Source organism: Lithobates pipiens, unplaced genomic scaffold, assembly GCF_037356315.1.
Source record: "Lithobates pipiens isolate NorthernLeopardFrog02 unplaced genomic scaffold, aLitPip1_a1.2 Scaffold_23, whole genome shotgun sequence".
Taxonomy (NCBI): domain Eukaryota; kingdom Metazoa; phylum Chordata; class Amphibia; order Anura; family Ranidae; genus Lithobates; species Lithobates pipiens.
The window spans coordinates 107,241,033-107,313,121 of NW_027507785.1; the positions used below are offsets into that span (position 1 = coordinate 107,241,033).

Sequence of the window (72,089 nt, forward strand, 5' to 3'; positions counted from 1 at the left end):
TTCTATTCAATCATTTCATTAGGCATGTTGATGAGGGGGGAAGTGATAACCAGGTAAGGCAAATTATAAACAGATTAAAATTCAGAATTAAAAGACTGTCTTTCTTTTTTTTTTAAATGTTTTTGTTTGGTGATGACGTCACTTTAATCGTGTTGGCGAAAAATATTTTGTTTTCTAATGAGCTGAATAGTAACACAATCTAAAGTCTAGTTTTAAAAAATAACAAACATTTCATACTTACCTGCCCTGTGTAGTGGTTTTGCTCAGGGCAGCCTCGCTCCTCCGCTTCTAGGCTCCCTCTTCGACTCTCCTGGCACCTCCCTCCTGTTGAGTGCCCCCATAGCCAACAGGTAGCTGTGGGGGTACCCTAGCCGAGCTGCAGCGTTTGTGTCCATTCAAACGCAAAGTTGCCATTCGGCCCCACCCCCTCTCTCTCCTAATTAGCTAACTGACTTTGACAGAAGTGGGAGCCAATGGCGCCGCTGCTGTGTCTCAGCCAATCAGGAGGGAGAGTTCTGGACATCAATGGACTGAGATGGGCCTCGGGTAAGTATTGAGGGGGGGGGCTGCTACAGACAGAAGGCTTTTGATCTTAACCACCTTGCGCCCGCCCTATACCCGAATGACGGCCGTAGAGCAGGCGCGTTCGTCCGGGAGGCCGTCCCTGGACATCCTAATGTTTACTTCCGCAATGCGCGCCGCCGCGGGTGCGCATAGCGGAAGTTCTGTGTTCGCCGTGTCCCCCGGGGACAGGCAAACACAGATCGCTGTAAACGGCCAATCACAGCGGCCGTTTACAGCGTGATCGGCATGTCCAATGGGAGATGATCTCATATGTAAACATATGAGATCATCTCTCAGCGCCGCTCTCCCTCCTCACACAGACAGTGTGAGAGGGGAGAGATGAACGGCTGCAGCGGCAGCCGTTCTGCCTTGAGTTGATAAAAAAAAAGTGCCATCCTCCCCCAGCAGTGCCATCCTCCCCCAGTGCCATCCACCCCAGTGCCATCCACCCCAGTGCCATCCACCCCAGTGCTACCTGCCCCCAGTGCCACCTGTTGTCAGTGCCACCTGTTGTCAGTGCCATTTGTCCCCAGTGCCATCTGTCATCAGTGCCACGTATAAGTGCCATCTGCCATCAGTGCCACGTGTCATCAGTGCCACATAGTGCCACCTGTCATCAGTGCCATGTATCAGTGCCATTTGTCATCAGTGCCACCTGTTGTCAGTGTCATCAATGCCACTTATCAGTGCCATCTGTCATCAGTGTCACGCGTCATCGGTGCCATGTATTAGTGCCATCTGTCATCGGTGGCACGTATTAGTGCCATCTGTCATCAGTGCCACGTATTAGTGCCACGTGTCTTCAGTGCCACGTATTAGTGCCTTGTGTCATCAGTGCCACGTATAAGTGCCATCTGTCATAAGTGCCACGTGTCATCAGTGCCACGTATAAGTGTCATCATTGCCACGTATCAGTGCCATCTGTCATCAGGTGTCATTGTCCTGGTGCTTCAAAAGTGTAATAAATAGTCAACAAGTTAGATGTGTAATTTATGTTCCTAGAACACATGATGCCATCCCAGTGCCATCCACCCCAGTGCTACCTGCCCCCAGTGCTACCTGCCCCCAGTGCCACCTGCCCCTAGTGCCACCTGCCCCCAGTGCCACCTGTTGTCAGTGCCATTTGTCCCCAGTGCCATCTGCCATCAGTGCCATCTGCCATCAGTGCCACGTGTCATCAGTGCCACATAGTGCCACCTGTCATCAGTGCCATGTATCAGTGCCATTTGTCATCAGTGCCACCTGTTGTCAGTGTCATGTGTCATCAATGCCACTTATCAGTGCCATCTGTCATCAGTGTCACGCGTCATCGGTGCCATGTATTAGTGCCATCTGTCATCGGTGGCACGTATTAGTGCCATCTGTCATCAGTGCCACGTATTAGTGCCACGTGTCTTCAGTGCCACGTATTAGTGCCTTGTGTCATCAGTGCCACGTATAAGTGCCATCTGTCATAAGTGCCACGTGTCATCAGTGCCACGTATAAGTGTCATCATTGCCACGTATCAGTGCCATCTGTCATCAGGTGTCATTGTCCTGGTGCTTCAAAAGTGTAATAAATAGTCAACAAGTTAGATGTGTAATTTATGTTCCTAGAACACATGATGGCGCTACCTGCATGTTGGGCCTCTCTATGTGGCCAGGCTGTACAAAAAGTCCCACACATATGGTATTGTAATACTCAGGAGGAGTAGCAGAATTTTTTGGGGGTGTCATTTGTGGTATACACATGCCACGTGAGAGAAATAACCTATTACAATGACAATTTTGTGGAGAAAAAAAAAAAGAAAAATTTTGCAAAGAATTGTGGGAAAAAAATTACAACATCAATAAGCTCACTATGCCTCTTACTAAATACCTTGGAATGTCTACTTACCAAAAAGGGGTAATTTGGGGGGTATTTGTACTTTCCTGACTTGTTTGGGTCACAAGAAGCGAGATAGGCCACCAGTACATCAGATGTGATCAATTTTGTGCGATTCGCACCACAGCTTGTAGACTCTCTAACTTTCACAAAGACCAAATAATATCCACTAATTTGGGTTATTTTACCAAAGATATGTAGCAGTATAAATTGTGGCCAAAATTTATGAAGAAAAATTAATAATTTGCATAATTCTGTCACAGAAACAAAGAAATATGCGTTTTTTTTCAAAATTTTCGGTCTTTTTTCATTTATAGCGCAAAAAATAAAAACCCCAGAGGTGATCAAATACCACCAAAATAAAGCTCCATTTGTGGGGAAAAAAAGGACAAAAAATTAATTTGGGTACAGTGTTGCATGACTGAGTAATTGTCATTCAAAGTGTGAGAGCACCGAAAGCTGAAAATTGGTCTGGGCAGGAAGGGTGTTTAAGCAAGCAAGTGGTTAATACATAGAATGCATTAAGATAAAAGACCTTCTGCCTTTACAACTCCTTTAATATTTGCCCTATAACCCAACCCAACCATTGCCTATACTGCATAGGCTTTAAACCTTTGCGTTTTAAGCTGGCCATAAATGGCTAAATAAATCCAGTGATACTCTCGATTCAGCATTGTTTGTTTGTAATATCAAGCTTTTAAACATGCACTGGAGGTCAGTAAGGAGTGACTCGGGTAGTTGGAGGTGATAATTACAGCACATGGAGATTTTTCCAACTTGTTGCCCCTTAAAACTGGGCATACATGGATCGAAATTCCACCTGTTCAGTAGGGACAGGCCAGATTTCGATCCATGTGTGAGCACTACAGTTGAACATAAATTAAGGCCCGTACACACGATACAAATATCTGAAGTAAAATTTTGTCCGCCGAACAATCTGCCGATTTTTGGATCGTTAGTACAGTGTTTTCGACAGCCAATTCCAGTTTTTCGTCCGATTAAAAGCTGGATGTGCAGACTATAAAATTTTTGTCGTACGTGGACCCAATGTCCGATTTACATTTAAGCAGTATGGTATTCGTACGAAAAAAATCATAAGAGCAAGACTACGATGCTCAAACAATAGAAAACATACAAAACTATTTAACACATTACCTCACTTCTGAAGTTGTATTCTGTCGTACGAGAATTTTGGTATGGTGAGTAACATCTTAATTTTGGACATGATACTAGCATGCAACAAAAAACGTCCGAAAATCTGATCTTGTGTACGAGGCTTTCATCTGTGGACCAATTTCTGTTGGCTGCAGTGCTGATATGTGTATTCTGACAGTGGGGGAGTCCCCCTGCTGTCAGAATACAATAGCTCATCAGGGAAGATTTCCACACCAACCTCGATTTGTGAGGATGGGGATTCTATTCAGTTTTTTTGTTCAGATCGTTGACTGAACCAAAAAAAACAAAAAACTGAACAGTGTATGGCCAGGTTAAGCCTAGACATGGACAAGTAGGTTTCTGTTGTATAATAAATGGAGGAGTCTCTGCTGTCAGCTATTGTATTCATCCAGCCGAGACTGCATCTGAATTCTATGCTGTCCGAAAAAAATAATTGCAGCAGGTCTCAAACTAAACTGGAGGAAAGTTCAAGAATCAAATTTTAGAAAGTATTATTTTACTGAAAGGCAGTGACATCGCTAGGGGGTGGCTTTTGGGGCTAGATGGGGAGTCTCTGCAGGGGTCTCCAAGGGGAGGGGAGGCTCTCTGGGGACCCTGATACAAGGGGGAGGCTCTCTGGGGACCCTGATACAAGGGGGAGGCTCTCTGGGGACCCTGATACAAGGGGGAGGCTCTCTGGGGACCCTGATGCAAGGGGGGGCTCTCTGGGGACCCTGATGTAAGTGGGGGGCTCTGTGGGGATATACACACACACACACACACACACACGTATATTACTGTATATACATGTGTATGCCTGCTCCAGCGCATGATTTTCTTTACTACGCTGCTAAGGCCTCTAGCCCAAGCTCTTTTGTAGACCTAACAATGCCTCTGCTGAAAGGATAGTTGATGTTTGGAATAAACTTCCAGCAGGGGTATTTAGACAGTCAACAGTAAATTGCTTGGGACAAACCTAGATCTATACTCCGACAAAAGCGTTAAGAAAAAATAAATAAAGGGAAGACTCGATGGACTACTCTGTCTTTATTCTGCCATCACTTTTCTGTTTCTATGCCTCAGGTGTGGTATGAGCAAGTAAACATCTGCCCATCTATGACCAACCTCCATAAGGTTTTTTACTCTTTGTGCTTGGAGTGTGTACGCTGTATTTTGCAATATTTACTGTAATCGGAATGATACTTATCTTTGACAGGTGAGCAGTTTTGGCTTTTCACTAAAGCATTGTAATATGAAAGAAGGGGTGGTCCACGTGTAGTGAGCATGATAAAGGGTCAGTTGACCAGGGAAGCTTATGATACAGATCATGTGACCTGGACAGAACAAAATGTCAAAAGCAGACACATTGATCATCAAGCTGCATGCTTTTGTTGCTCAATATTTGTTGATATCTGATAGTAGTTAAGCAATGTTTATGTCTTTTATTTCTAATTGTGAGTTTCTCTGGCCAGAAACACATTTTTATGACCAATATGTAATGTTGTTTTTAAAATATGTGTCCTTTAAGGCCTCATGCACGCTGGATGTTTTTACAGCAGCTGTTTTTGGCTTCAGACGTTTTTTTCTACAGTCAATAAACTCCCCACCATGCTATCCTATGTGTCCATGCACACATAGGCTGTTCTCAGCAATTTTTGGCTGGGCATTTTTGGCTTTAAAAAACCCCCAAAACTAGTGGGTTCTGAGAAGAGTTTTTTAGCTGTAAAAACACTCTAATGTCAAAAAAACGCTCAAAACCGCTTCTCACCAGCGTTTTTTTTTTTTTTTTTTAATCCATTAAAAAATGCTAAAATACGCTAACACGGAAATAAGCTAAAAAACGAATGTATCTTGAATGTCTCCAGTAATGCGATTCCTATCTATAGTTCCTGTTCTATACACTCAAACCTACAGTATGATGGCTTTAGCAGGAGAAGTGTCAGCACTCTGCAATATAACATGAATGAAGTATTCAACAGAGATAGTAAATTTCCATTCTAATAGCTTTGCTAGATGGGTGATGTGAATCTACACGTACTCAGGGAAATAAGTAGTCTGCATATCCTGACCATCACCTGAAACTACTATTTGCCAGGGTATCCTGGTGGTTTTTATCTTCAATTTTTTTTGAGTAATTGACCTAAAGGAAACATGGCAGATCTTCTTGCTGCATACGTATTCTAGCTTTTGACTTGGAAAGTACTGAAGTAAGAAACTGCCAAACCACTATCATTTTTAGCGAGAGGTCCGTAATAATGGCCTTCATTTTTCCATTCTAAAGGATACATGCTGATGGGCTTATTCACCCTCCAAGTTCTTAACAGAAGGCTAATATTACATTACAGGGAGAAGTGATTATTTAAAGATATCAAAAAATTATAAAAAGTCGTTTTGGCAAAGTGTGCCACCTTCTAATGGAAATAATCACAGATGCCCATCAGATATTATGTTTCTTTTTGTGGCTCTTACACACATACTTTAGGTTACTCTCTGTAGGATATCTTCTTAAAGTCCCTCGCCTAAGGGCTCTTTCACACGGGTGTGTCCGTGTACAGAGCCCACTCTGCTCAGCGGGGGATCGCTCCGTTGATCCCCACTGAGCAGGAAGGTGACAGGTCTGTCTCTGCACACTGTGCAGGGACACACCTGTCAGAGCGCCGCTCTCCTCTATTGGGGATCGGATGATGACGGACCGTAGAGTCTGTCATCATCCGATCCGGAGTCGGATGGAAAAGTAGGTTTTTTCCTCCGTCACACTTTTTCGGATCAGATCGGGTTGGATGTCAGTGGACATGTCACCGCTGACATTCGACGCTCCATAGAGGTCTATGGAGGGTCCCCTCAGGTCCACCTAAAAAACGGACAGGCGGACCTGAACGGACAGTCCGTGTGAAAGAAGACTAACCAGTAACCTTTACCCTTTAGTGGTGGGGCATCCCAAGAATCCTATACGAGTCTGTCGGGCCTGCAGTTGTGCTGGAATCGCAGGTACTAGACTATAAACGAATGCCTTTAAACACCTTAACACAATGTCTGAATGTCTATATTCTTCTTTTCATGTTACATCTGTATCCCAGATCTAAATGTGGTTTCAGAGATGTTTATTCTAGCCAAACTAAGGATTCCGTTTTCTAAACTTTGCTTCCTTTTTGCAGAGCTTTGGCTTGTTCTGTTCAGAAGGCAGAGAGTGACAACACCACTTTCTTGATATATTTTACATGTATTTTTTAAAACAGAGCCGTATGCACCAGTTCTATTTTACTGCATCACTTTTAAGGATGAACTTGTTGTTCGGGTCGAATATCGGGTGTTCATCCGTTCACCGAAGAATGGACATTATGGGGCCTTTGCGGCAAATTCAAGCACCGTGGAACGCCCCATAATGCACGGCGAGATCTCAGTGCATGCTTTGGCCTATCCCAGTGCCCTCTGCTAAGAGAGCCATAATTGGGCAGGGTGCCTTTGGTGTATTTGATATATATTCTATTACAGTCAGTAATAGAATATAGTTTATAGTCTAATACCTGAGATTTCAGCACAACTACAGTGCAGCCGTAGTGCTGTTGCTACTACTTTTCTGGTGGTGTACACAGTATACAATACAGTGCATCTGTAGTACAGTTGCTACTTTTCTGGTGGTGTACACAGTACACAATACAGTGCAGCTGTAGTGCAGTTGCTACTACTTTTCTGGTGGTGTACACAGTACACAATACAGTGTAGTGTTGTGTTGCAAAACAAATTATACATCATGTCCAGAAGGCCACTAAAAGAGGACAAGCAGCCTCTTTGTCTACAGTCAACAATGGTGGTTGTGGACATGGTGCCTCCTCTGCAGGTGGCTGTGGGGCACGCTTGTCCTTTTTTTTTTTTTTTTTTTTTGCTGCTGTCCGTGCTATTGAGCCAGAACATGCAGAAGAGTTGGTGGGGTGGATAACAAAGCTGTCCTCGTCCTCTGTCACCCAAGCTCAGATTAGTTTGCCTTCCAATGCAGCTGCCAAAGGAGTCTATTCCACTGGCTCCTTGTCCAGTCACTCCTTCCATAGCCCCACCATCATGCACGGAGGAGTCCCCAGAACTATTCGACTACATTGTCGGGTACATGCTGTTGGAGGATACGCAGCAATCTGAAGGCTCCAATGTTGGTTCCAAGGTTGAGGAAGGGAGTAACGTGAGCCTAGGGAGAGGGGGTGCCCAAGAAGGACAAAAAACTGGCAGTTATGTTCCCCCAGTTGCAGCATACTGCCAAGTTTGCTCCAGTGATGAGGAGGGAGGGGATGATCGAGTCACTGACTCTACATGGGAGCCTGATAGAAGAGAGGAGGATGCACAACTCCAACGAGGCAGGGTGTCCTCTAGGGGGCAGCTTAAGGTCAGCCACTCTACTGCATCACACAGCAGAGCACCGCAGGCTGCTGACTCCCCACTGATTTTGAAAAGTTCCTTTGTGTGGGCCTTTTTTGACGTGTGCAGCAGATCACACTGTTGCTGTTTCCAACCTATGTCTGAAGCGGTTAAAAGTTTGGCCAGAACAGAACAGGAGCTGCTTGGGCATCACATGCTTGACCAGACATATGACGACCTCCCATGCAGTGTGCACTGTGGTGGATGAGATGATCGGTAGGTAGGTGTGTAGGATAGGACACATGGAGATGAATGGAGGTGACCTGGACTGTGTCAGAGCTGGGCTGAGCCCTTCCTTCTCTAAGCTGGCCGCTCAGCTGTCGGCTAATTGCCAGCTCCTATCTCTCCACAGTGACTCACCTTTTGATGATATCCTGCCCGTCAGTCCTGACTAGTTAAGCCGTCCAGCCCAGATGATCTTTGCCTTCACCTTGGTCACATCTCTAGAGACGTTCTCCTGTGTTCCTGTTAACTACTTCAACACCAGCCACTTACACCCCCTTCTTGCCCAAGCCAATTTTCAGCTTTCAGTGCTGTCGCTGTTTAAATGACAATTGCGCGGCCATGCTACACTGTACCCAAACAGAATTTTTGTCATTTTGTTCCCACAAATAGATCTTTCTTTTGGTGGTATTTGATCACCTCTGCGTTTTTTATTTTTTGCTAAACAAATCAAATAAATAAAAAGACCTACAATTTTGAAAAAAAAAAGTTTTTCTTTTGTTTCTGTTATAAATGTTGTAAATAAGTAAACCTCATTCACTGATAAGGCGGTACTGATGATGGGCACTTGTAGGTGGCACTGATATGCAGCACTGATGGGCATTGATAGGGGGCACTCATGGGTGGCACTGGTCGGCACTGAAAGGCTGCACTGATGGGTACTTATGTGTGGCACTGATAGCTGCCAATTCTGGGCACTCATAGATGGCAATGATAGGCATAACTGATGGCACTGGCAGGCATTGGAGATGAGCACTGATTGGCAGCTGCCTGGGCACTGATTGGCGTTTCCCTGGTGGTCTAGGGTGGCATACCTGGTGGTCCAGAGGGGTGGCAGGCATTGGGGATCCCTGGTAGTCCTGGTGGCATCCTGGTGGTCCTGGGAGGGCATCTGAGGAGAGCAGCCGATCAGCTCTCCTCTATTTGCATCTGTCAGACATGAGTGAGGAAAAGCTGATCAATGGCTTTTCCTGTTTACTTTGTGATCAGCCGTGATTGCACATGGCTGATCACTTGAAAAAGAACCTCCACCAAAGGCTCTTTACCAAGATCGATGTAGCGGTGTGTCAGACTGACACACCACACCAACGATCGCCGCAATGTTTGCCCCCAGGGGCACGCAAGAGAGCGGTCATTCTGGAGGACCATCATGTGACGGCCAACCAGAACGAGAGCCGCGTTGCCCAGACATCATTTGACAGCCAGCCGGTGGGAAGTGGTTAAAGACTTGCTTGGCTGACATTCCTTCTGGCTCCAGATTCTGTTTGCAGTTCTACTACGCTCATTTCTGGCTCCCGGATATTTTGGTTTGTCTGACTCTCTGTTCCGGTTATGAACTCTGGCTATGTTTTGACTACGTTTTTTTAAATAATTATTAAACAAGTGTGATTTAAAGCGGAGGTCCACCCTAAAGTGGACCTTCCGCTCATCGGAACCCTCCCCCCCTCCGGCGCCACAATTGGCACCTTTCAGGGGGGAGGGGGTGCAGGTACCTGTACAGCACAGGTATCTGCACCCACTTCCGGGATAGCTCTCTGCGGAAAGGGGCATAGATTACGCCCCTTTCCGAAAGTCCCCCGCTGCCTGCTGGGAAACACACAGATCCCAGAGGCAGCGGGTCCATCCTTATTGCGCAGCGCGACTCGCGCATGCGCAGTAGGGAACCGGGAAATGAAGCCGAAAGGCTCCACTTCCTGTTTCCCATACCCAAGATGGCGGCGGCAGCACCCGAGAGACGATCGAGAGATCGGCTTCGGGTGCCGACATCGCGGGCGCGCTGGACAGGTAAGTGTCACTATTTTAAAAGTCAGTAGCTGCAGTATTTGTAGCTGCTGACTTTAAAAAAAAACAAAAACAAAAAACGCGGAGTCCCGGCGGACTCCCGCTTTAACTGTACTTCTGTCTCAGTCTGATTACATGGTTTCTGACACTGTGGTGGATGAGATGATAGGTAGGTGTGTAGGATAGGACACAAGGAGATTGGGCAGCACAGTGGTGTAGTGGTTAGCACTTTCACCTCGTAGTAAAAAGGGTCGCCGGTTCGAATCACAACCATCTGCCTGGAGTTTGCATGTTCTCCCTGTGCCTGCGTGGGTTTTCTCCAGGTACTCCAGTTTCCTCCCACACTCCAAAGACATGCTTGTAGGTTAATCGGATCTTAAATTGGCCCTGGTATTTATGCATGAATGTGTGTTAGGGACCTTAGGATGTAAGCTCCTTGAGGGTAGGGACTTGTGAATGTACAGTGTATATGTAAAGCGCTGCGTAAATTGGTTGTGCTATAAAAGTACCTGAAATTAATAAATAATAAGGAGGTTATGTGGACTGCAAGTGGATGAGATGGTAGGTGGGTGGGTGTAGGATAGGACACAAGGGGATGAATGGAGGTGACATAGACTGTAGTAGATGAGATGGTAGGTAGGTGGGTAGATAGGAGATGAATGGAGGTGACATGGACTGTAGTAGATGAGATGGTAGGTAGGTGGGTAGATAGGAGATGAATGTAGGTGATGTGGATAAGATGATCGGTGGATCTCTGGCGGTTAGTGTGATCAGCAGATAATTGGTGAATATGAATGACACGTCGGGGGGAAGGGGCGGCGACACTGGGATCTTATACTGGTCAGACTGGTGTTATTGTCTTTACCGGAAGCTGCTGGTCTGGAGGCTGGGAGGGGGCGGGATCTGGTTGTGGTCCCTGATTGGCTGAGCAGGAAGCCGCCGGTGTGTGAGTGGCCGGGTGTCCCCGCACAGCTGAGATATATCCCAGGAGCAGAGCGGAGTCAGGGTAGAGGAAGGAAGGAAGGATGAGGGGGATGTGGTCGCTGTGTCGGGGTCTCAGGCTGTGTGGGACACGGAGGACGGTGAGGCGGGACCCCCGGTCCGGAATGTGTACGGCCTCCGATGAACACCAGGTAATCTTCTCATAGGGGCTGTATGGGGGGGGGGGGGATGGGGAAAGGACCCTGAGGGAACAGCGAGGACAGGGGCCCCGAGCACGGCCAGTGCTGTGATAAGGACCGCTCCTCACACCTCAGCATGAGCTCTGAACACTCGTGTCTGTATGGAGGGGATTTCATTCTACAATTATTTACTTCATGTACAATTTTAAAGCAAAACTTCCTTCATTGTGGAGCAGGGTGTCCCTTTTGGAAGATTCCCCTCACTTCCTGTCCCATAGACACATCAGTGAGAGGATCTCCGTTTGGCACCAGAACCAGCGTCCTCATTGGAAGATTTCCCTTCCATCCCTGTTATGTTGGCAACCTGAAATTTTGTATTTCCTTTCAGTGATAACAATAAACAGGACTGTTAGAGGGTGACAACAATGGTACCTGATTGGGGTTCTAAAAATAGTTATTTGTCTTTAGTTCTACTCTAAAGTGAAATGATCATTAGATGATTGTGTTCTATCTGTATGAGGACACCCTGTCATCATACATCGGATTATCGGGGCCATTCTCTACAGTCATCACCATATACATCCAGAGTAAAGGGTCCCACTTCTGGGGTGACTGGAACCTTTGTCAGTGCTCTGTACCCCAACATGGAGAGGGATCCTCACATCCAGCCCAGCAGGGGACACTGCATATGTAGCCATTTAGTGACTAGAATTACGGTTTATATGTCAGGACAGGTATTTGCATGTCACAATGTATGTATGTCAGGATAGGGGTGCTAATGTTAGGGGGAGGGGGGGAAAGATAATAAATAAAATTATATATATATATATATATATATATATATATATATATATATATATATATATATATATATATATATATAATATTTTTTTTTTTTTTTCTCTAACTTGATTTGTTTAACCACTTGCCTGCACTTACACCCCCTTCCTGTCCAAGCCATCTTTCAGGATGGTCACACTTTGACGATTTTGTGTTCGTGCTACACTGTGTGTGTGTGTATGTGTGTGTGTATGTATATATATATATATATTATATAATTTTTTTTTTTTTTTATCATTTTCTTCACACAAATAGAGCTTTATTTTGGTGGTATTTAATCACTGCTGGGTTTTTTATTTTTTACAAAACCCATTTGAAGAAAAAAAATTTAGCTTTTTACTGACAGAGAAAAGAGGGTGGAGGAAATTGTAACTAAGGCACTGATAGGCTGAACTGGTGGGCATTGATGAGGTGGCATTTAAAGGGACTGATTAGGTGGCACTGGTGGGCACAGATAGGTGATACTTATGGGCTTTGTGCAGCACAGGCTGGCATCGCTAATGGGCACTGATGGCTGGCAATGGTGGGCACTGATTTGTGACACTATTTTACAATATTGTAATCAGGACACTGATGATCAGTGCCCTAAATACATTCCTAGATTGGGTGCGCCCCCCCATGTGGAGATGCCACTGATCTGCTCTCCTCGCCACAAACTCTGTCCAGTGTGAGGTGAGGAGCGCTGATTCCTTGTTTACATGTGATCGGCTGTGACTGGACATGGTCGATTTACATGGTTAAAGGGACGCGGATCTTTTCAGAGATCGGGGGTCACAGCGCGATTGCAGCTGTTCCGGGACACCATCCCAAAATGAGTCGCACCACCCCACCGTCATTTTATTGGGGGGGGGGGGGGGCGGGGCGGGCAGCAAGCAGTTAAGACCCCTTTCAAGTTCGCCATTTGTCTGTCTTGTTGTGGTCAGTTTAGAGGAAGCAGAATTCTGTGTCCAGGATCTCATTATAAACACCAAATACAGCTAAACTGTGTGTGTATATATGTATAATGTATATCTGTGTGTGTTGAGACTTACCCAGAAAAAACTAAGCTAGGAAGCTGTAACTGCCACATGCCACACAATTCTTGTGACTCCTGCAGCTGAAGTCCTTGCAAATAAAATTCTTCTGACTGATGTAACCACTCATTTGCAGCATTAATTGCCTCCGGAACATTCCCAAATCATCCTCTTTTTAGTTGTTTTTTTGAGATTGGGGGAACAGATGAGTCAGAAGGAGCCAGGTTGGGGTGGATGGGGCATCACTTGAAAGCCTGAGGAGGTCAGTTTTGCCATCATTTCACCTGCAGTGTGTGACAAGGTGTTGTCATGCAACAGGATGACACCTTTGGAAAGCAAATTTTTTTTCCTTGATGTTTTGCCTCAACTTCGTCAATAAAGCACAGTAATATGTTGCATTGATGGTTGAACACTTTTGGAGGAAGTCCACCAGCAGAACTCCCTTTTTACCCCAAAAAACTGTTTCCATTTGCTTTTGCACTGACCTTTGCACACAGAACTTCTTTCGCCTGGGGGAACCACTGTGCCTCCATTCCTTAGTCTCAGGATCATAACCGTAGATCCATGTTATCGCCTTTTACCAGTTTGTCCAGGAAATCTGACTCATTTCTTGCAAAATGTTCTAAAATGGCCACCAATGTCTCCACACGTTTCCTCTTTTGTTCAGTTGTCAAGTGTTTGGGATCCACTTTGCTGCAAAATTTTTCATTTCCATGTTGTTGTGGATAATGGCACCAATTCTCTCACGTGATATTCCCAGATATGTAGCAATACTTTTGGCTGATATTCGGTGGTCCTCCATGATCATGTCATGGATGGCTTTCACATTTGCAGGCACAGAAACAGACTTTCAAAACCAAAATGGCCAGTTTTAAAATTGACAACCCCAACGTTTAACTGTTGCATAGGAAGGGTCACTGTCACCCATAGTTTGTGACATTTCATCATGGATCTGCTTCGCACCTTTCCCTTGGAGAAACGGGAACTTGATTATGGTCCTATGATCTTCAGACTTTGAATTTTTTTCTGGAGGCGCTGCCATGTTCACTTTGGACCTGAAAAACAAAACTTAAAATCGTAGGTAGTTGCTTTTTGCACCATTGAATATAGACCCATTGTCCAGTACACTGCAATTTGCAGCTTCCTAGCTTCATTTTTCCTGGGTAAGGTTCAATACTTATCAGCACCCCCTTCGTATATACACTTTATTGTCAAAAGTATTGGTTGGGTTGTCCGCATTTACACACACGTGAACTTTAATGGCATCCCAGTCTTAGTCCGTAGGGTTCAAAATTGGGAACATGAAATTGTCCAAAATGTCTTGATATGCTGACGCTTTAAGAGTTCCCTTTACTGGAACCAAGGGGCCAAGCCCAACCCCTGAAAAAAAAACCCCACACCATAAGCCCCCACCCCACCAGATGATTTGGACCAGTGCACAAAGCAAGAGGATGACTTTCATCTGTCCCTGAGCACAGGTAGTCCTTGACATTGCTTTGTACAGGTTCAGTGTCCACAGCTATCCACCTCTTCATCCAGCCACAGAAATACATTGGATTCATGACTGACTGCAGCTGGCAATAAAATCCTGTGTGAATGAGGCTGGAATTTCCACATAACTTCTTTATTTGGAAAAACTAATTGTGGGAATGAAGAGTGAATGCAGCTTCAACAAACAAAACATGAAATCTTGTGATGTTTGTACAGCCCTATTGATTTGCAGGATGTCAGGCAGACAGGGCTTGAATAATACAACATATTGATGTGCGGAGTTATTCTATACATTGGAAGGAGAAGCAATATATGGAAATCTATAGCTGAGAAAATACAGTTGTGTATTGCATGAAGATGGGTTACTAGTCTTAAAAAAACAAAACAAAAAACACTTAAGTGGAGATAATTAGGCACCTATCAGAATCGAAGAAATGTGAGATAAAGATGAGTGTGGCCCGCGTTCTGGTTTCAAACGGGCCCCACTGGTAATTTAAACCTCTCATTGGAAAAAGCTCTGATGGTTTTCCCGACGGAATTCGGCTCAAGCTGTCTAGCCTACACATGGTCACACCAAATTCCGATCGTTTTTAATGCCGTGACGTACAACACGTACGACGGGACTAGAAAAAGGAAGTTCAATAGCCAATAGCTTCCACCTCGTTGTTGAATCTGAGCATGTGTGATTTTTTTTGGTGTGTCGGAAATTGCATACACACGATCAGCATTTCCGATGGTATGTTCTCAATTTTCCCGATGGAAAAACTTTCTATAAATTTTTGGCTGGTGGAAATTTGGACAGCTTTTTCCGATGAAAAGCTCTCATAGGTATTTTTCTGGCCGGAATTCCGATCGTGTGTACGTGGCATTAGACTGAATTTTAATGGTTCAAAAAATGTCAGGCAAAATGGTCGGCCCTCATGCATGTTCACTTAATCAAATCTGACACCCCCAGATCAGATTGCAGTGTGAACTGTTCACTGGTGCAGGAATCAAATAGTCTATGTGTGAATACCCATGAAATCCTATCCCTGTGCGGACCAAAAAAAAGGGGCCCTGCACCATTTTGGTGTGAATGCAATGGGATTTCAGCCATACAGTTGGTATGGCTGAATTTGCATCACAACTTGCAATGGAAAGATGCCAGGATGTGAAAGTTTAAATTGGACTAGTTGTGGCACAGTAAATGCACAAAGCTAACCAAATACTTAACATGTTAGAATTGCTGACTGTATGTTGGTGAGAACATTTACTTTCATGAAAGTACAACAGTGTGCAGCATTGCAGGATGTGTACATCTATAGTGCTGCTGACCTGGATACAAACAATCCTTCACTTTTTTTGACCTAATTTGCAGAGCGAGATCTATAAATAGAATGCTTGGTCCGAAAACTTCCCATCTTTGTATGAGATGAGCAGAGGTCTGGTAAAGGCTGTGACAGCAGAGAGTAGCTATAGCCATGGTATGCCAGAGGTGGGAGCTCCCTGCAGACACTACAGATGGCAGTTGGAGTTAGAAAAACTTGTTTGGCTGATAATTCACCCCCTTTGATAAGGCTATGAAAGGGACTAGAGTGCACACCCCCAACGGCACCCTACAGCTAATCATCCACCAAATTTCCACATGTATGGTGACTATGGTGAGGGATGCACTGTTTTATTTAAATGCCTGAGGGCAGTCCAACTGTTCAGTGTGTCTGTAACTTAATTGATTCCTAATAATGCTAACTGTTTGCAGCACAATATTCTGTGTAAAGCTGACCTCTCACAAGAATTTAGTCAGAAAATGTTCACTATAACATTTTGTTTTATTTTCTAATCATTAGTGAAGTCGAATGTGTGCATTTTCGACTGCAGTAACGAGAAAATGTTTTGAACAAGTTTGCACAGTGCATGTGTTTTTGTGTAGGGTTTTTTAAATTTTTATTTTTTTTTGTCTTGTCCACTCGCTCAAATATCGAATGTTTATCAGTATAACAGTAAGGTGGCAGCAGTCGGCTTGTCTCTCCCTGTTAAACAGCGGGGCTGGAGTGTGCAGGGGTAAAGAGGAAGCCACATGTGTGGAGCAGTAGAACTTATGCGTTCCAAACTGGCCCACAGGAAGTACTCTGCAGGGTCACTTCTGGGGCGTGTGACATCATCAGCAGGTGCTTGAAACGCTAGTTCCGGTCTCTACATAGCATGAACAGGGAGGCTGGTGGTTTTAAAAATGGTGAAACCCAGCAGATGCTGTGGGCTGCTATATGGGTGGGATGGACTCCCCTGCGATGCCTGCACAGGCAGTGGAAGCAGGCTCTAATGCCAGCACCTCACAAGTAAGCCTGAAGTGTATTTTACTTGCACATCCTGTGAGGTTTCTTCCCCTTGAAACCAGTAGGGACTAGGTGAAGGGGGGGGGGGGGGGGCACATTTTTATTTTTTATTTTTTATTTTCCTCCTGCTCAGGGTGTTATGGAGTGTATGTGGTGTACAATTCATTGGGGTCATTTGTTCTCTTGCAGGCCAAGACTCAGGACAAGACCCAAGTGCAGCCACCAAAAAAAGGAAATGTGCGGTTTGCAGAAACAAATTGAGCTCCTCATTGAGCAAAGCAGTTTGCTGCACCTGTATAGACTGCCTAGTTAAGGATGTCCCAGTAGTCTACTGTCAGAAAATGCTGCCTTCTGTTAGAGATGAGCTTGCGTCTGTTTAGTTTTTTTTAAAATTTTGATAAAATTCAAGTACCTTCAGAGGGTCAATCTCCATTTACGACTTCAGCCAGTCCTAGCGCAGTGCGGAGAGTGAAGACTCTGAGGCTGAAGCCGGCTCTGACCCCAATCTCTTCTGGAAAAGATTGGGTAGATACAGGGCCCAGGGATGGAGAATCTGCAAGGGGCTTGAGGTATAAGTTAGCATTGGAAGATGTAGATGACTTATTAAAGGCTATCTATACAACGCTTTATATAGACGAGAAGGTACAATTGTCCTAAACATGACCTTATGTACAAAGGTTTGCATAATAAAAAAGTTGGAGGTTTTTCCTGTAAATAGTTAAATTTTTGATACTATCAAGCTGGAGTGGGAAAATGTGGGAAAATACAGAGCGAAAACCTTTCTTTTCCGGTAACCTAAAAATAAGGTTTCCATTTGAAGAGGGCACAGCACAGCCATAGAACAAAAATCCCCAAGTTAGACGCACCTCTTTAAAAAAACCTCTAACTTGCTTTTGACAATATAGGCACGCTTGGGGATCTGATGGATGAAAGAGGGGAAATCCTTCAGACTCAGCCATTGGGAATCTTAAACCAGCGTTGGCCTCCTTGTGTAGCCAGAAATTTGGCTACATGGAAATTTGGGAAATGGTTGACACAAATAAACTTGTTGGCAGGTACCTCTACAGAACAGATTCGGAAATCTTTCACTCTTTCGTGCAGTGGGGTTTTTGGCTGATTCTTCTGCAGAGTTGGTAGGAATGACAGCTAGGACCTAGGCCTTAGTGAATTCTGGCAGAAGAAGCCTATGGCTTAAAATCTGGGCAGGCAACACTGCTTCAAAGTTGCACCCTATGTGGGTCTTCCCTTAGCAGGTGATCATCTTTTTGGCCCAGGTCGGCAAGAGGCGCTGGAACGCACAGGCAATAGAAAGAAGACCTTTCCAGAGAATAAGAAAAAGCAGGCTGCCAGACAGTTTATTTTTTATTTTTTCATGGCCAAAGTAGGCAGCAAGGTCCTAGAGAAAGGGACAATAGGTCCAAAAAGCATTGGACAGGGCGCAAGGGTAGAGTCAGTGTCTTGATTTGCATCTCCCAGTGGGTGGAAGATTGAGGGCTTTTTCTCCCACAGTGGGCTGACCAATGGGTACAGGCTGGAATTTTCTTGCCAGCCACCAGAGAGATTATTGGTCACCTTCCTTTCCTGAAATTGGATAAAAGCAAGGGCCCTGGGTCTCCAAACTGGAAACTTGATAGATCAACAGGTCCTGATCCCAGTTCCCCGGTCGGATCAGGGCAAGGGATTTTATTCCCATATATTTGTCATCAGAAAGCCGTCGGGAAAATATCAGCTTATCCTGAACCTCCGGTTTCTAAACCGTTCAATCAGGTACAAGCACTTTCATATGGAGACGGTGTTCTCAATCAAAAACCTGCTTTACCCAAACTGCTTCATGGCCACTTTGGATTCATCCAGCCTTCCAAAGATTATTCAGACTAGCGGTCAAGATGGGAACAGAGATTAAGAACTTTCAATTTCAAGACCTCTCCTTCGGTCTGACCTCAGCCTCACACATCTTTACAAAGGTGTTGGGGGAGGTGCTGGCTCTTCTAAGTTTAAATGTGATAACTATTATCCCTTACCTGGATGACCACCTAGTGGTGGGGTCATACCAAAAGTTATTAGATCTCCAGGCCGTACAGGACTTCCTTCATCTCTAGGCTGGTTAATAAACAAGGAGAAATCTTCCTTAATTCCAGCCCAGAAAGTGACATATCTGGGATACAAATTTTGCTCAGTAGACCAAAGTTTTTCTCCTGCAGGTCTCAAATATGATGCAAACAATGTCAGCCTTACAGACCAATCGGTCTGTATTGTTGAGAGAAGTTTCTAGAACAGTGGGTCTGATGACCTCTTGCTTTCCAGCTGTGCCATGGACAAGATGTCATCAACGCCCATTACGGCTGTTTCTGCTAAGGAACTGGGACGGAGACGCAAGTTCCTTGGAATCAAGGGTCTTGTTACCGTCCAGGGTAAAAAAAAAAAAAGCTTGTGGTGGAGGAGGATGCACCTTCACATAACAAGAAGTCTACCATTGTCCACTCCTATATCCCAGAGGTTCACAACGGATGCAAGTTCCAGGGGTTCTCTGACTAAGTAGTAAAGACTCTGGTAAATTGCAGAAAACCAGTCACTAGAGTCATATATTCCAAGGTCTGGAATATATGGTGCAGGACCCCCCACCCGTTTTGAATTGGGGTAGAATTCCCAGAGGGTTAAGTTGCTTGCCACTTTGGCTTGTGTGTGTGTGTGTGTGTGTGTTTGTTTTTTTTTTTTTTTTTTTTTTTTAAAGCAGCCAGGACGTTGTAGTTCGAGCCATTTTGTAGCTTGCCAAAGGGTGACCAAGAGAACATTTGTTTTTTAGACGTGGGAATTCTTCTCATCTCCCTTGAGGTCAGTCACGAAGACGAGAAAAATGGACACCTTTTGGTTGTCCTCTTTTCAGGAGCACACAAAGGAAAGGGTGCATCTAAAGCCCCCTTGGCTAGATGGATAAAGCAAGCTATTTCTAAAACCTACAAAATTAGGGAAGTTCTGCTGCCTTTTGTCACTGCGCCCTCAACAAGAGCCTTGTCTGCGTCTTGGGCTGAGAGGGCTGGAGCCTCACCGGAACAAATTTGCACAGCTGCCACATGGTCCAGTTTTTCAACCTTCATTAAACCTTATCGCCTGGATCTATCCGCTCAGGAACAGGCATTTTTGGTCGCAAGGTCCTTCAGGCAGTTCTCTCCCCTAGACTGGTAAGTTCTGGCTCATCGTCTCATGGCTGTCCTGGGAGACGCTTGGAGAAAAGCTGAGTTAGACTTGGCGGTAACTCCTCTTCCGAGAGTCTTCCAGGACAGCTGGATTCCCACCTGGTTTTGTCTTGAAGTTATGTGTATTATGCATATGTTTTACAGGGACGTCCTATGGTACTTGAATACTAACATGGGGCCTGGAGGACCGCCCTTTTATCTGGTGGAGGTTAACGTGTTTCCTATCCTGGTGGCGGGAGCTCTAGGTCTCATGGCTATCTTGGAAGACTCTCAGAAAAGGAGTTACTGGCAAGTCTAACTCAGCTTTTCGGTTTGATTCCTGATTTAAGAAACTACTTGTCTCTGTATTCACTGTCACTAGGGTGGGGGGAATCCCATAAAACTAGAAATGATATAAAAAAAAATGGACAGTCTTTACAGGCCAACTGTGTCTGTTCAATCCTCCCACATGAACGCTGCCACACCCCTCCTGAACTGGCCTGCTCTAATGCTCCCTACCCCCCTATTCAACCAACCTGCAATGACACTCCCCATACCCCTACTGAACTAACCTATTAGACTGTTTGTTTGTTTGTTTGTTTGTTTGTTTTTTTTTTTATAAGTTTACTTCCTCTGTTTCCCTGCAACAAAGTATAATGAGCTACTATGCATTGCATAGTAGCCCATTATGTGTCACTTACCTGACACGGGAGCCAGCGATGTCACCACTGTCCCCTTCTTCTTCTCTTTTTTTTTTTTTTTTTTTTCTCTCCATGGAGCGTCCATCTAATTTCCAGGTATCGTGGCTCTGGCACTGTGATTGGCCGGAGCCACGATGACGTCACTAACGGCGTATCGCCGTTAGCAGTGGCATGCTCAGGGAGCGCACGCCGCTGTCTACTGTGCATGCGCCGTAGACAGCAGTGTTTGTCTTTTTGCAAATATCTCCTGGACCTACAGGTAAACCTTAATCTAGGCTTGCCTGTAGGTCAAAGTCGTCTGTAAGGGCTTGCAACCACTTTAAAGGGGTTGTAAAGGTTTGTTTTATTTTATAAATGGTTTCCTTTTAAGCTAGTGCATTGTTGGTTCACTTACCCTTTCCTTCGACTTCCCTTCTAAATGTTTTTTTTTTTTCTTTGTCTGAATTTCTCACTTCCTGTTCCTCCTCAGTAAGCTGTTCTGGCTGACTAAACACTGCTCAGATGATGGTGTGAAGTTTAATGAGGAGAAACAGGAAGCGTGAAATTCAGACAGAAAAAAAACATTTAGAAGGGAAATCGAAGGAAAAGGTAAGTGAACAAACAATGCACTAGCTTAAAGGAACCTATTTAGAAAATAAAAAACAAAGCTTTACAACCCCTTTAACCCTATACAATTCTCAGCATCCCCACTGGAACTAACCTTGATTAACACCCCAGCTTCTTACATCAGTGACAGAGCCATGTCCTGCTGTACAGCATACACCACCTTGGCAGTAACTCCCCTTTTTTATATGCATAGGATGCATTGAGGTGAAAAAAAAGTGAGCGTTTACAACCCCTGCATGCAGTGTGGTTGTTTTTAATGTTAAAAAATGAAACTTCCACTTTTATGTTTTTTTTGGTATGTCACTGATGGCAAGTGCATCTGATGCCTCTCTGTTCATTGTAGTATCAGGAGGAAGCAGCAGATAGAACTTGCTAAAGCAACAAAACCTAAGTAAATAACTGTACAATCTGCATGTGGTAACAATAGACTGCAAATATTAAGATAAGAATGTAAAGTGTGCATGTTAATGATGAGCCTCCATGCTGCATTTTGGGAGTGGATTGCTCTAATGATCAGGGGAGGTATACTTGCGCTATATGGGGTTATGAATTCAGCCCTTTTCTGTGGGTCTTATTGAGATCAGCAGTATTATGTATGGTGCAGATCATAATGTTTACATGCACTGTATAGAGCATGAATTTCAGTAATTTAGGATACATTGGAATGTAGGAAAGGTAAAATAACACATTTTTAATAAAATGACAGTTCAATTACTGCATGGAACTCAAGGGGGGGGGGGGGGGAGAAAAAGAGGAGGAGGAGGAGGAAGAGGATAGACTGCTTTTCTTCTGAATGAGGGAAAACCACTGTTGCATTTGTTAGTGTAAACAGGGCGTGTAAAAGCCCCATCTGACATTTACTATTAATAGATGGGACATGGAGAGTATGTTTAGAATGTGCAGACAGTTACTATGCGCATTTCACCAAGCCATGACTGATTGCAGTAAATACTGTAATGCCTCGTGTACAATGGCAGAAAAGACTGCAACTTTTAGGACTCATTTACCTAAGGCCGCGTACACACGGGCGGATTGTCTGCCCAACTAAGTTCGGCAGACAATCCGACAGACCGTCTGTTCAAAATTAGCATGAATGGACTTGACCACACACGATGAGCAGACAGTCCGCTGAAAGCGTGCGTGATGACGTGTACAGCACGTACGACGGGACTAGAAAAACGACGTCCTATACACTGCAATGCAACCTTCGGCCGTGTAAACCCTTTCTGAGCATGCGCCATACTTAGTCCGTCCAACTTGCCTACACACGAGCGGACTGTCCGCTGAAACCAAGTTTGGACGGACAAAACCAAGTTTGAACGGACTGTCTTACGGAAATTCCGTAAGACTTTGTTCGTCAGATTGTCCGCTGAAAAAGTCCACTGAAGCCCACACACGAGCGGATTGTCCGCTGAAACACTGTTCAGCGGACTAAGTTGGACAGACAATCCGCCCGTGTGTACGCGGCCTAAGTGTTGCCATCTGAAGTGCAATCCGTGGTGGATTGCATTTCAGAGAGCACTTGAAGGGCAGTGAGGAGGCAATATGCTGTCTACTTGCTGCCTGTTTTAACTAGCGGTGTTAAATTTATTTGCAGCATCAATGCATCGCGATTCAGCCATCTGCAACTCGGCATCAATGCTACGACTGACCTAATCAATTTTCGGATGACATCCACACACCGTGCACTGTACTCTGCCTCTCTGAAAGCAGGCGTGGGCATTAGCCACGCCCGTTTTTCCCGCCTGGCGTTGCCGCGTGAGCTGGCTGCTGTAAGAGGAGACTAGACACATGAGTGTCCCAAGATAGTCACTGTTACACCAGCTGCAGCGGGTGACCAGATTCTACTTCCTGCACTTGTCCTCCACCCTGCTCACAACAGGCTGCTGCGGGCAGCAGGAGACCCTGGCGAGACAGGCCAGCGTCCCAGAAGAATACTGGATGGCTGCACTTGTCTTCCTCACAGGTGGCAGTGGGAGACCCAGTGCACAATGTCGTCATTATAAGGTACTTAAGTTAGACACTGACAGTAAATATCTGATACACCATTATGTGCAAATTGGCCAAATTATGATCGTAATAAACATGATGGTGATCCTAAACATTAAGGTGACCATGCCATTTCCTTCATTATGATTTATGTATGTCTTATTGTCTGCAGTCTGTCATCCTAGTAATTTGGGGGGGGAGCTTGGTGCTCCTTTTTGTCTGCTGTGTTTAAACTTAAATATGTGTGGTGAGGGGGGGAGGGGTTATGTTTCTCAAAAAAAAAAAAAAAAAACATTTTGCTTCAAAAAGTTGCATTCTGGGCATTTGTTCCAAGGTGCATACTGTCTTATGGGGTCCTAAAAAACACGTGGTGACTTTTGTACTGTTATCATCTTGGCTTGGATATAATTTTTTATATATTTCTCTCTCCCATTATCCTTACAAGAATGCTGGCAGTAGTAAAACATTTTGTTGTGAAAGAGAAAATGGTGGCAGTACATGACTTTTATGAAAAAAAAACAAAAAAAACAGAAGTCCTTTCCTATAATCGTGTACATTACAATCTCCTGTGACGTACTTAAAATTGTGAATGCGGTGCATGGAAAAACGCACACAAGTGTGACAGCGCCCTTAAAGTCCATTACAGGGTCATTAAGATCCTGGGGCAGAAAATGGTGTGCCAGGTCAAATTTACTATCCATGTGTGCGGGAACATGACTCTCTTCCCATCTATTTATATATTCTATTTATATACACCGGATTGGGACCTCTGCTTCAGGCTAAAATCATGGCAAAGTCCCAGGAAGGGTGACTCTTTTGCGTGATGAATTTGACCATGGGGTCATATTCTTGTTTACTCTGCCACAAAAAAAAATGTTTTCTATAATGAAATGGTTAACAGGTGGAAAGATTTGCCAGGAGACAAACAGCTCCCCCCCTCTTTCCCCAGGATAATTACCCACCTATCTAAAAGAAAGGGGACCCTTGTGCAGTCACTAGTTGATTTTAACTTGTCAAGCAATTATAAATAATACAAGTAAACTCTGTTTGGAAACTGGAACTCGGTATAGCTAAATTGGATGAGCCTTGTCCATTATCATTGGTCAAAGCCAAAGTTGCATTAACTTTGCACCCTGAAATTGTGTGAATGGAGCCTCAGGCCATAGCAAAACGCAACTTTTTATTTTTTTACTGTGCAAAGTCCTCTGCAGTAGGAAGCTGAGCAATGCGTGTTTGAGCACATCGCATGCTGTGTGGGGTTTTTGTGCACCGCACATCACACCTGTGTTATTGTAAATGAGACACCTGGAAAGTGTTTGCTTTCTGTAGCTCTAGGGAATGTCCTGTGTTTATCCAGTGTGGAAAATGCAGGTTACTGAAAATAGAAAATGGGGCTTGGTAACGCTGTGGGGTTTATTTACTAAAACTTAGTAAAACACTATGGGGTTGATTTGCTAAAGGCAAAACCACTCTGCACTGCAAGTGCACTTGGAAGTGCAGTCGCTGTAGCTCTGAGGGGAAGCTCTGCTCATCCAATCATGTACAAGCAAAAAATTCTGGGTTTTATTTTATTTTTCCTTACATCTTCCCTTGGATGTACAGTGTCACTGTCTACACTTCCAAGTGGATTTGCCTTTTAGTAAATCAACTATGTGCCGCCTTCACACTACAATATGTACATGTATGCATTGTTTGCGCATTGCAAGGCATCGAAATTCAACATGGCTGAAGTGAAGATTTTTTTTTTTTTTTTTTTGAGCCTTCCAGGGAACTGGGAACTATGTTAAAGGAAATAAGACTTCAAAACCCTTCTCAACGGATGAACACTTTGGCCTGGGTCACACTACTGTGATGTGATGTGATTTTTCAGTTCTATTGTATAGTGACTTTGCAACTTGGCTAAGTTTTTGCATAGTGAGAATTGGCACTATTCAATGAGATTTCCCTTGTCATATGATTTCTGTGTGACTCAAGTTGCATATGAAAGCTCACTTGTGTGTACCAGCACTAAAATGCATGGCAGCCCTTATATACTGTAACTGCAGTATGGTGTGAAGGACTGTAAGGCGATGTGCACACTAGACTGGTAAAGCGCAGCATTTTACCCTGCAGGCTGGTGCAATGTTGGCTCCAGCAGCGAGCCATGCGTAATATTTCAGGTAACTGGAAATCGTGTGAATGTGTCCTTAATTAAACTCCGCTAAATAGGTGAAATTAGTTCTGGGTGTAGTGTGGTTGGGAAATGCTAGGAGTGATTTTATGAACAAAACAATATATTATTGGGTGCTGTGTTCTCTTGCAAGCTGTCAAATATTCATACACATAAATTCCAAAAGGAAGAGCATGGTGTGCCTGACTGGAACCAGTTTGAATCTGGATTCTTGTGGATTTCTGCGGGCTGCAGCTGGCTGATCTGACTACCGGTATGTACTTCCACTATCTCTTCAGCCCAATCTTTTACAAAGTCCTGTAGCCATCCTTCACTGAGAGCAAACACAGGTACTCCCATGGACTCCAATACTGGCCTGCTCAAGCTGGTTGAGATAAGAGTTTGCCTTGTAAATTTATTCTGGCACTTGCTCTGCAGGGTTGCCGATGGCTCCATATCTAGAGACTAATTCTGCATATCGGTTATAAGGTTAACATAAACAGTAAATTGTTGGAAGAAAAATTTACTTTCAGCCCCCTTTTCACACAGGTGTTCTGTCATGCCCCCTTTTTCATTCCTGTTTGTTCCTCTTCAAAAAAAAAAAAGTAGTATGGTGGATGTATACTGACAATTAAAAACTGGATATAGGATTACATCCTCTGATGTTTTTTTACGCAGGCTTGCCAATGGGTATCAGTAAACATCAATTTATTAGAAGTCCGTTTTATGATTTTGAAAGTAAAAGTGAAGGACACATTTTAATATGGTGGACAGAGGGCCATAAAAGCTTATATTTGGCCTTGCAGTGTCTCTGTTCTCAATTAATGATTTAAAGAGAAAGTATAGGCTAAAGTCTGCTTAAAAAAATGTTGCCTCCCCTCCTACCAATGCTGCTTACTGTTTGTTAATGAGCGCTGTAAATGCCTATTTTATTTTTCTAGCTTGGGTGTAGTCAACATGATCCAGAAGCAGCAGCTCCCCTGTGACAGTGTGTGGCTGCTGCAGGGGATGTAAAGGAGCACTGATAACGGACATCACAGAATTTAGCCCCATTGTCAAGCACTCTTTGAGACAGGGAGCTACTGATCCTGGATCACCTAACCACCCCCCAGGCTGATTATAAATTTACAATGTAAATACTTATTTTACAAACAGTATGGTATAGGTAGAAGGAAGAGGAGAATGTATGTATGTACACACACACACAACACTTTTTTTTTTTTTTTTTCAAGCGGGAGTCCACCGGGACTCCGCTTTTTTTTTTTTTTTTTTTTTTTTTTAAAAGCCAGCAGCTACAAATACTGCAGCTGCTGACTTTTAAAATAGTGACACTTACCTGTCCAGCACGCCAGCGATGTCGGCACCCGAAGCCGATCTGTAGATCGTATCTCGGGTGCTGCCGCCGCCATCTTGGGTATGAGAATCAGGAAATGGAGCCTTTCGGCTTCATTTCCCAGATCCCTACTGCGCGAGCCGCGCTGCGCAATGAGGACGGTCCCCGCTGCCTCTGGGATCTGTGTGTTTTCCCAGCAGGCAGCGGGGCACTTGCGGAAAGGGGCGTAATATACGCCCCTTTCCGCAGAGAGCTATCCCGGGAGTGGGTACAGATACCTGAACTGTACAGGTATCTGCACCCCCCTCCCCCCTGAAAGGTGCCAATTGTGGCGCCGGAGGGGGGGGGGGTTCAGATGAGCGGAAGGTCCACTTTAGGGTGGACCTCCGCTTTAACTATGGTGTGGGATGATGCCCATGTGAAAGGACCATTCGATTAGCTCCATGTGAGTGCCTGAGGAAAATGGGCTATAGCAGGGTTGTCAAAACTCTACTTCATTGTGGGCTGCACCAGCATCATGGCTGCCCCTAAAGGACTGGTTGTATCTGTAAAACCAGAGCCCTCCCACTATCAGATGTAGAGTTCCCCACCGTCCTTTCCAGCAGCAGCACAAAAGAGGGGGGGGGTGTGCACTGTGATGTAAGGAAGCTCAGGCGAAGCTGAGGAGTGCAGGGTCTGTAGGAGGACCAGAGGATGGCTGGAGTTGGCTACCAGAGTGTTTGCTGAATACCGATACCAGGAGAGGTGGAAATGAGGAGTGCTGCGGCTCTACAAAGAGGCGCAGGGTCTGTAGGACAAGTTCTGTCCTTCCATCAACTGCTGAGATGAGGGGGTTGCTGCAGGAGAGGTAAGAGGATCACATGATCCTCTGGTGTCTGGTGGGCTGTATTTGGCCACATAGCAAGCTGAGAGCTGTAGTAATATCATGTCCTCCCTTTTTTCTTTTGTTTTTCTGTTAAACTAAAAAAAAGCAGCATATGAGAACTGAAAATGATGAAAAGGACATTTTGTATTTTTATAGCTACACTCAGCTGACTTCCTGTTAGTAATCTCATTGACAGACTGCACAATCCCTCTGCCTCCACCTAAAAATACCCAACGACAATAGTTTGCATAAAGCTAAACCAAAAATGGTAAGCCAGTAAAAGATAAGAATTCTTAAGTTGCTTACAGTTTTGGAGCTTCCCTGTGCATGTAATTAAACTGTTATCAAATGCGCAGTAAGCCGTTAATAGGGATGTGTTTCTTTTGGGGGCAGGCTTTAGCCTTTTAATGCCACATAAAGGATCAGTTACTTAAAACGCAAATTGGCTTACTCATACATCGTTGGTGACTTTTTAAAAAAAAATTTTTTATTATTATTTATTTATTTATTTTTTAATAAGGGGGAAAAAAAAAAGTTTATCATGCTTTTCTAAAACCTTTTGCGTTAAAGACTAGAACTGCACCAGTAATTTTAGTACTGTGGTAGCTCGACTAAAATTGCTAGCAGTGAGTCGCTAAGAGTCGTCATCCATTTCAAAACAGATTGCACAAATGTGTCTTATGTCGTAAGCTACACAAATAGGATGTGCAGGGCGTAATTGCACACAATTGCACAGAAAACAAGATCTGAAGCAATCCCCAATATCTATGGATACGTCAAAGGTATAAATAAATAAAATTGTAATTTGTTAAAACTTTTTAACCCAATATGCCCCTAGAAGCATGCATCAAATTACTTAACACTCATTTAAAGGTTGGTCATGTGATCATGTTCTCTCTTGCTATTTATGAAGCTGAGATTTAAAGCAAAGCTCCACACAAGGGGGAAGTTTCGCTTTAAGCGCTGTTTTAGACCCAGTGATGTCATCATTGGATCTCTGTGCTTCTTTATGCAGTGGAGGATAATTGTGGGTGAGAAGGGCGAGCCAGCAGGGTGATATACAGAGCTTCCCGAAAACATAACTAAATATAATCCTCAAGCCCTCTGCGCAAGATGCAAGTGGTGGGCCAGATCTTGGGAAGAGGCAAGCAAATACCCAAATGTCTTGAGTGTTAGGCAGGCCATAGATGTGATTTTCTTTCCTGCAACCATGGGTATGAATGACGATCAATGTAATGGGAACCTTCAGGTTCAGAGGCCCATACATGTTTAGGTGTTGTAATGACACACAATTGTGAAAGGGCCCTCAGAGTGGTTTGCATCATTCTGTGTTGTGTTTTTTTTTATTTCTACTTAAGAGGACTGCCAGTTCTTGGCAAAACGTATCATTAACTATGTCCTTTGGAAGGCATCCTAATTGTCAGAATCTATAGCTTGGCCTTTGTCTTGTCACGATATTCTCCTTTGGGTGTATTGAACTCGTTGACTTTACATAATAGTTTTTAACCTTAAGGAATCCTATGTAATCTAGAGATCATTGAAGTGCCCACCACTGTATTGGGGTTTTCAGACCTAAAGCTCACATTTCAGTTGATTCCTCTTGAATTGAAATTTTGAGTCCTGAATGACCCTGTTGGCATCACCCAGCTTGACAAAAATCGAAGAAAGCTTCATATTCAGTTTGTAGCTAAATGCTTGTTATCCCTTCTTTATGTGTTTGTGTCCATATGCTTACCCAAGGCCTTGTGGAATACCCAACCCAATGGCCAAGGTCTTCTTTTGTTCCATGTAGAGAGCATGCCAGGATTGTTTGCTACTCTGCCATGTGATGTTTTACTCTTTTCAAAATATTAATAAATGACTGAAACAGAAAAATCAAAGAAGCTTTGTGGGGAAATTGTCAATTGAGCAGTAATTGCATCCAATCAGATGCAGTCCCTGTCTGGGTATTCGGGCAGCTGTGGCTCTCAGAATACAATAGCTGGCACTAGAGATGCCTCCATTCCATGCTGTTTAACATGGAGGGGGAGGGATCCATTGTTTTGTGTGGTGTGTTGTTGTTGTTTTTTTTTTTTTTTTTCTTCTCACATTCAGCCTGTGGGTTGAATAAGAGAAATGTAGGCATGAATTGCCAGCAGTTGTTACTATTTTTCCACAGTATCACAAGACAGTGGGGTGTGCTAAATGAATATATGGTTTTAAAAAGGAATGTTCACTTTTAGCTTGGTAAAGGAAACGGAGCATTCACTTCGTTCGTCCAATCACGTGTAAGCAAAAGTTATTTCCCTTGCACATGATTGGATTTCTTAATGTGAACAGAGCTTCACTTTATCTACTTATGAGTGCCCAGTCACAATGTGCAGCAGTGTGTGCAATTTTGTGTGTTGAGGCACCTAGAATTGGACAGCTCCATTCATTTTTTATTTTTTTTCAGTACACCTAAATGCACAAAAATGTCATCTTTGCAGTATTTTTCTGCAACCTGCGTGTGTGAATGCGTCCTTACTCTTCTATGTGCACAGTCTCTATTTCTTTCTTAAACCGTCTCCATTTGGTGGTAGTAGTAGTATATGGTGGTTGGCAGTGCCGGATTTATAAGGGGGCAAAAGGGATGAATGAATGAAATGCTTGTATAGTGCACAATGCGAACTGAATCGCCTCTAGGCGCTGTGGCGAGCCCCGATCATCTGCATCTGGGATAACTGTCCTGGCTCTCTATATACAAAAATGATCTAACAGCAAATAAGAAGAAAAAAAAAAACTTTTTAATGTTCTCATGGGAAGTAATAATATTTGCTGGCCATCATGAAAAGTGTGTGTGTTTGTTTGTTTGTTTGTTTGTTTGTTTTGTGTGTGTGTGTCTTTAAAAACGAATTTTAGCAACTCAAGCGAACCACACATGAGGTCTGTGTACACATACACACGTGACCTTAGAATGACGTTGTGCAATGCATTTAAAAAATGCAAATGATTCATTGAAAGCTGCAGCAAGGAGGTTGAATCTGGTCCTTTTGTAGGACAGGAGACTAAATGCAGACTGACCTTCTTTCTGAGATCTTTAAAAGGGAGCCTCAGTGTGGCCATACGGCATGAAGATTAATGACTGGCTGTTAATCAAGCTCAGTTTGACATTTGTATTCGGACAGCTCATGTCCTTTTGTCAGCAAATATGTAGGCAGTCTTCCTTATGTCGGAGTACATCTTCTAAATTTGAGATCAGTGCTTGACTGCTGTATGTCTAACCAACCAAATGTACCAACATAGATTTATTGATCTGGAGAATACAAGAAATGAGAAGCATTCCCTGTTTTTGTTTTGTTAGTTCTTCAATCCCCTCCCCCTCCCTCCTTTGTTCTGGCTAAAAGCTGCTTGCAACACTGATTTGATCTTGAGGATTTGGCTTTGAGGAAGGGTTTTTATAGAGTGGAGGATGGGGTGGGAGAGAGTTTGCCTTGAGCTGCTGCTGAATATCAATGTCTCGCTTGTAACTTGGGTTTACTAAAGCATTCATGATGCCTAGAGATCCTCTAAGATGGTATAATATATGGTTTTCGCAGTAAATTTGACAATTCCTGTACTTTTGGCAGAGTGCTCTATATTCCAAAGAGGATAATTGTATTCTTTTAATGTGGGTTTATCTATACTTTATGGTTTTATTTGCATAAATATTTGTTCGGTGTTGTCCGTTCAGATTAATCTTAACTTTTTTTTTTTTATTTCTTCCAGCCGACATTCGGACTTCTGTTCGACATTGATGGAGTGCTTGTCAGAGGGAAAACCCCGATTCCTGCTGCAAGAAAAGCCTTCCAGAAACTTGTAAATAACCATGGCCAGTTCTTGGTGCCAGTCGTCTTTGTCACAAATGCTGGAAACTGCCTTCGTCAGACCAAAGCTGACCAGCTATCCAATATACTTGGAGTGCCAGTGAGTATATCTATACCTACACATTTTCCCACTGACTGTGAGGCAGATTGTGGTCCTGCATTCCAGTGCTACAAGACGGTAGTAATAACCTACTGTATTCATACTAGATGACATATGTCAAACACAAGGCCGGGGGCTAAATCAGGCCCGTCAGACTATTTCATGTGGCCGTCACACCCAGGGCGCTTTTTCAGCTAGGATGTGGTGGCACTCTTCCGCCACCTGTTTTTCATCCTCTGCTCCCCTCTCACCACTGTTACTTGTAAACACAGAAGCCTTTTTCGGCAGCTCCCACAGATCTCTGCCTGGCCTGCACTCAGTGTGAACAAAGCAAATGCAGGTGTAGTGTGGGATGGGGCATCATGTGGTAAGCTGCACTGTGATCCCCCACCTGTGCCCAGATGCACAGATGCTGACCAATGATCTCCCCACAAGAGGTGATGGTTGAGTTCCTGTACCTAATTAGAAGAAAGTCCTGGCCCTTTTATAGGCAGCCATAATGTTGATGTGGGCCGCAATGAAATCGTTTTGACGCCCTTGTCCTAGAACATTCACCAAACTGGAGTAAACTAACGTTGCCATTGTAAAACCTCACTGCATTGTTTCTGGTTATTCTATATATGTGGACTTGTCCACACAGTCATTTGTTTTCAGTTTGTGAACATTCTATAGGAACAAAGTTCAGCTTTATGGTGCAGTAAAAAAAGTGTGCTTTTGAGACACCTAGAGGCTGCCATCGTTCTGTTGGAAAATGCTAGTTGCCCAGCTGGTATGTTGGTGTAATCCTACTCTATGGGCCCTCCGATCCGCCCAGATGGAAGGGGACAGATCCCCTTCTGTTTTTCTTTTTTTTTTTTTTTTTTTGTTTTTTTTTTTTTTTTTTTTTTGCGGATTGGATTGAAGGTATGCAGGTGTAAATGGACACAAGTCTGTTTACATTTGCCGCTCCATAGAGGTGAATGGAGGGTCTGATTGGGTCGGACCGATCATGTAAAAGGGGCCTAAGGCTGCTTTCACATGATCAGTCTTTTCTTGGGGTTAGCTGCACTTTGCCATAGAATTCTATTATATCCTGCAGGTGTTGTGCACTTTCTGAAAGCTCACCAAACCTGTAGGTTATAGGTCTATGGCTCAGTGCAGTTTGAAAGCAGCCCGGTAACCACTGCAGAACAGATATGCCCATATATACACTGTGATTATAGTATTAAACATACCTTTAATAACAGTCTTCAATTCGGGTATCGCCAGCTGTTGCTGTTCCAGGCAGAATGCATTTGGTATCACACTGCCTGTGACAGGATGTGGCGCTATACAGGAAGCATCATTTTATGTGGCTCTGCTATGCAACTGCTTGCTTCCTCTACCGCCGGCTTCATTCACAACACTGATGCTCTGGGATGCCGGGATGGGAACCTGCGATCTGGGCTTGCCAACCAGCCATCCCAGCGCAGGAGGTGGTGGGCCACATCAGAGGGCTCTGCGGGCCACTGGTTGGGCACCCTTGGGTTATACCAATACTAGAATTGGTGCCGATACTGAGAATTTGCACAAGTACTTGTACAAATGCTCCAATGCTTGACCTGATACCTGGACAGTCGGGGATGATCGGTGCGGCGCTGGGGGAGTTGCAATCACAGATCTTCCTGTGCAGCTTTTAATAAAGCCTCTGACAGCCGCTTCTCCATCCCTTGGCTTTCAGCTGCTTTATTGACAGCCACAAAGGGAGACTGGTAAATGTAACTCCCGTCACCGCCGCACCGATTTGTCCCTGGCTGTCCCCTGTATCCTCCTCTGGTCCCCCTCCATGTTCTCTGTGTGGTCTGGTTTCCCTGGTGTTATCCTCCACTGTGTCCTCCGGTTCACCCGTGTTCTCCTCCGGTCCCCCTCTGTGTTCCTCTGTCCTCCCCTTCATCTTCAGGGCAGCTGAGGCTGCTGAGAAAGGGACTGGGGAGTCTGTTTAGACCCCTGACGTCTCAACAAAGCCCCCAACAGGGTTGATAACAAAATAGATAAAATAAAGAAACTTTGTAATATTTAAAATTGAAGAAGAAAAAAACTGACACAGAAGGTCCAGTAGTAAGTACTCCCCCCCCTTTGGGGTAATTGGTTGAGGAGAGGGGATTTTTTTTTTTTTTTTTTGTTAATGTTGCATTAAGGTGAAAAAACATCTGACAATGCCAGCGCCCCGTGCCCCCCCCCCCCCGTTTTACTTACCTCACCCCTCGAAAATCCCGCGCTCGCCCCCGTCGTCCTTCGCCACTCAGCCTGGCTGCTGATTGGCTGGAGTGGATGGATGGAAAGCAGCGCAGCCATTGGCCCGCAGAGCCCTCTGATGTGGCCCACCACCTCCTGCGCTGGGATGGCTGGTTGGCAAGCCCAGATCGCAGGTTCCCATCCCGGCATCCCAGTTTCTCTAGTTGGCGCAGGTTTCCATTGGGTATAGGGTGGGTTCTGCCCCCCCCCCCCCCCCCCCCCCGGTAAAGATGGACACCTAATAGCCATCAAGACGTTTTACGGAAGCTGACAGACTTTACAGAAGGGAAATAGATTTTTTGGGGGGGATTTTAATCTCCCTCTAGAAGCTAAAATGGACACCTCATCGGGCACATCGTCAGTACCACAGGGTGTAAGGAAACGGGTGATGCAAATATTCCATGACCAGCAGTTGATCGATGCATGCGGGGGGAGAGACTATACATTTTTCTCTAACCCGCACCAGTCGTATTCGCGTATCGTGTGTGTGTGTGGTGTGTTTTTTTTTTTTTTTTTTTTTTTTTTTTTTTTGTCCCCCGCTATCTGTTAAATTCTATTTCCATAGGAAACCTAACCTGGTTGGACCATGCACCGGTTAAGATGCGTTTTTCGTTATCTAACTTGCCTTATATCTCAGAACGGCGGTGGCGCTTGAACGAGAGTCTGTTAAATGTAGCAGAGGAAATTGGGTCCTACTTTGAGATAAATGATACACCAGGAATGGATCCAGGCATAGTGTGGGAGGCACACAAAGTGGTCATAATACAGGATCCATGTTTAATTAGGATCCCTCTTAAGACCGCACGGGAGGCGCAATTAACAAAACCTCTAATTGACATTCGGGCTTAGAATCGCAACATAAAGAAACCCTGAACATACAAATTGGAAAGGACTTAGAATCTCTTCAGAGACAGATATCAGATCGCCTCAGTTTTTAAAGCCAAGGCATCAATGAAAGTTTCATATAAATCGGGAGGGAAATGCGGTAAATTATTGGCTAGACCCCTTAAAGGGATTGTAAACTTAATAATTTATTTTTTTAAATGACAAACATGTTATACTTGCCTCCACTGTGCAGCTCATTTTGCAGAGTGGCCCCAAACCTGCTCTTCTGGGGTCCCTCGGTGGCTGTCTCGGCTTCCTCTCGCAGGTACTTCTCACGTTCATGTGAGCTCCCTCGCATGGTGAGAAGCACCTGTGGGCACGCTCCCGTGATACAGCTGGCGGCTATAGCCGCTCGCTGTATCACACGGCCCCGGCGCTCCGCGTCAGTGGATGTGATTGACAGCAGCGTGAGCCAATGGCTGCGCTGCTTTCCATCCATCCACTCCAGCCAATCAGCAGCCAGGCTGAGTGGCGAAGGACGACGGGGGCGAGCGCGGGATTTTCGAGGGGTGAGGTAAGTAAAACGGGGGGGGGCACGGGGCGCTGGCATTGTCAGATGTTTTTTCACCTTAATGCATAGAATGTATTAAGGTGACAAAACATTTACCTTTACAACCCCTTTAAAGAGGAAGTAAACCCTGATGAGTTTACTTCCTCTTTCATTCCCTGCAAAGGCAAAGCATAATGGACTACTATGCATCGCATAGTAGTCAATTATGTGTCACTTACCTGACTCAGGAGCCAGCAAAGTCACCGCTGTCCCCTGTAGTCCGGCGCATCCATCTTCTAGGTGGGGTCTCGCTGCTCCGCCGCTGTCATTTGGTGAAGCTGCGATGACATCACTCCCACGCATGCGCACGGGAGCCGCAACTCGCGGCATCTTCGTCATTGACGATGCCGCGCTCAGTGCGCCTTCACGCATAGACAGCAGTGCCTGTCTTTCGGCAAATATCTGCGGTTATAAAATACGGTTTAGGAGATATTTCTTGGACCTACAGGTAAGCCTTAATCTAGGCTTACCTGTAGGTCAAAGTGTGTTGTAAGGGTTTACAACCACTTTAAGGACCAATACACAGCAACATATATATACCCCAAATTAAAGGGAACAGGGGACAGTTGATAACGAAACCAAAAGATATTGCACAGGTATTTGGGGGACTTCTATACCTCCTTTTTTATATAACTTACCAATACCCGCTATAACCTCCCGCACCTCTCCATCCCCCCCCCCCCCCCTCCTCTAGAGGAATACCTTTTATCGGCACAACTACTGCATATACCAGCGCAGACTAGAGAGGAGTTGGAGGTACCAATATCCTTCCAAGAATTGCAAAAAATAGTAAGTAGTGTTAAATCGGGGAAAGCGCTGGGATCGGATGGATTTAGCATACAATGTAAGACCTTCCTACCATTGTTAGGACCACAAATGATTAAAGTATTTAATGGGCTAGGACAATCTGCTAGACTCCCGCCAGCTACATCAATGGCACATATATCTATTATTCCAAAAGAAGGAAAGGACCCAACCGAATGTGGCAGCTATTGGCCAATTTCTCTATTAAATGTAGATTTGAAAATCCTTAACTAAATTATTGGCCTCCTGTTTATAAGCACTGCTCCCCCAGCTGGTACATCTGGACCAGGTGGGGTTTATTCCCTCCCCAGAGGTGAGGGATAACACCATAAAAGCGCTCAATTTGATACATTGTGTTAACCGTATGGGTATCCCTTGTGTATTATTAAACACTGATGCTGAACAAGCATTTAATAGGGTGAATTGGGAATTTGTTTGGAGTGTTGAAGCATATGGGTATTGGAGATCAGATGTTGTGATGGATTACTAGTGTATATCTAAACCCACAAGCAATGGTAAAAGTTAATGGAGTGTTTTCAGATACTTTCCCTATTTCTAATGGCACCCATCAGGGGTGCCCTTTATCACCCCTATTTGCTCTTTTATTAGAGCTTTTTTTTTTTTTTTTTATAAAATTCCACTAATCTTATGAAGGAAATGGAGAAATACGGGAGCTTATCAAATTTCAAGATAAATTGTATTCAGTCAGAGGGTATGGGAATTGCCTTACCCCCATCTTTGCGCCATACTTTACAAACCAATTTTAAATGGACAACATTGGCACTGAAATATCTGGGCACAAATATTCCACCAAATCTCACTAATATTTTTCATGTTGAATTTTGTACCCTTGTTAAGATCGGTCAGGGTTCTATTAGATAAATGACACGGGACTCTATTCTTGGTTTGATCGTTGCAATATAAATATGAGCATACTACCGAAAATGTTATATTTTGTTTCACACTCTTCCCATAGCAATTCCAGTAACCTTTTTTCGGTAAACCAATACGCTTTTTACTAAGTTTATATGGGCTAAGAAACAACTGAGGCTTTGTAGAAGTCTCTTGACAATACCTAAAAACTCAGGTGGGACAGCCGTACTGGATACGCTTAAATATTACAATGCCTATTACACCTTAGTAGAATTGTGGACTGGTGCATTTTTTTAGAAACGGAGAGCTGGCCGTCGATTTGCCATGTTGACGCACCCGGAGGGTCGATGTAGGGTAAGAATATGGCAAGCACTGCAGTTGGACCACTTTTTTAGGACTGCCGGGAAATTATAGACAACAGCAGACGCAGTATGAAATCTACTGCGAGAAAGGAGAACCTCTTGGAAATATTCATATACACATAATATTCATATATATATAATTTTTTTTTATTTCTTTGCAAAGATACAAAACGTAAGTTGTTAATGATAATTATATATATGAAACACTTTCGTATAATTACATATACGAAGCATATTCCATTAAACAACAATAAAAAAACACAATATATTCTTGCCAATTTTACAAACAAAACAATATTAATACAATATCAATTCCCCATAGCGGGCCTCTTCCTTCTCCCCTTTCAAGGGAAAAGAGAAAAAAAAAATAGAAAGAAATATTCTTTCCAAGATATACTCCTTGCTGGTAGCCCCCTCAGAAGACTTCCGGATACCGAGTCTTAGTAGATGGGGTGGGGGGGGGGAAATGAATAATATTTAAATTAGGACATTCTCCCCTGATGAGTACCATAACATTATCACTGAATACATCAATCTGCACATGTACCCAAGAGATGAATTATAAGTTTTGTTACCACGGTGGTACGTACACCGCCCGTACTAAGCAAGATCTTTCCAGAGGTAGCTGTTGGAGATGCCAGCAAGAACTAGGTACTTTATTTCACATCTTTTGGGCATGTCCCAAGATTGAACAATATTGGTCGGAGGTACAGAGGATAACACAAAAAATGTATGGAATGCCCAATACGGAAAGATCTGACATTCTACTACATTGCTCACAATTGCCAAATCAGAAATGCAGGGAATCAGTTTTGTGCCATTTGGGTGATGCTCCTAAAGCATGTATTACCCTATGCTGGAAAAGACCTTAACCCCCCCCCCACAATTGCAATGTGGCTTAACAAGGTAAGGCACATTGAAGTAATGGAAGACTTAGTGTTTTCAGCCCTGGTAAAAAAAAAAAGATATAGGGATACATGGTCACGCTGGGTAAGATTTATATATTCAGAGGAGGGGGAAGTCGCTCATGAGAAGTTAAAGAGGAGGACAAGGTATTTGATCCCCCAGAGTGGGTCGTGTCCGCTCCCGTGTGGGGGGAGGCGCGGGAGGAGGGAGAAGAGGGCGAGAAGGAAAAAAAGTGGGGGGAATTGATGAATTGGTCAAGTGGGCCAGGATGTAGGAATTCATTATATGATGACATTGGGTTATGAATTGAGGCTATAGATACCCATGTTATGGAACATATAAGATGTATCTAATGGATTGTTGATATGATTGTATAAAGAATTATAAAAAGAATAAAGAAGGGGGAAAAAAAATTTTGGCGATGGCAGCACTCCTCCATATTACTATCTTAAAGTGGCCATATAAAGGGGGGAGCCTGTCTGCAAGCTGAATTTAAGTAATCGGACACAAACTTCCAAAATGCCCTCGGGCAACAGATTCCTTTCATTTTAAATGGCACCCCAGTGCACTCATTAAATTAATCTGTGCTGTAGCTGGCCACAAAGCTTGGCTGTGTCCTGCTTTCCAAAATCTAGATTGGGTGTGTTGGCAGCCCCTTAACAATGCATGGGACTGTCTTGCCACATGGCATGTTAACATGCCTTTTTAGCCTATGTGTATTGTACACCACACAAGTTTAAACAAGTGCATTTTAAGATGGTTTCTCTGTGTTCAGAAATTTTCCATAGGTTCGTAAGCCTGTGTGTGAGATCAGGAGGGGCTCTTGTTGCTCTGAGACTGAAATCTGTATACAGTGAATAAATGTATCTTGATATTCTAATAACCATTCTTTTCCCCTTCTTTTTTTTTTTTCTTTCCCCCTCCTTCTCTTCCACCAGATCTCACAGGACCAAGTGATGATGTCACACAGTCCACTCCGTATCTTCAGACAGTATCACAATAAGTGCGTCTTGGTATCGGGACAAGGCCCAGTTCTAGATATAGCAAAATAGTATCCTTTCTATGACATTGCTTCCTACCATTTCTGCTGACATTTCTCATTTTGATTATTTTTAATTTTTATTTTTTTAATTGGCTAACATGGGGTTCCTGACCGGTCTATACACCCGCAGATGGGCTCAATTAGACCTTTTTTTTTCTTGGTGACTGCAAGAGATGTCTGTCTGGGAGCCCTCCATAGTCTGCTACACAAATGGTTTGAGAGAAAATGAGAACAGCAGAGCAGCAAATGTGTGCTGATGGTTTTTGGTTTTGGGTGTATATGATGCTTAAAGTGATAGTAAAGACTGCTTTGTGATGAGGCTTACCTGTAGGTAACGTGAATGTCTTCTAAATGTGCACCATTTAGGAGATGTTCACCCTGGATGCAGCCGGTAATGTCACCTGCACATTTGCTCTAGAGGCCCGGCATACTGTGCTGAACCTTCAGAGCACCATGCCATAACCGAGTGCTCCCGCGTGCGTGTGCCGGAGTGACATCATCGCGACTCTGGCCACACACAGCTGGAGTCTGCAAAAATTGAGTAAAGATCAGCAATACGAGTAGAGCCATAAAATGGAAAACTTTACCTTTTGATTTCATTAATTTATCTGCACAGGCATGTTTATGCGAGTATAAATTACAACACGGCAACAGAATTTTACATGCTTGTACTCAACATTACTCGGGTCTATTAGAGTGTGTGTGTCTTTTTTTATTTATTTATTTTAACTCTGGGACCTTCTGTCAACAAGATTCTAAGTAACCGTAAATGATGATGCCTGTGTGCCCAGGTACCTTGTAAAAGGCCAATTGTGTATTCTGTATGTTGTGGTTAGTACACAATTCCTTGTCCTTTTTTATTTTTTTTACTGTGTTTTTTTGTTTGGGGTGTTCTATTTATTTATTTTTTGAGTCGTACACTGAGATTGTAAATACAGGTACAGTATGTTCTCAGTCACACAGAGGGTTCCAGAGGAAAGGTTAAGATTTTTAACTTGGTAAATAATTGAACAAATGACAAGTAAACCCAGTTAATGTAGACTATGCTTGTACATGCCCAAGGCGGTAAATTTTATGGCTATAAAAGGAAGTGCTAGGCCTAGTAAATATTTACAGTAAGTTGACTATGTGTGGCAAAAAAGCAGCACTATAACTGGAGAGAGATGAGATTTTATATATGTATGTTGTGAAGCATCCCACATGGTTGCCTTGTCTGGCTTGCTTCCTAAAGCCTACTATTGGCCAGTGATGAGAGTTCTCAGACAATGGGCCAAAGCCGCAACCATGGTGGTTTGAAGTGCCGGCATGCCTTCAGCTAACGTTTGCATCTCAGTAGGCTCCTGCTTTTCTGGGGTCCTGAGAAATCCAATACCATATTCGGGCACCTAATTTGACCACATTTTCACTTCGAAGTAGATTTTAAAGGTTCACAAAATACTATGTTTTGTAAGGCACAATAACTAAATAAACTTGCGTGTGTTGGTGTTTATTTTTATTTATTTTTTCTTGGGAACAAATGAAATGGGAGATGCACATAATGTATAGCATCATCCTGGACATGTGTATCGTACTGCTGTCTACATGAATGTGGAACATTCGATAAAAAGTATATGCAAGTATTGTATGATATACATTTTGTGTGGGGTTTTATTTTTATTTTTTCCTTAACTAAGAAATCAGTTTAGGATTTTCAAATCCTATTACCGTTGACTCTGTATGTGAGTCCTATCCATTCCTTGACATGGTGGACCACAGGAGAAGACCTAAAATTTTGGTAAGTATTAAGCTTTTTATTAACAACTTTCCGCCCACCATATAGCAAAATGATGGCGGCAAAGTGGTTTCAATATCCTGACTGGACGTCATATGACCTCCGGCAGGATATCAAGCTGCTGTGTGCCTCCAGGGGCACACATCGCTGCGATCGTTGTTGCAGGGTCACCCCCCAACACTGATCTCTGATGGAGACTCTTTACCATGTGATCTGCTGTGTCCAATCACGGCTGATCAGTGTAAACAGGAAGAGCCGGTGATGGGCTTTTCCTCACTCGCGTCTGTCGGACACAAGTAGAGGAGAGCCGATCTGATGGGGGGGGGGGGGGGGTCTGTGCTTAATTATTAGTGCCTCCCCCATTTTCTGCGGTAATCAAATACCACCAAAAAGTTCTATTTGTGGGAACAAAATGATAAAAATCTTGGGTACAGCTTAGCATGACCGCGCAATTACCATTCAAAGTGCAACAGCGCTGAAAGCTGAAAATTGGTCTGGGTAGGAAGGTGTTTAAGTGCCCAGTATTGAAGTGGTTAATGTTATGTAGTTTGCTAGGTTGGGAAAATGGAGGTTCAGCCTTTCAGAAATTCTAGCAGTTTTCATCAGCTTAAAGGCCCTTTGTTTACCTTTTTATCCAGCCCACGGGCCACTACTCTTTTATTACTGATATGGGGCACCGTTCCTCACCCCACTAATGGGGCACTTTTCCTTCATCTACTGGGCACAGGTGCTATGTTTATTTTTTGTAATATCCCACTGCCCACCAAACCTGAGATGGTCTATTCCCACTGACCACAGTCCAGCCCCCCTAAAGTCTAAAGGACAGTAAACTGGCCCTTGTCTTAGAGCAGGGGGCTCCAAACTTTCTTAATCACCTGCGGATTACAGAATGCCCCTACCTAACTAAAGAAGGGGAGGAGGGGTCCTAGGCTGACAACACTGCTCCTTCATAGATATAGTACAGTGACTGAGTGTGGTCCTGCTAGGACAACACTCTCCCAACTGTGCAGTAAATTGCTTATAAAAATCATATTTTCCCAATGTAAAAAAAATCATTATGAAAGCACACTAAATGCTGACTAGAGTACTATGATAGTTTTGATAAACAAGTTTAATGGGAGTCTCTGCTCATATTGTGACCTGCGTATTGGTTCACATTCAATGCCGTGTTCTGTCCTGTGTCACTGTGACACACTGATAGCATCGGCTGGAGGGACAGATGTGCAAACGGCTTTAACTATCCCAACCAGTGACCTTTACTTTAGCTCCTGAAGCCACTCGTATTTAAAAGGTTAGTGATAAAAATGCCCATGCTTGGTAACGCGTACAGATGAGTGACTTTTTAGACTAGCAACTTTAAAGATTTTCCCAGATAACTGAAGATTGACCCATATCAATTCTAATGGGTCACAGTGTTCCAGTTCTTAGCAGTTAGATTGTTTAGTCAGCCGGGATCAACTCATGGCCCATGTGTATTGGGGGCAGAGAGCTTTCAGAAAAGCTATTTGTGTAACTACAAGTATATTAAAGTGCCTTTTTAACTTTTTTGTTTTCTATTTATTTTTTACAGCCATCCACTGCTGTGGATCTGCCAAAAATAGACGGTAATTATTTGTGTGTGTGTGTGTGTGTGTGTGTGTGTTTGGTGTGAGTCTGCCAGCTCAGCAGGAGATTGCTTGCTCTGGTGGATGACAGGTCCATCTTTGCTCACTAATCAGGGAGGGGCCTGACAGCATGTCCTCCTTTCCCCTTCTTTTTTTTTTTTTTTTTTTTTCAGATGGGTGGACACGGGGAGACTGATGTCAACGAAGATGTGTCTGCTGACACCAGTCTGCCATCTGATCCATTAAAATCAGACGTATGGTGAGGCATTCGCCATCCGTTTTTCATCCGATCTCTCCATAGGCATCAGCGGTGCTCTGACAGCACCCTCCCTGCTCAGTGAGCAGAGACTGACCGGTCATCCGCTAGCTCAGCGGGATCAACGGTGCGATCTCCTGCTGAGATTGTCTTGGCGTCTGTACATGGCACATGCAGCTCATTGGGTGCCAGAAAGCACAGGGGGTTTTATGCCTCTGCGCACAGGAGCTGCTCAGTGTCTGAGTACATGGAATTATGTTTAAAGGTTGAAATACTCTGCTTTTAAAGTCAACTGAAAGTATGAAAACCCTTCCAAGTTTTAGTTCACTTGCATAGTGACCATTATTGGATAACCATGTAACCCAATTCAAAGGACAACATGGCTGGCACCATTATTTGACCTATAATTGGTCAGTCTGTTCATATATGCTGTGATTGCTATGAATGAAAATTTTAATAATCCATGCCAGCAAATTGAAAAAATGCAAAAGCCAGAAAGTAGTAATACTGTAGCCAGTGCTATAAGCTGCTGTTCTTGTTTTACAGCTGTGATTCTGTTTGGGGAACCTATCCGATGGGAAACAAATCTTCAGATAATTATTGATGTATTGCTGACAGGGGGTCATCCTGCAAGCCCCCATCAACTCACCAGTTACCCTCATATTCCATTGCTGGCATGTAATATGGATTTGATGTGGATGGCGGAGGCCCGCTCACCACGGTAGGAACAAACATCTGTGTAATGTATGTGTCAAAGGAGACAAACCATGGAGGATGATATAAGAAGTGTTTTTTTTTTTTTTTGTTTGTTTGTTTGTTTTTTTTTTTCCTCTGATTTTTTTTGAGTGGAACCATAGCCACTATCCAATCAAAAGTAAAACGGAACTGATGGGTAACCTGTCTCGGTTCCCCATCAGGCTCCGTCCACCCATTGTCAAGTGATTTCCCAAATATGGGCATTGCAATATTTTGGGTTGTGACATCACCTTTTTCTTTACATTTGGCTTTCAGACAAGGGACTCTCCCAGCTGAATTGGGCTGGAGATGCCGCCCTGTGTGAGAAACTGTCGCATACATGACAGCTTATCAGCATGTTCACAGCATGCTGTATGGGCATACCTCCAGTTTCCCTAAATGTCTTTCAGGACAGCACCTGATAGTCTTCACCCACTAGGAAACGCAAACTCCACCACATTTTAAAAGGAGGCTTCTCCCCACAGCTCGTCAGTTTTTGTTTCCTCCAGCCTTCGGACCTTCCTCCAGAAAGATACTTTGTAACAAACTTGCCAAGGGACAAAACAAAGGCCCTAGCCATGAAGAACCTGTTAGGAGATCTGATGCAACAGAGTTGTGATTCAGGTATCTCCAGAGGAATGTTATCCGGGTGTTCTGTTCGCATATTTTCCTGATGAAGAAACAGTCGGGACGCTTTTGTCTCATTCTCAACTTAAAATTTTTAAACAGGTCAGTCCACTTGCAGGAGCCTTTTTTATTTATTTATTTTTTTTTCAGTCAGAAATCTTAGTCAAAGGATGCTTCATGGCATTAATTGACTCGCGCAATACATACCTGCACGTGCCTAATAGCAGTGATGGTGAACCTTGGCAGCCCAGATGTTTTGGAACTACATTTCCCATGATGCTCAACTACACTGCAGAGTGCATGAACATCATGGGAAATGTAGTTCCAAAACATCTGGTGTGCCGAGGTTTGCCACCACTGGCCTATAGCCTCTTAGTCTCAAAAGTACCTCAGGCTGGCAATAAATATGGGGAAGGAGGTGCTGCATCTACAATTCAAGGCTCTCCCTTTTGGTCTTTCATCCGCCCCATGAATATTTACAAAAAATAATGGTGGAAGCGCTTGCTCCTCTGCAAGGAATTGCGATAATCCCTTATCTGGACAACCTCCTCTTTGCCCCTTCCAGAGAAGTATTGCAGGTAGACCTGGCCAAGGCCCACAATCATTTGGAAGCCTTGGGCTGGATTGTGAACTTTTTAGAAATCAAATTTCAATCCCAGCTCAGAAAGGGGTTGTGTGTTTGTTTTTTTTTTTTTTTTTTTTGTTTTTTTCTCTCTTCAAAAAGAAACCGTCATAAGTGTAGTAGCCAGGCTACAAACAAACCAGGAGATCGAATGACAATCGGATTATGTCAGCCCTGGGGACCTTCACTTCAACAATGGCAGCCATTCGATGGGCAAAGCTCTATTTCAGGCCCCTCAAGTGTTTTCCCTTAAAGTAGCACTCCCCACCAGGGTCAAGAGGACCCTTTGGTGGTGAAGTCAGTCGGTTTTGTCAAAGGGCTTACTATGGTCTTTTCTGACAGAAGAGTCACGACAGACTCCAGCAGTTGAGCCCACTGGGATCAAAATATAGCACAGGGAATTTGGGCCTGATCCGAAGCAGGAAGGTCCTCAAACTGGAGGGAGTTAAAGGCAGTCGTCCTAGCATTGGCTGCCTTCTCTCCAAACCTCCAGGGGTCCCATGTGCAGATTCTATTAGACAATGCCACTACCGTGACATACCTGAACAAACAGGGGGGCACAAGGAGCAAGGCTCTTCTATTGCTGTCGTCAGAAATCCTGGAGTGGGCAGAGAAGCATTTACTCTCCCTGTCAGCAGTGTATCTCAAAGGCACGCTAAATGAAATGGCAAACAAAAAATTCGAGAAGCAGAATGGAGCTTGAATCTGGAAATATTTTTATTGATCACCAGGATGTGGGGGCATCCACGAGCGTATTTGTTTGCTTTAAAAAAAAAAAAAAACACTGATCGGAAGAATCTATGAGCAAACGTGGTGCTGCACAGCGCATGAACGACGGGGCTGTGTGTTTATAGGAGCATGCCCGTGGGTTGGGCAGACTCTGTCTGTCGGTGGCCCGTGACTCCCTAAAACGGGGAACTGCCTTTGTAAACAAATTTCCCCACTCTGACAGGTGACATGACAGGGATCTACTGTTTGATCGGCAATAGTAATTTGGCATCCCCCCCGGGAACGCTTTTAACGCCTTTTGATTGCCCCCTAATGTTAACCCCTTCCCTGCTAGTGACATTTACAAAGTAATCAGTGGCTATTGCATTAAAAAGGGGATTCATTTCCAGAGATAAAACGATAATTCTCCTGATCTGCAAGACTCTGGTCCGGCCCCACCTAGAGTATGCTGTCCAGTTCTGGGCACCGGTCCTCAGGAAGGATGTACTGGAAATGGAGCGAGTACAATGAAGGGTAACAAAGCTAATAAAGGGTCTTTTTTCCAACCTCACCTACTAATGTAGTGTTCCCAAAAAAGCGTCAAGTGTTCGCTCTGTCTGCCGCTGCAGTCCCGCTAAAAATGGCAGATCGCTGCCATTACTGGTAAAAAAATAATAAAATGCCATAAATCTATCCCCTATTTTGTAGACACGAAAACTTTTGGCACAAACCAATTAATATACGCCTATTGCGTTTTTTTTTTTTTTTTTTTTTTTTTTTGTTACCATAAATATGTAGAATAATGTATATTGGCCTAAACTGATGAATACCTTTTTTTGTCTTTAAAAAAAAGTTCAGGCCTTTGCAGGCACCAGTACTATTTATGCAATTTGGCTGAAAGGTCAGGTTCATGTTAAAGGATGTTTTCATAAGGGGAAGTTTGAAAACTTGCAAATGCAGAAAATATGAATAATCCAAATTAAAGGTTTGTAGTGATCCAAGTATCTCAAAAAATTATCAGTTTTTAAAATCTTGTCATATACATTTTGTATAGTCAGAATTCAAATGCAATGGAAGTTTATTCTTGGCATTGTTAATAGCATACCGTATCCTAGTATGGAATAATTAAAACTGAAGTTGGGTATCTTATTGCATAGATCCAAAGCTCTACTCCATAGACACTTTGGCTCCCCTGGAGAAGGGCTGGGATTTGCACAAACCAGTATAAGCATACAACATATGGTGGGAAGGGAATAAAATTGTTTGGAGGGCTTTTTTGATTTATTTATTCCATTCTCGCCTTAACCCCGGTATGGCTACACTGTCTGTCTTGGGTTTTTTTTTTTTTTTATGTAGAAACTGCTCCCTCTAGTGTCACATTGTGGTACATCTGCAGCCAGAAATCAGTGCTGGCTTGAGTTTTATTCAACATTTTCTAATTTACTATCACATTGGGGCAACCAAATGGCCAAATTATTTATGGATTTTTTATTTTTTTTTGTCTGTTTTCAGGTTTGGTCATGGAATATTTATGGTTTGTCTTGAAAGCATTTATAAGAAGATTACAGGAAAGGAGCTGAAGTATGAGGCTTTAATGGGCAAGCCAAGTGAAGTGACTTACCACTATGCAGAATACCTCATCCGGACCAAAGCGGCAGAGATGCAGTGGAATAAGCCCGTCCAAACACTCTATGCTGTTGGGTAATGCTCCTTCTTTTTTTTACCTTCAAAACTCATATAAAATGGTGTGCATTCTGAAATGCAAATATATCAACCAGCCATAACTGTGCTGTTGATGTGCTAGCGCAGCCATAGTAACTGGCAAAGATAAAATGGGCTTTAAAGAAAACCTATGCACCTGAGAAATACAGGGATTGGCCATTGATCGCCTCCAAAAAAAAAAAGTTGCCTGTCTTCAATATTTTCTATGGCGCCGACCTGGAACAAGCACGCAACAAGTATAGTCAGTCAGGGTGAAATTGAATTCCTGATCTGTATGCTTGGCATGGGTCTGCATCAGAAATATGAATTGGATAGCATGATGGTCAGGGAACTAGCCCGCTTTTTCTATTCTTTTGCAAGGCACTGTATCCCCCCTTGGCCTTTTACCTATATTGTTACATTACAGCCTTTAGGTCAGTGTAACCTGAATTATATGTGATGGATCAGAACATAATATAATATAATATTCTAAGTTGGTGAAGTAAAATGGGAAAAATATATATACATAAAACTATTTTTCAGAAATAAAAAAAATGGAGAATTGGCATGTGCGTATGTATTTACCCCCTTTTTGTTATGAAGCCCATAAAGCTCTGGTGCAACCAATTACCTTCAGAAGTCACATAATTAGTGAAATGTCCACCTGTGTGCAATCGAAGTGTCACATGATCTGTCATTACATATACACACCTTTTTTGAAAGGCCCCAATGGCTGCAACACCTAAGCAGGAGGCACCACTAACCAAACACTGCCATGAAGACCAAGGAACTCTCCAAACAAGTAAGGCAGGGGTTGACAAATTTGCTTTTGAATTTAGGAGCCAGTTGAAAAAGTTAGGAGCCAGTGTGGGGTGTGTGTGTTTTTTTTTTTTTTTTTTTTTTTTTTTTAAGTGGTATGGATTGTCAGCTCATGGGATAAGGCCAGTCATTTTCACCCCCTATCCCTAACTCACAACGGAGCACCCAGTCAATAACTCCAATGTAACGCTGTTGCATCAGGGTTATGGGCTGACCAGAAAGAGTAAGGCTGGCAATAGATGGAACTGGTTGGCTTAAGCAGGTTGCACTGGTTTGGGACTGACAGATGGTACTGGTTGCCACTGGCAGGCACTTGGCACTGGCAGGTAGCGCTGGCACGTAGCACTGGCAGGTGGCACTGGTTTGGAACTGGCAGGTGGCCCTGGTTGGCGGTGACACTAGTTGTCACTGGTTGGTGTTAGCGGGTGGCGGTGGCACTTATTAGCAGTGGCACTGGTTGGCGGTGGCACTGGTAGGTGCCACTAATTGGTAGTGGCAGGTGGCACTGATTGGCACTGGTAGGTGGCGGTGGCACTGGTAGGTGGCGGTGGCACTGGTAGGCTGCAGGTGGCACTGGTAGGCTGCAGGTGGCACTGGTAGGCTGCAGGTGGCACTGGTAGGCTGCAGGTGGCACTGGTTGGTGGCACTTATTGGCGGTGGCACTGGTTGGTAGTGGCAGGTGGCACTGGTTGGTGGTGGCACTGGTTGGTAGTGGCAGGTGGCATTGGTTGGCACTGGCATGTGCCACTGGTTGGCGGTGACACTTGGCACTGGTAGGTGGCGGTGGCACTGGTTGGTTGCAGGTGGCATTGGTTGGCACTGGCATCGGTTGGCGGTGGCACTGGCAGGTGCCACTGGTTGGTGGTGGGAGGTGGCACTGGTTGGTGGTGGCATTGATTGGTGGTAGGTGGCATTGGTTGGCTGTGGCAGGTGGCACTGGTTGGCGGTGGCACACTGAGCACTCTGTTACTGAAAAGTAACAGAGGAGCTGTCAGAATTTAGCTGAATGTTGGGGTGGGCGGGACCCAGCCGGGGTGTGAAACTGACAAGTGACAGAGGCAGATCTGTCAGATTTGAGCTTGATGTCGGGGTGGGCGGGACCCGGCCGGGACTCAGCAGCCATCAAACATCAGCCAACGATTGGGCTGCTTAAGAAAAGGGGTGGGGCACATACAAGTAGCGCCCTGCCCAGATCCCATTGGCTGGTGTTTGATAGCTGCTGGGTCCCACCCACCCTGAAATCTAACAGATCCTCCTCTCTCTCCTCTGTTTCACACACGTAGCAAGGTGCTTGTTGCTTGCCAGAGCCACTGAGTGTGGAGGAGGGAGGAGGATAGCAGTCAGTGTTCATGTTCTGCATGTCTTGGGCATCAATAGTGAGTGGGCTGGTGGCAGCTTAGGTGCCAGGTTGCGATTTCTGGCCTGGGGTTTGTCGAGCCCTGAAGTAAGGGACAATGTTGTTGAGACGTAAAAGTCAGACATGCAAGTCAGGGTTGGGTTACTAATAAAAAAAATTGAAAAAAATCCAAATCTTTGATCCCAGATGGAAAGAACATGGCACAACAGCAAACCTGCTAAGAGACTACCACACACCAAAACTCATGGACCGGGCAAGGAGGGCATTAATCAGAGAGGCAGCACTAAGGTAACCCTGGAGGAGCAGAGATTCCAGAGTTCCACAGCAGAGACTGGAGTATCTGTACATAGGTTGACAATAAGCCCTATGCTCCATAGAGTTGGGCTTTATGGCAGAGTGGCCAAAATAGAGCCATTACTTTCAGCACAAAACAAAATGGCACCTTTGAGTTTGTGAAAACTCTGGTTCAAACCCAACACATCACCCAAAGAACACCAACAGTGAAATGTGGTGGCAGCATCATGCTGTGGGGATGTTTTTTCAGCAGTCGGGACTGGGAAACTGGGCAGAGTTGAGGGAAAGATGGACGGTGCTAAATACAGGGATATTCTTGAGCAAAACCTTTACCACTCTGTGTGATTTGAGGCTAGGACGGAGGTTCACTTTCCAGCAGGACAATGACCCCAAACACGCTGCTAAAGCAACACCTTGAGTGGTTTTAGGGGGAAACATGTAAATGTGCAGGAATGGCCTTTTCAAAGCCCAGACCGCAATCAATAGAAAATCTGTGGTCAGACTTAAAGATTGCTGTTCACAAGCGCAAACCACCCAAATTGAAGGAGCTGGATACATTTTGCAGGGGGGACTGGGCAAAAATCTGTGGTAAGATGCGGCAAGCTGAGACTTGTCCAAAGCAATTTAGAGCTGTGATAGCTGCAAAAGGTGGCTCTACAAAGTCTTGACTTTATCCGGGTGAATAGTTATGCACATTGACTTTCTGTTTTGTCCTATTTGTTTCACAATTAAAAAGAAAAAACTTAAAATTTTTCAAAGTTGTGTGCATAGTCTGTAAAATGATGCAAATCCTCAAACTATCCATGTTAACTCCAGGTTGTGAGGCAACAAAACATGAAAAATGCCAAGGGGGGCGGTGGTGAATACTTTTGAAAGGCACTATGTGTGTATAGATAGGGATTTTTTATTTATTTTTTTGAAACCTGGTAACTCGGGTTTACTGTATTTTGGTAAAGGACAGGGTTTACCTGCGCTTTACTTTTCAAAGTACAGCTGTGCTATTGCAGTCAGTATATGTATGACATTTTTTGTTTTTCTTTTTGCAGGGACAACCTAATGACTGATATCTATGGTGCTAATCACTACAACCGCTATCTTCAGGAGAGAAATTCTAGAAAAGGCTCAAAGACATTAGTGCAGACGGGCTCTGGAGCCCGAGTGACAACCGTTTCTCAGGATGTGGAGGCAGCATGGGAAAGTGAGCTGTCCTGTCCCAGTGCCACCCACTGTAAGTCTGTTCTGGTTTGCACTGGGATCTACAACCCTCACGCCGAAGTGCCTGCTGACCCCACACAGTCAGTTACTGAAACAGTATTTCATGGCCACCGGGATTTCAGGATTGACCCAGTCTTGGTAGAACCTGGTCATATTGTTCCTGATGTTAATGCTGCAGTTGACCTGATCTTCCAACTAGAAAAGTTTTTGCCAACCAGCGATAACGGGACAAGCTAGAGATTTTTTATATAATATAATATATGTCAAACACTATCAGGATATTCTCATCTAACCTCAAACACCTTTTTGATGTTTTATTAGTTTTTACTGCACTTTACTGTTCTCCCTATTATCTATATATTTTTTGTTTCTTTTTCCCCTATGATCTTTAAATTTAAAGCCTTTTAAAATGGTGTGCTTTTAACATTTGGTTTTAAATGTTCTATCCTATATTTATATTGTTTCATTTGTGTGGCTGAAAACTTAAAAAAAAAAATTTTATTGGTTACTTCAGTTGCCAAGCCAAAGTAGCTTACCTCCCTTTTTTTAATGTGGGAGTTTGACTTTTTTCAAAATTTTTGTTTATACACTTTTTTTGTCACACAAATTGCTCACCTGGTGCCTATTAACCAATCCACAGCCTCCTTTTGTACCATCAAAGGTGGCATTTAAATGTCTTCTCATTTAAAGCAAGATATTACTGTGATCTGGAACAAGAGGACAGATGTTCAGATACCACTGGCTGCATGCTTGTTTTAAGTCTGTGACTCTCTAGATGCTGAAATCTAGATGACTGACACTTTTAAAAATGGTCATCAATGACAACTCCCAGGGTGTTTTTGTTTTTTTGTCTTCAGAATTTATAAATGGTATCAGGAAAGCACTCAATGTTTATCCTGGATGAAGAAAGCGTGATGTGGCCACATCTAAGCATTTGGTCATGCAGTCTCTGCTGAAGGGGGAGGATCAACCAGTGGTATTTAGCAGAGGTTACATGATCAAAAACCCAGGTGGCTTTAGTCATGTGAACACCTGAAACAGTTTTCTTGAGCTGTGGTTCTGCAGCCAAGCTTGGCATTCTGTGCCTTTTTGCTACTGTTTTTGATATGCAAGTTTAGAGGTACATGACAATTTTCTTAAGAGGTGCTGAAAGACTAAACCACTGTTGGCATTTTAGTAGCATCTTTTAGAGATCATTTGCACATGGCTGAAACCTTTCAGTCATGAGGAATTGATTGTTACTACATGCAAGTGACTTTAGAAGTACTGAGCATATCCTGTAATAGCTTTGGCCTAATGAGGTGACTACCAGCAATGGTTAAATCTCAGTAGCAAAATACCTTGTCGCCTTGCCCATTCTGGGAAAAGTGATGAGCATCTCTGCAAAAGGCCCCTGGCCCCCTTTTATATTTGTCTTACTAGCACTTCCTTGACACCCTTTGCTATTCTGCAACTGGCACTGAAAAGACCTGAGCTGGTGACTCAGAGAAATGGACATCGTCCTCATGTGACCATGCTCGGGTCTAGTGATTGGCTACTAGATCCAAGCATTATTATAGGGGAGGTCACATGCTCCTGCATATGCATACCTGGAAATGTTGCCAGCTGTAACAGAGGAATGAGCAGCAGGGGAGTGCTGGTAAGCTAAATATAAGGAGTTTGGTCGGTGGGGAGGTGCGCGTTTGCAGGGACATTGTCACTTTGGCTAAGGTGACAATTTTTTACATCATGCCTATGTAGTAAGCAAAGGAGTAAGGTGTCTTATTTAAAGAACAAAAAAAGTCCACTTTAAAAAGCTGATACAAGCCCATGGTATGTGGCAACCACACTTTATCACTTTTGTAGCCAAGTTTCAGATGCAGATAGGTGTGGTTACTTTGTGCATCACACAAATACTATATATCACATAGACTAATGCTTACATATCACATAGACTGTAACAGGTGACATCTTTGAACATAAGGTCACCGTCGACAATGGTGGTGGTTCTCTACCCCAGCAGAGGAAAGGAGGCCACAGCAAGCCAATTCTTAATATGTATGTGTGTTTGTAATAATATATATGTAATGTGTGTCTACGAATCACTGTTAAAATGTCAGGTTTCTGTGATGTAAAAAGAGACCAAGATAAATTCAGAACTTTTTCCACCTTTTTTGGATGTGACCTATAAACTATACAACTCAGTTGAACGACAAACTGAAATCTTTTAGGCGGAGGGAAGTAAAAACAAAATGTGGTTGCATAAGTGTGCACACCTTTAGATTCATACCCCAAAAGACTGAGGGCTGTAATAAAATCAAAAGGTGCTTGAACAAAGTATTTTGTTTTTATCAGCATGGCACATCTTGACTTGCAAAAACACTCCAAATCTGTCAGATTGCAAGGGCATCTCCTGTGCACAGCTCTCTTCTGATCACCCCACAGATTTTCAATCAGATTCAGGTCTGAGCTCTGGCTGAGCTATTCTAAAACGTTAATCTTCTGGTGAAGCCATTCCTTTGTTGCTTTTGGATGTATGCTTTGTGTCGTTGACATGCTGAAATATGAAGTTCCTCTTCATGTCCAGCTTTATTGCAGAAGCCTGAAGGATTTGTGCCAATATTGACTGGTACGGTATTTGGAACTGTTCATAATTCCCTCCTACCTTGACTAAGGCCCCCCTGTTCCAGCTGAAGAGAAACTGCCCCAAAGCATGATGCTGCCACCACCATGCTTCATTGTGGGTATGGTGTTCTTTTGGTGATGTGCAGTGTTTTGGCACCAAACATATTTACACATGGAATTTATGGCCAAAAAGTTCAACCTTGTTTCATTAGACCATAACGCCTTTTTCCACATGGTTTTTGAAGACTTCTGATGTGTTTTTGCAAAATTTTGCTGGGCTTGAATGTTTCCACCTTGCCACTCTACCCCAGACATATGAAGAATACGGGTGATTGTTGTCGCATGTACCACAAATCCAGTATTTGCCAGTTATGCCTGCAGCTCCTTTAATGTTACTGTTGGCCTCTTGGCAGCCTCTCTGACAAATTTTCTTGTGTGTTTTTTTTTTTTTTTTTTTTTTTTTATTGTATTTATTCCCCCCCCCCCCATCAATTCTGGAGGGACAAGCAGTTCACTCCACCCCCCCCCCCACTTGATGATGGTCTTCACTGTGTTCCATGGTATATCTAATGCCTTGGAAATTCTTTTGTACCCTTCTCCTGATACCTTTTTAACAATGAGATCCCTCTAATGCTTTGACGGCTCAATGCAGACCATGCCTTTTGCTGTAGAATGTGACTAAGAAAATGTCAGGAAAGACCTACTAGAATAGCTGAACTTTATTTTGGGGTTAATCAAAGGCACGTTAAATGATGGCAGGTGTGACTCCTATTTAGCATGTGATTGCTTAATTCTTAACACAGCTACAGCATCTGTTTTTAAGAGGGTGTGCACATTTATGCAACCACATTATATTGTTTTTTTTTATTTTTACCCCTAAAAGATATTAGTTTTGCTTTTCAATTAAGTTGGACTATTTATAGGTCACATTAAAGGTGGTAGAAGTTCTGTTTTATTATCTGTCCTTTTTTTTTTATTTTACTTTGTTGAAAATTTAAATTGGTTACTGTGGGACGTCTCCTTATATCTGACCACCACATACATAGAGGACCCAGAATGTGTGGTTTGGTTTATGTTCTGTGTTATTAAAACTGTAATATAGGGCAAAAAAATCTTTGCAACGAGGTTTCAGTGCTAAATTGAGAAAAATACATATCCTTTTTATTTCTCTTCAGAACATTTCCACTATTTTTTCAAGGGGCATTTTAAACGATTGCAACCAGTTATTTTATTTTCTACTGTTTTATGCTAAACTGGCACTATCTGCCCAGTTTGTGACTTGAAATGTTTTATTCTAACCGCATTTGTCCTGTATATAATTTCTGCCATTTTGGTGTACACATTATGGAGCTCATATTTCTCTTTATTTATAAGTATGTTACAAAATTATTTCCTTCTTACGGTTTTATTAAATGTTGCTAACAGCACGGTTGTTGGTGATTGTCTTTATTTTGAAAATAGTCTGTGACATGTGAGACTGCTTTTAATAAAAAAAAAAAAAAAAAAAAAATCAGGTTTTAATTTTATAAAAGCTGGGTGACTTTTGTCATTTTGATTCCTGCTAATTTTAGTAGCAGAAAAGCCATTTTAAAAACAATTTAAAAAAAAACACATGTCCACATGATCTACACAGTAAAAGCAATTTGACACATTTTGTAATGATCTCATCAGTAATGCTGCTTTCTATTGGCAGGTAGACACCATACCGTCCTTGTTTACCAAATAAGATTTATTTATTTTTTTTCCCATAGTAACTGATCTTATTAATCAGATTCACACATGCACTGGAAAATGGCAGTTAAACTAGAATGGCAGACAAATCTGTGATAGTCACCTGGTACAGAGGCTTTTGGAAGGGACTGAATGCTAGCCTCTTTCCTACCGACTGGGCCATGGCATTCGCGGAAGCTACAAGCATTTAGGAAGATATTCTGTTATGTAATGCAAAAGGCCATTATTAAGGAGACTGAGAGCTTAGGACTCAGTGGACAGATGTATGTGAAAGGAATGCTGATTAATGAGAGCTGGAAAGCCCGGGTCTTTCACCCAATAGTTTATGCTCTCATTTTGTTGTGTAGAAAGAGAAAATATGCAACTGGTGCAATAGGAGCCGCCCCCTTGGATTTTAACCACTTCCCACCCGGCCAATGCATATATACGGCCGGGTGGGAGCCGTCTACTCCTGATAGGACGTTCAGGAACGTCCTTCAGGAGTAGCGGGATCGCGCGCCCGCGCAGCGGCGCGATCCCGATGTGCTCGTGTCACCCGGACACGGCACATCTCAGATCGGCAGGAGGGCTCTGTGATTGGCCCTCCTGATCACATGACGGCCGTGTCCAATCACGGCCGTCATGTGATGTAAACAAACAGCCGGTTGCTAGGCAATCGGCTCTCCTCTCCTCACACGGAAGTCACCGCTGAGGAGAGGAGAGCAGAACACTGCAGCCGGCTGATGATCAGTGAGTATGGGCTTCTTTTTACAGCTTTTTACTCACTGATCATCAGTGTAGTGTAAACGCACAACACACCACACAGTACAAACACAGTCCCCACACATGTCCCCAAAACACACATGTCCCCAAAACATACATGTCCCCAAATAATAAAAACACATGTCCCCCACATATGTCCCACTAAAATCACATGTCCCAATGATTATCTGCACACATATGTACGTGATCACCTGCACACATATGTACATGATCATTTGCGTACATATGTCCGTGATCACACAAACCAATTATTATACACTTAACGGAATTTTTTTTACCAAAAACATGTAGCGGAATACATTTTGGCTTAAATTTATGACAAAATTTGATTTTATTGGATTTCTTTTCAAATAGAAAAAAGAAAATATTGTTTTTTTTTTCCAAATTTCCGCTATTTTTGCGCTTATATCGCAAAAAAAAAAAACGGAGTCGTGAATAAATACCACCAAAATAAAGCTCTATTTGTGCGAACAAAATGATAACAATTTCATTTGGGTACAGTGTAGCACGACCGCGCAATTGTCACTGAAAGCGCTAGAGCGCTGAAAATTGGGCTGGGAAGGAAGGGGGTGAAAGTGCCCTGTATTGTAGTGGTTAAAGGCAGAAAAGGAGTAATGAAGTATAAGGCAACCAAGTGCCACTTTTATTGAAGTACAAAAATTAAACAGTAATTTTATAAAAATATGCAAAGTACACCAATTGAATGAATTGTACAAACCCAGGGCTAATAATCTAGGCACTGCCAGAGTCGAGCTGAGGTCAGTCTATGAAAATTTGTAGCATACTTCCCGACCTATTTCCAAAATTTTTATTGGTACATATTTTCCTTCATCAGGGGAGATTTACTTGTGAAAAAAAGTAGTATTGTATAATAAATTCTATTTTTGGGTCAGAAGGTACTTGCATACAGACTTCAGTGGAATAACCAGGAGAAACTATAAAAAACAATGACATATAGTCCAGATTGGCTGGGAGAGCTCAGAGACCAGCAGGTGTGCAACTGCAATCCAGAGCCGGCCAATGCTTCACACACGAGACTCCCTGGTATAAAACCAGCAAGAAGCACTAGCCAAAAAAGAACAGGTAAAGGACAGCGAGGTTTTGTTAACTTCTTGATCGCACAGTTTGTTTCCCTATATCAAAAACTCTAACATAGCAGGTCAGGTGCAAATGTTGCCCTGAATGGCCTAGGAAAGATTGACGTACAGCTGGGGCAGGAACTCTGTCTCTCTGACAGGCGCGTGGTGTAGCCCTGCCCTAAGGGGTGTGATGTCACGCGCCAACACGTCAGCGGTGGAAAAGAAGTCTCTGCTCATGTAATAGGAATACATGCAGCATGGATCTGTGGTGGGGGGGGGGGGGGGGGGGCGCCTCTGCACAAAGGCCCTGGAAAGACCTCTGTCACCTGCCAGGCATGTGCAATGCATAAAATAGCCCCAGAAGTGCACCATCTAGTGGCCAAATAGAGAAATAGCAGCCAACCTGGTCAGTCTCCTTTTTGTAAACAAGGGCATAAACAAAAAATGAGGGGGCAAAAGGGAAATGCATATATGACAGTTAAATATCAAATGGGGATGATTAACAAAGGACTAGATCATCCATATTGCTAGTTTGACGTATCCTAAATACTGACACTTACTGACGATGCATCTATTGCTTGCTCCCTTTTATTTCTAACTCCCCAGCTGTCTCCTACAGGAGGGCTACCTCTGTGGGTGACAAACTGGTAGCAAGCAAATACAAATCATATAAAAGGCGATATATGCAAAACTTTGGGAACATTTTGCATGAGGTGGATGCACATATTGCCAATACATGGATGGGCGGCATACATTTTTCCTTGCCCAACGGACATACATTTTGTCCGAAACATTAAAGAGATTAAAAAAGGAACATGCCTGCTGGGTGGGCTCCTCCTGTACATGGCCGGCGGGTGACTGATGTCTTTCCGGTTCCCCATCCAGGCCTTTTTGTGCAGAGGGGAGCCCCTCTGCTTTCCCCCTACATGCGACCAGCAGAATAGATGCATAGCCTGCCTCTTGCAAAGGAGTGTTTATGACCGAAGTATGCTTGTATGCTGAACACTCGGAACCTCAGTGTGCACCAGGGCTGGACTGAATGCCATCACTCCTTTCTATTTCGCCTGGTTGGCAATTCTCTCCACATTAAAAGTACCGTTCATGTTCAGCCTGGCCTAGTTCAAATCACAATATGGCTTCTGTTATCCTGAAAATGGACAAGCTCACTAATGGAAACTGTTATTGCATAACACATAACCCTTGGACCAAACACGGCTAGTGGGTTGTTTCTCTCTAAGTAATCCATTATGTTGGATGAGCCCTTTTCCATTTGCAGAAATGTAACCTTGACTATCATCACCTGTTTCTTACTGGACTATTGGTAACTAAGCTTGTGCCCCCGGCTTCAGCTGGTTGATTCCATTTCGCCCTGTTGGCCGCGTCTCTGCATTACACCTCAGAGCTTTGTGCCTGGGTTTAACTCACCTACTTATCTGTTGCTCATGAAGTAGTTGGTAACCATGTTTAATTCAGGGATCCAAGTGCATCCCAGTTGGGGTGGGTTTGCAGGATGGGGGGGGAGTTGGGGGTATTATTTGATGTCTGTCTTGGTGTGTGTGTTTTTTTTTTTTTTTTTTTGAAGGAATGTATGATCATTGGTATTTGCGGGGCTTGTGGCTGACAATGCGGCTACCATCTAACTTCTCCTTGCAGCTCCACCGCTCTCCGTCCCTCATTAGAGGCTTGGGTGCTGTAGACAGACTCCCTCCATTATGTTTTCCCTCTCTGATATGGCCCCGTTGACACTGATCTCATGGCATGTTAGGGGAATGAATTCCAAAATTAAAAGGGCCCTTGTTTTCAAATTTCTTAAAGCCTATAATCCAGATATTTGCATATTACAGGAAACACAGTTGGAAGGGAGCAGTAGCCTCAGCCTCAAGAAGCTGTGGGTGGGACATTGCTCTCACTCCATGTATACAACGCGTCCTCAAGGGGATGGTGTACTCGTATGCAAGTCCTTACCGTGTGGACCTGTGACTAGATCCTGAAGGACAATATGTGGTGTTGCACGCAGAATTTGATGGCCTCTCCATGGTGTTGGTGGGCCTGTATATCCCCCCTCCAGGCATGGTTAGTCTCACCAAGATGGCGCTTGGTTACCATGGCTGAGTTTCCGGCTGCTGTGGTTGTTTTGGCTGGGTATTTCAACATGGGCCCCCATTCCCTATATAGATAAAATGGCTCAGAATCCAGCTATAGACTCTCCACTTTCCTGCTGGGCCTCAGTGATTGGTCTTAGCCCTTGTACACTCGGTCGGACATTCCGACAACCAAATCCGACGGATTTTGTCCGAAACTGGTGTTGCATACACACGGTCGGACAAAGTTGTCGGAAAATCCGATCGTCCAGAACGTGATGACGTTATTTTGTTACGACGGGACTACGTTCAGGCTAGTAGCCAATAGCTTTGGTCTAGAATTTGATCTGAGCCTGCGTGACACTTTGTCCAATCGGAATTCTCTACAAACGATTGGACAAAGTCCAATCGGATCATGTTGTCGGTAAATTTTATAGCCCAGCTCTAAAACTTTGTCGGTCGGATATTCCAGCGGAAACAGTCCGATGCAGCCCACATACGGTCAGATTATCCAACAACTCGCTCCGATCGGACGTTTTCCGTCGGAATGTCAGGCCGTGTGTACAAGGGCTTAGATGTTTGGAGGTGGAAACATACCTGGACCTGGGGATACACCTGTAACTCAGCCACATATTGATCTCGTATATGTCAGTAACCCTGTCTTAGCTAATGTATGGGATGTATCTGCCCTTCCCAGAGGTATCTGATACCATGCCCCTGTCTTATTGCAGTTACAAGTCACTGTGTCCCCGTCCAACTTCCTATAGCGGCTTTCCAGGTACTGGATCTGAGTGGGTGGAGCCAATTGTAAAAATGGCCATTTTGTCATAATGGTTTTCAGACCCCCTCCTTGGAGAAATCGCCCATTCGATGGGAAAGTTTTAAAACTTATATCAGGGGACAGTATCAGTGTGTGCTATTGGCTTGGCTCGTAAGCACTTCCTTGCCCAGGCTGAGGCTGCTGCCCAGACATTGGAGGCGCAGTATGCAGCATGGGGTAACCCAGAGTTGGCCCATTTGAGGACTGTGCCTGACCTGCAAATCTGGGCTCAATACGAGGTAAAGGCCCTCCAGGATATAATTCCTAAAGGGGGGCCTGCTCTCCTTCAGCGAAATGAAGAATAGAGTCCTGCTCCCTCCATGGATGTACTTCAGGTTCTTGCAACTTTGGCACACAGTTTCCAGATCCGATTACCCTAGCTTCACACTCTGTTGAAAGGCTCCTTACTGCTTGTAATATAGATAAGATGCTATCCTCTATATACCTTTAGACTTACCTGTGCAGGTAATACAGGGGCTAATAGGCCATTCTCTACCTGGCAGCGTGACATACCAGACCTGACAGACAAGGACTGATCTGAGAGCCTCCAGCAATACATCTCTCTAATGATTGCAGCCAAAGATCGCTTTATACAGCTAAAATTTCTCCACAGAGTGTATTATATGCCACAAAGGCTATTAGTTATTTACCGCAACTCTGACGCCCTATGACCAAGATGCAGAGGGTAATAGGTAACTATATCCATATGGTATAAGCGTGCCTGTTCATACAGACATTTTGGCAGGCGGTGGTTGCTGACATCAGCTCAATTAGTAAGGTACCCCTTAAGCTTGATCCCCTTATTCTCCTCTTAGGAGTAACCGATAATATACCTACTAACACACTTACTATGCCAGGAAAACTATACTAATTAACTGGAAGGCACCTGAACCACCTAGGATTTCTACATGGGGAACAATGGTCTCTTTCACTGTATATGCTGACGTATATGGGCCACAATTGGCCAAAGAAGTTTCAGAAAATATGGTCGCATGGGTGGAGGTCAGACACCTTATGGTGTAGTCTGTAGCTGCTCCCCCCCCCCCTGCCCTCGAGAGCAGTGATCACTGTCCTGGTTGTTGAAGCCCCATCCCGCCACAGTTAGAATCACTCCCTAGGACACACTCAACCCCTTCACTGCCCCCTAGTGGTTAACCCCTTCCCTGCCAGTGTCATCTACACAGTAATCAATGCATTTTTATAGCACTGATTGCTGTATAAATGACAATGGTCCCAAAATAGTGTCAAAGGTGTCCGATCTGTCTGCCATAATGTCGCAGGCAATAAAAATCGCAGATCGCTGCCATTTCTAATAAAAAACAAAAATGACAAATAAAATGCCATAAAACTATCCCCTATTTCGTAGACGCTATAAATTTTGCACAAACCAATCAATATACGCTTATTGCGATATTTTAGATTTAAAGAAAAAAAAAAATGTAGAAGAATACATATCGGTCTAAACGGAGGGGGGGAAAAAAACATTTTTTTATATATTTTTGGGGGATATTTATTATAGCAAAAAGTAAAAAAAAGTCTATTTGTGGGGAAAAAAAGGACGTCAATTTTGTTTGGGTGCAACGTCGCACTACCGCGCAATTGTCAGTTAATGCGACGCAGTGTCGAATCGCAAAAAGTGCTCTGGTCAGGAAGGGGGTAAAATCTTCAGGGGCTGAAGCGCTTAAGATACTTAAGCCAATATCTACAGCTATTAACATGTAAACTGATGTTTTATCATAATAAACATTCCTTCTGTTTAAAAAAAACGGAATCAAACAGGATGGGGATTATAACCCTCCCTTGCTCTATCCAAATGGAGGGGGTGCATTCGGCGAACTTCAGACTGCAAACCCTGCTAAATGGGGCAAAATATGAGCTGTGCATGGCTCAATTGACAGGAAAAAGGTATACATCCTACCAGATGCAGTCATTGTTCAGGGATTCAGGCAGCCATAGATTCCCCTATCCTCGCTGTTCTCAAGTCAAGTGAGCACTCTGCTACCACACAGGTTGCTAAACTTCTTCTTTTTTTTTTTTTTCTAACACCCACCTGTTTGCAATTACTATGGTCACCCCTCTGTCCTACACTAACTCACATCCTAAATCTATCCCTCTTCTGACATTTTCCCCAACTATCTAAAACATGCACTCATACATAAAAAGCCCTCATCTCCTATTCTCGATCTACACCTCCTCCCTGGGTCAGCTGATGGCCTCCCCGGCTTTCAATACCATTTCTATGCTGACTACACCCAAATATTTCTCTCTACCCCTCAACTCACTCCATCAGTCTCCTCACGCATCACTAATTTACTAACAGACATAGACTGGATGTCACACCACTTCCTCAAAGTCCAATTTATCCAAAATCAAGCTCCTTATTTACCTGCCACATGCCCCTTCCCCTGACTTCTCTGTCGAGATCGACTGAACCACTATCAACCTGTCCCCGCATACCAATATGCAATCCTGAACTCTCCTTTTTGGTCCCACATCCAATCACTGTCCAAAGCTTGCTACCACAACCTCCAACATCTCCAAAATATGCCCCTTCCTAACCAAGGACAGCTTCTAATTCCACACCCTGGTTATGTCTCGCCTTGACTACTGCAATGTCCTCCTCATTGGCTTACCTTTACATAGGCTATCCCCCATTCAGTCAATCATGAATAATGCTGCATCACTCTTCCAGCTTACCAACCATTTAGTGTCTGCTACCCCTCTCTGCCAATCCTTCTACTGGCTTCTGCTCACCCAACATATTAAATTCAAAGTACTAACAACTTCTTGCAAAGCCACTCACAACTCAGCCCCCAACTACATCACAAACCTAGTCTCAAGGAACCAACCAAATTGTTCTCTTCTTTCCTCCCAAGACCTCCTACTCTCTAGCTCTCTTGTTACCTCCTCCCGTGCTTGTCTCCTAGGAGTTCTCCAGAGCCTTTCCATCCTCTAGAACAGGGATATGCAATTAGTGGACCTCCAGCTGTTGTAGAACTACAATTCCCATGAGGCAAGAGCAAGACTCTGACAGCCACAAGCATGACACCCAGACCCAGAGGCATGTCAACAGCTGGAGGTCCACTAATTGCAGATCCCTGCTCTAGAACACCCTACCCAATCTGTCCAGCTTTTTCCTACTCTCCCCTTTTAGGCAATCCCTGAAAACCTTCTCTTCAGAGAAGCCTATCCTGCTTCCACCTAACAACTGGTCTATTTTCTCCATCCACTCATCCCCCACTGTTATTACATTTCATATCACTTGACCCTCCCTTTTTAGATTGTAAGCTCAAACCAGCATGGCCCTTCCATTCTGCCCACGTTGTAAAGCGCTGCAGAAACTGTTGGTGCCATATAAATCATGTATAATAATAAATACGTATGGCTAGCATTAATCCTCAACAGTAAATAGAAGAAAGTCCTACTTTTTTACCCATTGAGACAGGTATCTACATTTCCAGACCTATTTAGCAGAAGACTGTAAAATCTGGAATTCCTTAAAAATATACCATAAAATACCATATACCATACCAAATACCATAAAAATCTGATAAGCCTTCCCACTGTATCCAAAAATGGCAAATGTAGCACATTGCTGGCTGTCCTATATGCATCGTTGCAAAGAAGTTTAAAATTGAAGGCCACCCCAACACTTAACTTCTCCCCCGCAATCATTAATGTAAGACAAGATCCGCCTTATGCCTCAAAAATGAAAAAATAAAATAAAAAATGTCTATCTTTATTTTGCAGTATTATCCAGTGCCGTCACATAACTTCAATTCGACTTAAAGTGGTGTTCCTCACAAAAAATAAAAAAAATGCTTAAAATTCCTGAAAAAAAAAACATTTGGATTTTTTTTTAAACTCATCTCTAAATGCCTGTTGCTAGGGGGTCCCTCGTAGTCTGCCTCTTTCAGTGCCTGGGCTGGAGACATCACTTCCCCTCGGCACGGGAAGGGCTCAGCTCTGCTCCCTCCCTCCTGTCACGTGTCCCATATGACTGCGCAGCCATTCACGGCGCATGGCAACCGCTCGCACATGCGCAGTGGGTGTCCAGCTGTGAAGCCACAGCCGGATGACCCACAGTTGCAATACTGGCGCCGCCGAGCAGAGGGGGGGGATGAGCAGGGCTTCGTTCCAGTAAGTGTCCGATTATTAAAAGTCAGCAGCTGCTAATTATTGTTATTATTTTTTTTTTAACGGGAACTCCTCTTTAATTTCGAGTCTAAAAGCAGCCAGTGGGTGTGGTTACTCAAAGCTAGTGACATCACTTCCAGGGAGGGACACTTTTCCTGGTGTAGCCAGTGGGCGTAAGAAATAAATAATAAAAAAAAAAACATCCACACAGGATCATAGGGAGAGAAGAGAGAGGGAGAGAAACTGGCTTTCACTTTGGGGCAGAGTTTTCTTGCGGGGCAGAAAAAAAAATTTCTGCAAGCAGCTTCTTTGGTGCTGTGTGGGAGCGCTGTATACAGCACTCCTGCACTGAGCCTGCCAGTTCCGACACGCCTGAAAAGCGATTTAGAAGCGCCTCAACACAGGCGCTTTTAATCCCTTTTTCGGCTGCTAGTGGAGGTTAAAAGCACTGCTTAAACAGTAGTAAAACGCTGCTAAAACTAGCGACGCTTTGCTGCTAACGGACCCACCGCCCCAGTGTGAAGGCACTCTTTAGCCTCATACACACGATCGGACTTTGTACAAACTTTCTTGTGGACTTTTTTACAAAGGGCGTTGGCCGTAAGTTTGTATTGCATACACACGATCAGACTTTTTAGGCAACAAACATGAACGTAGTGATGTTTCAACGTACTGATGACACATTTCAAAAGAGGACATTCAATTACTCCAGCGCCACCTTTGGTCAACTTCTGTATTGTTGTCTGATTTTTGCATTGGTTCTGAGCATGCGTGTTTGTACTTTGTACAAAAGTCCGATGGTTTTGTGTACACACGATGGAGATGTACACATGGTCAGAAGTTGCTCGAAAACAGCTAATTTGCATGTTTGTTGTGTCCGATCGTGTGTAAGGGCCTTTTGGCTCAGTTTCCACTAATATGACTTGTCATGCGACTTGACGCAAAGTTGAATGACAAGTCATAGCCCATTGATTTCAATGGTACCTGTTCCCATCTATGCGACTTTGAAAAGCTACCTGCACTGCTCTGATGCAATCTTGATCCAGAGTGTAAAGTTGCAAAGCCAACTTCACAAAGTTCCACTAGAGCTTTGATTCAACTTTACACTCTGGCATCAAAAGTTGCATCAAAGTAGTGCAGGCACTTTTTCAAAGTTGCATAGATGGGAACGTTAGCCATTGAAATCAATGGGCTGTGACTTGTCATGCGACTTTATGTCCAGTCACATGACAAGTTGCACTAGCGAAAACTGAGCTTTAAGCTGGCCATACACCTATAGATTATCTGCAGATTTTCTATGGTTAGATGGAAAAAGTGGGAGACTCCTCCATCCACAGTTTAACGAACATGGAGAAATCTGTTGCACTTTTTCCATCTAACCATAGAAAATCTGCAGATAATCTATAGGTGTATGGCCAGCTTTAAACTCATTATTCACATGTAATGAGCAATAGAAATCAATCTGTATCCTTCCAAACTTTTAAAAATGTTCTTTTGTACCTTATTTCTTTCATATGTCTTCTCCGGCTCCCTCCGCCGTTCAGAGAAGCCAGAGCGTGTGCCACACCATGCACACAGTGCCCATCAGCAGGGTTGGTGCAAGGATTTTTTTTACACCCTAGGCGAAACCTCATTTTGCTGCCCCCCCTCCTTGGCTCCACCCCCTTGCCCTACCCATGTATAACCCACCTTTTTAATGAAGCGCCCATCAATTCATGTTTGCTTGCTTCCATTCGGGAGTCGGGACACAGTCTTACACCGCTGCTGCGCCTCAGACACTATGTGCGAAATGGAGCAGCAGCTGCCTGCTGATGCTGAGACTTAATTGCTTGCTGCAGAGAGAAGAGAGTAGAAACTTCAGTGGCCAGGCGCCCTAGGCAACAGTACGCCCTAGGCCAGTGATGGGGAACCTTGGCACCCCAGATGTTTTGGAACTACATTTCCCATGATGCTCAACTACACTGCAGAATGCATGAGCATCATGGGAAATGTAGTTCCAAAACATCTGGAGTGCCAAGGTTCGCCATCACTGCCCTAGGCGTTTGCCTAGTTGTAACACTGGCCCTGCTCATCAGTGCCATGCAGAAACATCCACATGGTTATACACAAATCTGCAGCATGTTGCATTGTAATTTTAAAGTTTCTAACAAAACATAACATACTTCCAAAGCCTGTCCTCGCCCTCTTAGGAGAAACTGCTATCCAAAACCAAGACAGGAGTAGATCATATTTTGTGAAGGATGGGGGTGGGGCTGGGCGGGTCTAGGAATGCCTGTCTAAGAATGACTGATGACCTTTTCAGGAAGTGCAAAACAGCTAAGCAAATTCTGATAAAGGGAAGATAGCGTTGTCAGAACAGGAAGAAGCTGATTGTCTGTTTAGCTTAGAAAGTCTTATCGAAAACCAATCAGCTAGCCAGAAAATGAATAATATCAAAGATAATGATATTTAACATACTATTAATGGGAAAAAATCATTTTTGACTTCCACTTTAAGTATCTTTTTCCACAATTGTGAATGCACCCCCAATGTCTGTCCCATAGAAGCAACAAATCTCTCCATTGTATACCACTGGAACACCTCTCTCTCTCTTTTCAGATGACAATGCAAATTGTTGAATTTTTCACACTGGCAATTGGAAAATTCCCCCCTCTATTTTATAATGGTGACCCAGACATCAGGGAAAACATAAAAGGCTTGGTAATCCTTCCCTACACTACCAAAAATACAGAAAATGTTGGCTTTAGATATACTATAGCCTCGTACACACGGTACGATTGTTGGCCAACCAAACGTCTGACTTTTGTCAAAAGGGCCTGGATCTTGTCTTGCATACTAATGGTACACAACTGTCATGCCACAAACACGAACATAGTGACATACTACAAGGAATTTCAGCTCTTGAGCGCCACCCTTTGGACCCCTTCTGCTAATTTTGTGTTTGGTGAGCACTGATTCCTAGCATACATGTTTGTATTTCGACTTTTGTGTGACGGATTTGTGTACTGACCATCCGAAAATCTGACGTCATGCCATTGTCCGCCGAAAATTTACTAGCCTGCCATCCAACATGTTGGCCGAAAGTTGAACAACAATTGTCAAAAGGAGCGTGCTAACCGTAAGATTTTAGGACAACAGTTTGTCAACAGACAATCCCCTGCCAACGATCGAACCGTGTGTACGAGGCTACACACGACCGGACTTTCTGGCAGAAAAGGTCCAACAGTCTTCCTTAAGGATTTCCGACGGACTGGACTTGCCCACACACGAACGGACCAAAGTCTGTTCATTTTGAACGCAATGACGGAGCTAGAAAAGAGAGTTCAATAGCCAGTAGCCAATAGATGCTCTTGCATTGTATTTGGTCCATCGGACCAGCATACAGACGAACGGTTTTCCCGATAGAAATTGATTCCGTTGGACAGATTTGAAACGTTCTATTTCTAGGTCCATCTGAATTTTTGAAGAAAAAAGCCCACACACGATTGTAATATCCAACGGAATGATTCCATCTGACCTTTACTGCAGGAAAGTCCGGTCGTGTGTACGTGGCATTAGACTTTGTTACCAATGTGGTTTATGGTAAATGTGCTTTTAGGCTCCATGCACACTAGTGTGTTTTTTTCTTCTTTCTGCTCCTGAAAGCTAAATAGTGTTATCCTAGGTGTCCATGTACACTATTGTGGGCTATTAAAGGTTTTGAGTTTTTTGGAGCGTTTCTCCATCAGAAACGCTGCTAAACGTGTTGTTTATTATATATATATATATATATATATATTTTATATAAAATCTCACACTCTATATTGTCAAAAGTGTTGGGACTCCTGCCTTGACACGCACATGACCTTTAAAGCGGTTGTATACCCATATAGACTATTTTTCAGTATTTGAACAACTGCAGGTTAAGAAATGTATTGCACTATATTAATATCTCCTTACCTGCTTTCCTTGTGAGTAATCTATATTTTTCTTTCTTATGACGTCACTTGTGCATGCGCCGTATGTCCCAATTTTCCAGCAGGGCATAGACCCTGCCGGAAAAATGCATGGTCTATGCCAGGGCTGTGTCATTTCCTAATGACGACATCAGCCCTGACATCCCGCGGTACAGCCTTATACTAGCTCTGCACTCAGAAGGGGATTGTGGAAACCTTGCTATTACTGCACATGCATGGGATTATGGACAGGAAAAGCTACTGTGGGCGGAACTAGCTTACTGGACAAAGGTGGAAGACCATACTTGGGATGGCGCCGGCGATCAGCAAGCAGGAGCTTTTCAAATAGGAGTTATGACAGTAAGAAATATTTTTGGGCATACTCTTCTTACCATATTCATTGTAAATAAATTGTTATATTAGAATATTGTTTAAATCCAGTATCGTTAGGAGAGTTTACTACCGCTTTAATGGCATCCCAGTCTTAGGCCGTAGAGTTCAATATTGAGTTGGCCCACCTTTTGCAGCTATAACAGCTTCAACTCTTCTGGGAAGGCTGTCCACAAGGTTTAGGAGCGTGTCTATGGGAATGTTTGACCATTCTTCCAGAAGAGCATTTGTGAGGCCAGAAGCTTATGTGGGTGAGAAGGCCTGTCTCGCAGTCTTTGCTCTAATGCATCCCAAGGGTGTTCCATCAGGACAAGTCCAGTCCAGGTCCTCCACCCCAAAACTCGCTCACCCATGTCTTTTTGGACCTTGCTTTGTGCACTGGTGTGCAGTCATGTTGGAACAGGAAAGGGCGATCCCCACACTGTTTCCACAAAGTTGGGAGCATGAAATTGTCCAAAATGTCTTGGTATGCTGACACCTTAAGAGTTCCCTTCACTGGAACTGAGGGGCCAAGCCCAACCCCTGAAAAACAACCCCACATCATAATCCCCCCTCCACCAAATGATTTGGACCAGTGCACAAAGCAAGGCCCATAAAGACATGGATGAGCGAGTTTGTGGTGGAGGAACTTGACTGGCCTGCAGAGAGTCCTGATCTCAACCCGATAGAACACCTTTGGGATGAATTAGAGTGGAGACTGTGAGATGAGGCACGGTTGTGGGACGAGAAGGCCTGACTCACAAACGCGCTTCTGGAAGAATGGTCAAACATTCCCATAGACACTCCTAAACGTTCTTGACAGTCTTCCCAGAAGAGTTGAAGCTGTTAAAGCTGCAAAGGGTGGACCAACTTAATATTGAACCCTACAGACTAAGGCTGACCATACATTATACAATTTTCTTCTATAGATTTCCTTTAGATTCACCAAAACCATATAATATGAGGTCAAATCTGAACACTTTCAGTTTGTGTGTAATCAAACAGGCCCTTGTACTACACAGTTGAAGGTAAATCTAAAGGAAATTGAATAAGAAAATTGTATGGTGTAGTATTGTATGGCTTTAGGCTGGCCATACACTATACAATTTTCTTGTACAACTTTCCTTTAGATTTACCAAAACCATATAATAGTAGGGCAAACCAAAACACTTTCAATTTGTATGAAATCAGGTAGGCCCTTGCACTAGATAATTGAAGGTAAATATAAAGAAAATTGAATAAGAAAATTGTATGGTGTATGGCCAGCCTAAGTTCACACTGAATGTTGGTTTAAGATCGTCCGAGTTCAGCTGAACTCGCAGGATTTCAAACCTGCATTTCAGTCCGACTTCGGGGGCGATTTGAGAGACATCTGTGCAGGTTCATGCTCAGATGTCTATTGAAATTGCCCCTGAAGTCACCAAAAGTAGTGCAAGATCTACTTTTATGATTCAGTGCAGCGTTGCACCAAATCGGACAGTGCGGTTGCCGGCAATAGGCTCCGATTTGACATGTCAAATCAGCCCGGTGTGAATAAGGACTTAGACTGGGATGCCATTAAAGCTCATGTGCGTGTAAAGGTAGGTGTCCCAATGATAATATAGTGTGTGTACAGTGGGGCAAAAAAGTATTTAGTCAGCCACCAATTGTGCAAGTTCTCCCACTTAAAAAGATGAGAGAGGCCTGCAATTGTCATCATAGGTATACCTCAACTATGAGAGACAAAATGTGGAAACAAATCCAGACAATCACATTGTCTGATTTGGAAAGAATTTGCAAATTATGGTGGAAAATAAGTATTTGGTCAATATGAAAAGTTCATCTCAATACTTTGTTATATATATCCTTTGTTGGAAATGTCAGAGGCCAAACGTTTTCTGTAAGTCTTCACAAGGTTGTCACGCACTGTTGCTGGTATGTTGGCCCATTCCTCCATCCAGATCTCCTCTAGAGCAGTGATGTTTTGGGGCTGTCGCTGGACAACACGGACATTCAACTCCCTCCAAAGGTTTTCTATGGGGTTGAGGTCTGGAGACTGGCTAGGTTACTCCAGGACGTTGAAATGCTTCTTTACAAAGCCACTCCTTCTTTGCCCAGGCGGTGTTTGAGATCATTGTCATGCTGAAAGTCCCAGCCACATTTCATCTTCAATGCCCTTGCTGATGGGAGGAGGTTTGCACTCAAAATCTCACAATACATGGCCCCATTCATTCTTTCATGTACACGGATTAGTCATCCTGTTCCCTTTGCAGAGAAACAGCCCCAAGGCATGATGTTGCCACCCCCATGCTTCACAGTAGGTATGGTGTTCTTTGGTTGCAACTCAGCATTCTGTCTCCTCCAAACACGACGAGTTGTGTTTCTAACAAACAGTTCTACTTTGGTTTCAGCTAACCATATCATATTCTCCCAATCCTCTTCTGGATCATCCAAATGCTCTCTAGCAAACCTCAGACGGGCCCGGTCATGTACTGGCTTAAGCAGGGGGACACATCTGGCACTGTAGGATCAGAGTCCCTGGCGGCGTAGTGTGTTACTGATGGTAGCCTTTGTTACGTTGGTCCCAGCTCTCTGCAGGTCATTCACTAGGTCCCCCCGTGGTTCTGCGATTTTTGTTCACTGTTCTTGTGATCATTTTGACCCCACGGGGTGAGATCTTGCGTGGAACCCCAGATCGAGGGAGATTATAAGTGGTCTTGTATGTCTTCCATTTTCTAATTATTGCTCCCACAGTTGATTTCTTCACACCAAGCTGCTTGCCTATTGCAGATTCAGTCTTCCCAGCCTGGTGCAGGTCTACAATTTTGTTTCTAGTGTCCTTCGACGGCTCTTTGGTCTTCACCATAGTGGAGTTTGGAGTGTGACTATTTGAGGTTGTGGACAGGTGTCTTTTATACTGATAAGTTCAAACAGATGCCATTAATACAGGTAATGCTTGGAGGACAGAGGAGCCTCTTAAATATACAGGTCTGTGAGAGCCAGAAATCTTGCTGACTAATTGCTTATTTTTCACCATAATTTTCAAATAAATTCTTTCACAATTTGACAATGTGATTGTCTGGATTTGCCACATGTTGTCTCTCATAGTTCAGTTATACCTATGATGACAATTACAGGCCTGTCTCATCTTTTTAAGTGGGAGAACTTGCACAATGGGTGGTTGACTAAATACTTTGTGTGTGTGTGTGTGTGTGTGTGTGTGTGTGTGTGTGTGTGTGTGTGTGTGTGTGTGTGTGTGTGTGTGTGTGTGTGTGTGTGTGTGTGTGTGTGTGTGTATATATATATATATATATATATAAAAATATATACACACACACGCCACTATAGTAGGTACACTTATTCAATTGCTTGGTAACACAAATTGCTAATAAGCCAATCACATGGCAGCAACTTAAGGCATCTAGGACTTGGTGAAGATGACTTTCTGCATCAGACAAGACCAGTCACCCCGAGCATCGGAATGGGGATTTAGAAGACTTCGAACGTGGCATGGTTGTTGGTGCCAGACGGGCTGGTCTGAGTATTTCAAAAACTGATGATCTACTGGGATTTTTTACACACAATCATCTCTGGGGTTTACAGAGAATCAGTCCAAAAGAGAAAAATTTCTAGTGAGCAGTAGTTGTGTGGACGAAAATGCCTTGTTGAGGTCAGAGGAGAATGGGCAGACTGGTTTGAG

At 43.7% G+C, this 72,089-nt stretch overlaps 1 protein-coding gene across 2 annotated transcripts; it reads left to right on the top strand.

Annotated features, from left to right (window-relative positions):
• The first annotated feature begins 10,898 nt into the window (after positions 1–10,898).
• Positions 10,899–54,923, top strand: LOC143927790 (haloacid dehalogenase-like hydrolase domain-containing 5). Of its 2 annotated transcripts, none has more exons than XM_077452149.1 (8): positions 10,899–11,124; positions 31,311–31,508; positions 39,080–39,192; positions 40,864–40,957; positions 42,525–42,558; positions 43,361–43,535; positions 47,019–47,207; positions 50,724–54,923. In XM_077452149.1, the coding sequence occupies exons 1-8, from the start codon at positions 11,017–11,019 to the stop codon at positions 51,127–51,129; spliced, it is 1,317 nt and encodes a 438-aa protein (XP_077308275.1). In that variant the 5' UTR covers positions 10,899–11,016; the 3' UTR covers positions 51,130–54,923. The 2 variants fall into 2 exon arrangements, with proteins under 2 accessions (XP_077308275.1, XP_077308276.1); XM_077452150.1 differs by lacking the exon at positions 10,899–11,124 and adding an exon at positions 30,593–31,119.
• The last annotated feature ends 17,166 nt before the right edge of the window (positions 54,924–72,089 follow it).

Coding starts and splice junctions, on each gene's coding strand:
- LOC143927790 (XM_077452149.1), top strand. CDS start 11,017: ATGAGGGGGATGTGGTCGCTGTGTCGGGGTCTCAGGCTGTGTGGGACA. Junction 39,193..40,863: donor GTTCTAGATATAGCAAAATA/GTATCCTTTCTA, acceptor CTAAGAAATCAG/TTTAGGATTTTCAAATCCTA. Junction 47,208..50,723: donor CAAACACTCTATGCTGTTGG/GTAATGCTCCTT, acceptor TTCTTTTTGCAG/GGACAACCTAATGACTGATA.